The sequence below is a fragment of the Strongylocentrotus purpuratus genome, unplaced genomic scaffold (assembly GCF_000002235.5).
Source record: "Strongylocentrotus purpuratus isolate Spur 01 unplaced genomic scaffold, Spur_5.0 spur5_scaffold_17, whole genome shotgun sequence".
In the NCBI taxonomy this organism is placed as follows: Eukaryota; Metazoa; Echinodermata; class Echinoidea; order Camarodonta; family Strongylocentrotidae; genus Strongylocentrotus; species Strongylocentrotus purpuratus.
The window spans coordinates 20,287,589-20,343,264 of record NW_022145602.1 but is presented as its reverse complement, the minus strand read 5'-3'; the positions used below and the strand labels follow the sequence as shown (position 1 = coordinate 20,343,264).

Here is a 55,676-nt window from a genome sequence, read left to right as displayed (position 1 = left end):
CATCATTTATTCTGCCGCTAATCATCGCATAATAGGGACTTTTATATATGCACGTCGACATAGTGACATCCTTTAAAGGCAATGGCATTGCCTTAAAAGGACTTGACACGTAGCAGTCCCTAGTAATACTTACTTTATTAATCACTTACTTATCACTTATCACTTATTAATCATATGATAAAAAAACCCTGACATCCGCAGTAGTACAACATTCTACAAGAAGGATCTGAGCACTCAATTTTTTCCCTTGTTGTAAATCTCTGCTGAATGTCGGTAAATTCTTTTGACCCCCCCCCCTTCCCCCCCCCCCCACACACACACCAAAATGATCTGCTTATACCTCGGTTTGTACGAAGTGCATCCTCTCATTTCGCAGCATCTTGACCATTTGGAAGACATCAACAGCGTCCTCTTCATTTATCTGTGCGATGCACTCAAGCATGGTACAGAACACACCCGTTCGACCCACTCCGTTCCTTTGTATTGAAAGATAAAAAAAATTAAGATTAAATATCATCGCAAAGATTTTAACGAAAAATGGAAACAATTTTATTACCGTTACACATCAAATGGGCGAAAATGACAATGACATAATGCAGTCTGAACAGAAAACAATATTGATTTTGAAACTTGTCTTCTGATATTTTCTTGAAAGTCTTTGTGATCGTGTTAAGAGAATGGGATGACGCAATAACTGACCACGGGGCAAAGAAGTGGAGAAAGGTCTTGCAGTGGAAAACATTCCGCCCCTCTGATAGGACGTTAAATGGAGGACCCGTGTGGATGTAAGTAACTCACCTGTACGATCTGCTTTGTTCGTACTTAAACAAAGATACAACTATATAATAGACCGGCAAGCAGTGTTAGAGAAGGGTGGGTTCTGGTAAAGGTTAAAAAAAGAATTTGGGAAACTTCCCATTCTATTAAAAATACTTTAGAAGAAAGTCATCGAAGAAATGTCTCCTAAGAAGTAATGTTCTAATGGTTCTTAACTTACAGGCAGTGAACTAGGACTGGAAACCCCTCTGCAACTCCACTAAAACTGTCCTCCACTTCTGTCATAAGATTCAGAAGATAAGGCGCGCGGTCCCTTCGTTCCTCTGCCTTAGTAGGCCAGTCGACGAACTGATACTGCTTCACGACATGGCGAGCCTTGTATAAGAAATAATCATCATAGTAATAATGTCTGTTTATACTTATTCAACATGGTGTATTATTATACACTGTCGCTCATAAAGGTGGAATATTTTTTTTTATCCCAATTTATGGAATTATTTTAAAAATAATTTAAAAATAATAGATCTAGATAATAGTATACATTCTCAGATTTTATTGAATAATAATTTGCCAATGTGTGTTTTGCGTGACTGCTAAAGCATGTGTATGCTACTATGCTTATCAACTAGGGAACCTATGACCTTAAGTCATAATTGACAGTAATGAGGAAAAGGGCACTAATATAGCACATCGACACGGTTTTCATCCTGGGGCCTCACAGTTACGAAGCCATTGCTTTGTCATTGAATCATGACTGTACGCAGCGGGGGCTAGGGTAGGGGGCAGTTTCCATAAATAAAAAAAAATAAAAAATGCAATAAATTTTCAATAATTTATTGCATTTTACCCCGGTTCCCAACATAAAAAATCTTCTGTGTGCCCATGCCTTGAGCCATAATGCATGGCCGTCCAGAGGATTTTTTTGCGACAGTGTACTACAATATATTTTTAAAATAAATCTGTACCAAGTAAGTCCAGTTAGGGGTCTTATTTAAACTCCATTTCTCTCTTGTAATAATATATTCACAATACGTGTAACATGATCAGGACCTTCAACTAGGTATCGGCCCGTCGGGCTTTGCAGCCTAACATTCCTGGCTAAGTTTGCCGCATTTATGCTCTGACAACTACCCTGCCGATAGGTTAGTTGTAATGATTTGTTTTGTTTTGCTACCGAATGATATATTTTCAGTTGGCGGTATTTACTTTCGGTGTACAACTGGTAGATGAAATAGATTTTAATTATTTCTTTGTCATGTTTTATCCGTCTTAGATTTGTATTGATTTTTATTACCATCATCATCATTTATTACATTCAACATTTTCTCTCTTACGGGGGACTTCACCCCACCCCCACCTCCCCCCCCCTTCGCTTTTTCTTGTCTCAACCAGCCTCCTCATTTAGAACAACGTCACTTATTATTTTCTTCACGAGAACTTTCCATAAAATATTCGGTCTTCTTTTCCCTCTTCCACACCACGCATCTTCCGTATCATGACTCTATTCTACTCAATACCTTCTTCTACTGTCTTCACAGCAGTGGCAGATCCAGGGGGGGGGGGGGCGCGGCCCCCCTTGAGAAAAAAAATCATGTAAAAACACGTGATTTTTACCTTTTACATGCATATTGTGGAATATTTGAATTCATGATTTTACTTACGTTTACAACAATGGGGGAGGGGGTATTTACCTTTGGTTTGTTCTGAGTAACCTCTATTTCTCTCTCGATGAAACCTCTTCTCTCTGAGATAGACAGCGTGGTGACAGAGACAGGTCCAAAGGTTTTTACACCCTTGTCAAACCAGTATCGTGCACAGCTCTATGAAGGAGTTAAGAATACCCATCCATTAAGAAAAACTAGGATTAAGGTGTGGTCTTATATAGGCTTAGGAATATACTTAAATATGAAACCTTTTCTTCAAATAATCTACTGATTTCTCTCACGCATATTCTATCAAGTCGCTGACTGGTTCTACCAAGCAGTGTCCACATACTAGAGCCATCTGGTTAGTGCTTTCTTTGGTCCGCTCTATCGTGAGCCTTCCTTATTATTTCATACGTTTTGTAATCTATCAAGTCTGTCACTTAATTAACCAATAAGCCGCTTTGGAGCACTTCTACGAGTTATACACACATATCCACAGATCTATTACACATGGAGAAGTCCCACTTTGTGCATTTTAAAATAATTACTGTCAAAGTGAAGATGGTGCTCCATGAACACCTTTTGTTCGCCCGCCTTAAAAGAATAATTCCACCTGTACATTATAAAATGTACCGTCAGCACATATACACATTAACTAAACTAAGTGAAACTTGGCGGAGGTGTCGTGCAAGACCCTAATGCACATTGGCCACTCTCCACCAGGTATAAATTATTATTTTGTATTAATTAGTGTCGGGGTGTTAGAATGGGCCCTCTGGACTTAAAGCATTAAACAGAATAGTCATTATCATTATTATTACTTTAAGTAGTAGAAGTAGTAGAATTAGTAGAAGTAGAAGTAGTAGTAGTAGTAGAAGTAGTAGTATAGTAGGAGTAGTAGTATAAATAGTACGAGTAGAAGTATCATAATTATTGTAAACAAATCTCGAATTATTGCATGTTTGTACCTTGTCACGTTTATTGTCATCGTTGAGCATGACGATGGTGGATGGTTGGTAGTCGATGACCATGGCCCAGAAATCAGCTACGGTGTTCGGCATCGGCATCTGGGTGGTAATGAACCTGTATCGATTACCCTGTACGACGAAAAAAAACATGAATAAATAGTAAGAGGATTATTGTAAAATGACGAAAAGAAATTGTGTAAAAAAACACTTCATTGATCACACCCACCAGCACTCACTCCCACTATCTCACAAAGACACACACGCACCCCGCACAAACATGTCTTCTTATATAATATACTATAATTTACCATTGTCAATTATTACATTATTTAATTTTGAGGCATCGTAGGTACTCTTGGAGGAAGCAAATTATGGTAATCCTCCTAAAAATAATTGCTAGAATTCATGAAATTGGTTTATCTTAACTCATGAATTAGATCGTGTCGAGCATGTTGAATAAAAGGCCAATATACTTGTTAATATTTAAATTTCCTTTAGTTTGGGGAGGTTTAAAATCAACATTCAGACTGTAGATTGAATTCAAAATTATTTGTTGATTTTAACCGAATTAAATATCAATCGCTGTATTAAATAACGAATTTAGTCTAGACCTCTGACGCGGTGCTATCGGTAAACTAACCTTCACGAAGCTCGCGTTGACGAAGTCCGAATCTGAAGAGCCCCTAGACTGAAGAATGACTCGGTTTCTTTCCACTAGTAGTTTGTAAATTGATTTTGGAAATAAGACGGTTTGAAGAACAGTAAAACAATAAAGAATTAACCTTTTTTCCATGAGGGCTTATCGACTCAAAAGGATTAATTTAACATTAGTATATGAACATCCCACCTTCAAATGAAGATCGCCATCCGTCTCTTAAATTGCATTCAATTTTACCATGTTCGGAGTCATGAACAAGTGCATAATATTGAGTACATATGATAAGTTAAAAAGCACTGAATGGGTAACATTGAAACGTTATAGGAATATTCAAAATGTTTGTTTACTTGGAAGACTGTTGGCGTAACGGCTCTTCGAACGATTTTCTGTCTTCGTAGCAGTTCTGATCAACGAGGCTGGAGGATCAGGACAAACGACCGTCAAGTTCTACAAAGCACAAAATAGAGAGAGATATAACCATGAAGGTATTTATGGTGACCTGAACTTTACTCCTTGACATTATTCTATTCTGGGCTTTGTGTTCGTTAAAGATCTAGGGTTAGGCTTGCAGTTGTTTTTAATTAGCTTAGGTTTAGAGATCGGGCTATAAAGGTGTGGTTCAATGTTTTGTCTCAGTTTTGCAGTTGATGATTTGGTTAAGGCTAGAACATAACCGTGGACAGAAGCATTGGTAGAACAATTCTACTTATGGACTCAAATATCAGTGCAACTTCTGTCAGATTGTGAAGAAAATAATGCCTTTGACCTATCCAAAATACCCTTCACTCATTTTAAAGAAAAACACTTCACCGGGTATACCGATTTGTGAGTACTACTTAACAAATCCTTCCCGTTTGCTTCAGAGATTTTCTGTCACTTTATCCTTGACCGGAGCTGAACTTTATATTTTACATATCTTTTACTTCGAATAAAGTAGAACTGCGGGTTGTTTTCTTTATAGAATTTGGGCTGTTAAAATCTTCTTCGGCAGGGAAATGGTACACTGTACCTCAAACTGTGTAGACAATGGTGTGCATCTCCGTTTGTTGTTTATAGTGACTTTCTGAAGATGCATGAGTGTAGATTCGAAGTAGGAGGCCTGGATCCTGGTATCTTCTGACAGCAAAGCTTCGAGCACAGCCACGTACACAAACTGGTATTGCTCCTTCAATTCCAAAGATTCGATAACAAAATAACTGTTCGGCGAGATGTACTTGAACATTAACATAATAAAGGGGGTGGGGTGTAGTCGGAATCAGCACTCAATCGGTTCAATATTTGTACCATTTTTTAATCATACTTTTCTTGGTACTTGGTACTTGGTAGGATTCCTCCAAAAGACGCCGTAAAGGTGTTTAAACTGGAATGTTGAAATAATAATATTCAAAAATGAATAAAACTATTTCAAAGGTAATATTTAAGGCACCTGCGTAGTAGTATTGTTATACTGTTTTTAGCCCAGCTGCCCTCACCCGGTTCAAGGAGTGGATTCCTGCCAGGTATCCATCTATGACACCTGTGTTGAGAGTGGCAAATATAGATTAATACCCTAGAACAACAGTGTCGCGATAGGACTCGAACCAAGACCCACGTGATTCCAAGTTTGGTCATGTATCCACTAGACCACGACACCTCTATCATAACCCATCGCTATATGTCACCTGTAACATATATCCCTGTAGAAATAAGAAAGTAAAATGTAAGTACGTTATAATCTACCTTTGTTTGCACCATGTAAGGTCGGTTTTGTCTGATCTTTGTGACGTAACCGAATATATCGACTTCCTTGGTTCTCTTCGCTTCAGCTACGACGCTGTCTATACTCAACAGTACACCAGTCCGACCAACGCCAGCACTAAAGGGACAAATGGTGGATGAGAACAGCACAAGAAAACATTAAAGTTGACTTCTGGGCCCCGTCTTACAAAGAGTTGATATTGATCCGAATCAATATCAAGTCCCTAAATCAATCACAAGTTTGCAGTCTATCATCTCTTATGTACATAGTTGTGATTGATATCAATCACAAATAAGTTGCGGTTGATATCAACTCTTTGTAATACAGGGCCCTGGTATAGATTAAACAATAACAAATAAATACAAATCTTTTTGAGAGCTTTCTCATTTGAGAACAACGATAACAACATTTCCGTCCCTGTATAGCGCAAATCAGTTCGTAATACGTTTTTGTTTCGGCGCTTCCAAATGACTTTGGATATTATTACCCCAAAACTTTAGCTCTGCTAAACGTTGCGCTCAGTGTATTCAATGAATACGTCCTGCCAGCTATGGCGATTATAGATTGATATCTTAATAACCACAAAAAGGTGTTGGTTCGGCATGGATTCGAAACCCGTCCCGTATGGTCCACAGTCTGGAGGTTTAACTCCTAGAAAACAACACCTCCACCTCTCTCATTTTTGTTTGTCGATCATTTTGAAAGAATATCACAGTAAATATATACAATTTCCTATGAAGAGAAATACCGGTAGCTGAAACGTTTTGACAACGCGTTGAGGCCACCTGTCCGTTCAACACCAGCACCGATGTGTAAAATGGTTAATAGGAACAGGCAACAAAATAAATAATTATTCAAAGGAAGGAAGGGTTCTCGTAAAGATGATAAACAATCGAAGGTTTCTTTTCAGGACTACACACCCTCAAGAAAGATAACCGAGAGTCCTTTTCAGGACTCCTCAATCCTCCCCCTTTCTCATCACATGGTGCACCCGCAAGCCTACTGTATTATAGATATACAGTCTCTTTATCTAAATCACCATGCAAGCCGATACTTACAAGCAGCATCTAATCGAAGGTTTCTTTATCATTCTTTGTATGTTAGTTTGAAAGAAGGTCTTAGTAGAAAATACGCTCTGAAAGGTTTGCTCTTCATGCGCCTTTATATTTTGAATTTGACAAGAAATAGCTTAAAAGTTTCATCAAAGCTTTCACGCCAAATACGCGTTTAGTACAATGTACAAATGTGTGGGTGTAGTACATGGTTTTTGTCATTAAGAATGAACTTATTCTTTTCACTTAGATTATTTTACAACTTTACAGTATATGCATTCATTATTATGTACTACGAAAACAACTTTCCTTATTTTTCGCAATGCAGTCGCTTATTTTTTTCACTTGGATTCTTTCACAACTTTACAGTCTTTTCATTAATTAGTATGTACTACAAAATCAAACTGTCCTATTTGGTTCCATTTTCTTGCGCATTACAATCGCTTGTAATACTACTTAATTATAAGTTTGCATCATGGCATTGTGTTAATAATAGAATTTTTTTAATAATTATTATTCATCTATTTGTGTGTGCGTGGGTGCGTATGTGGGGGTGGTAAGGTGTCTCATTTGTTTCCCTATAACAAACTTACATGTACTTAAACATAAACAAACAATTATTTTTTATTAACAAATTGTCGAATTAGTATATATAATTAGTATATAATTTGTATAACAATCTCTGTATGATATGTATAGTGACCTGCAATGAACCAGAAGGGGTGAGCTGTTTTGTCCATGGTCCTTCTTCACCTCAGAGATATACTTCTGCAGAGTAGATGTGCTGTTAGGAACTGCTTTGTCTGGCCACTCCGTGAAGTGAAACTGGTTAACAACCCTGGTCTTCGCCCCCTGAAAAAAACGCAAATAATTATTCCAAAGACTTTCGAGATAGAACTCGACTGATGTGAATGGCTACCCTCTCGTATGGCACGTATAAATCATGATGGTCGGATCAACAGATACTTAGTCGGGTCATGTCTGTCCGTGGTATTGTTCACAATAATGTGATGCACGAAAAGCTATTGCACTTGACTTGGGTGATTTTATTTATTTATTTATTTATTTATTTATTTATTTCTGATATTCAGACAGGGTGACGCATTATCACCAATAATGGTGGTCTTTCATGAGGCCCTGTTAAACATAATGATGTAAATTATACTTTAACAAATATATTAACTGAAAGTTGGTTTCTTGAAAGACTATCGCTCTTGTTTACATGTCCGTGAGATCAGATAAGTCTCCCTTAGTTTATAAATACATAGATGGGCACAGATAATGCAACAATCTCATGAACTCATTGATAACTATGTTGCTATGGAGGATAACAATTCACCTGTCAGTCACAGCAGACCGTATGACGTCATATTAGCCTTGATTCTGACGTGCCAAAGTTTGAAATAAGAAAATTCTCAATAAAAGATACCCCTCCCCCCAAAAAAAATAAAATAAATAAATAAAAAATAATAATAATGTTCATGGACCCTATGAAAACATCACCTCTGTGTTAAAAGAACATTATAGCCATTCACAGTATATGGTGGCAGTGTCTTTTTGGCAGAAAGCTGACGAATAAGAGAGCACGAATGGAAAAAGCAGGATGTATGTAGATACCTTCGTCAAGCTAAGTGTTCGCTTTAGTCCTCCACAACAACTTGCGACAGAACTCAATACCACGACTATGTCCCCAAAGTTTACAGATGTCGACTCCGGCCAGTACTGACGGCATTTAATCTGGTTGATAATGTGATAAGAATAATGTTATACGATTAGTATTATTACAAATCGCAGTTGACTAGGATGACCGCTATAAAATGGACTGTGGTCTGACGGGATATCCCGCTAGCCCGAAAGCCCATGAGAGCGTCAATGCGGTCTAATAAACCTTAATAATTATTGTCAGAAGGCCAACGGGACCGATATGACGGTCGTATAGATGTCGGTCTTATGGGCTGTAACAGTGGATTTTAGGGAAGATGTGTGTTATACCAATAGCCGCTCAGTATTGCCATTAATTATTTGAAACATATCAGCCTCTTGAAACCACTACCATCTGCAACTCACACGTGCATAATTATGCATACCCACATACACTTTTTTTTTTATGAAGCAATTTTGTTTTATTTCTCCAGATGTGTAATACAAACCATAAAATACAATTGAATAAAATAAACGTCTTCAATATTGATTGCTTTTTACATAAACATAATTAAACAAAAACTTATTTGCAGTATATATATAACTTAGCAACAAAGTAAACGTATAAATACCTAAACATAATATAAATGTCAATTGTAAATGTTATTCACTTATATAAAAAAACTTAAACAAACACACGCACACACACACACACGCACACACACACACACACACACGCATACACGCACACATACCCACTGATAAATACGACACCTTAGGCTAAACGAAGATCTATTTAGACTTTGAGAATGACAATTTTAAGTATAACCATATCATGATAATTGGACAGATAATGCGGCCCACCTTTGTTCCCTCTTGGAGTTTTGTTACCATGGCGATTGTGTTTACATTCTCCTGCCACACCATTCGCCAGAAGTCATCCATTGATGCATTATTTGGTCCTATAACATAAAGCGGAGATATGTATTAATAAAAACAAACGGACTGCATCATTTTCAATATATTGTGATGTGAATCCCTATATTGATAAAACAACAGTTTATTTTATGGAGAAAAAAACAAGCCACATCAAATGTAGATTAAAAATTTGTATGAATTTCGCTATGTCATCAACAAAATGTATTTAATTTCTGTTCACTGTGAACTAATATGTTCGAGTCTTGTATTTAAATGTGAGCGCAGGAAATATCCATGTTAAAACGTAAACTTGACAAATCAATACATGATATGAAGATGATAATCAAATCTCAAGGAATATGGGGACCGTGATTTTTCATACATTGCACCATCATCTTTTTGTGGGATGGGCAGTCTATAACACGTCAAATCGTGCCTCAAAGATGACTAATTTGGCGATTATTAAAAATAATACGTTCTTCATTGCAGTAGCCTGCGCCGTTGAAATTTTTTAGAAAAAATGGCACCACATATGTTGTGATTAATCATCGTCATTGGGGACTTTTAGATTGAGTTGACGAGAACGAAGTCCACTGATCATCCGTGTCCATGGCAAGCCGTTCTAACAATTATTCCTATTTCTTGATATCGAGAATTGGATTATTGATATCAAGAAATATGAATAAATGTTAAAACGACTTGGCATAGACACGTATGATCAGTGGACGTTCACGTCGTTCTCGTCCACTCAATCTTAAAGATATTATGTCCCTTTTGCAGCCAACCTCAAATTCTGTAGAACTTTGCAGGAATTATGAATATGTCATGTATATCCTATCTGTGAAATCTAAACGTTAGCAGTGTCCTTATATTCAAATTATGCAAGGAAACCCGTTTACTTGCTAGACTTCACTGTCATACACTATTGTCAGTATTGAGTGACTGGCTGGCCTTTTCTTCTTCTTTGGTAATAACATACATAAAATGAGCTGTACAGGATTTGTCTACTACAATAACCCACTTTCTGTAATGGCCGAAATTAAACTGATTGAATCTTTGCGAAGAATAAAACGTACGACCATGTGGTACAATAGTCTGAAAATCAAGACTATTATTTATTGGCTCTATAGCTCCTAAGTCGATTTGACAACTAATAGTTGTTATTTTTTTCCACTTAAAGACATTTTCAAGCCCCATTTTTTTAAGGAGAGTTCTAAATTAGAATTATCTTTCAAAAGCCATTGGAATTTAACCTTTTCATTTTTTTTTGGCCTGCAAAAGGGACATAGTACCTTTAAAGTCCCCTTTATGTCATATTAGAAGGAAAAATAATTTATACAAAACGATACCAACAAAATATACATCAGTGGAGTATGATTAATTTACCTTGTGACGCGATGTACGCACGCTGATTCCGAAAGCTCTGAAGGGCAGAGAGGGAGAGGAAACAAAAGGTTAAAAGGTGATGTACTAATGCCGAATTCGAGAGCTCTATAGAGGGAATTGTAAACAAATTAAAGAAAAAAAAGTATATTGAAAACAGAATATATTGTTAGATGAGAAAGAGCTAGGTAGAACAACTTTTCAATGCAAACACATTATGGAGATATACGACTACTAATAACACTTATTTTTCAGAATGTAGTTTTGAGGGTGTAACTTGTTTTTGAAACAGATTCTTTATTTACCGGTATGTAAGAAGCATTGAAGTAATCTGAATTCGGGTCATCGTTGGTGATTGCCAGCCTAACCCTTGATGAATCATCTATGACGGAGTTTAAAGAGAGATACAGAGAGATATTTAGTATGAAAATTAGGACACATGGATTTTACATTTCCTCATATGTTGATATTTAAAAAAAAACGAAATAATACGCTTGTCAACTATTTGTATAGCCAGGGGGAGGGGATGTTTCACAAAGATCCGAATTCCAATTAAGATTAAAGTTCGACTTAGGATCTTTGTGGACAGCCCCCCCCCCCCCCCTGGTCTATAATAATGAATTTATCTCTGAAAGATATGGCAGATCTTATAGATAAGAAATATATTAAAATGCATTAGATTAAATCACATCAACGAGGGCATATCCGTATTATTGATAGCATAATCGATAGCTAGAAACTTTTATGTCGCTTCACAAGCACTGCACACATAATTATGTCACCGACGTTAGTTAAATATTATCCGCGTTTCAATGGGATTTCGGCAAACTTTTACTTATGAGGCTCTAATTGTAAAACAATGCCTCATTACCTCCAAAGAAAGTGAATTGACGTTTTGAAAAAGCGTCAGATGTATGATGAGACAACTTACATGGCAGGATGTTCTTGTATCTGTTCTTCTCAAAATTGACCTTCTTCTCCGCAACCGTTTGTGGGAAGATATTTGCCTTCGGTAAGCACTGAGTTAAGAGAGATTCGATTACAATGTTTTCGTACTCATATTATATAAAATGCATTGTAGATCAAATGAGAAGGTTTTTGTCGAGTTTATTTGATTCTATATTGTACCAAGGGGTTGGAATGACACACGATCACAAATACTTTCGAGAAATCAGTTCAATGGTAATTTTTTAGTATCCTACAATGGATTACGAAATACGTCCGTTAACACAATTAACGAGTTCAAATTGTTTGCGCCTAGAAAAATGTAATTACCTGTACAAAAGGCCTTATTTATTTGCGACGTTATGGGTGGGGAATAATGTGTGGTCGCCAACTCCTGTAACTCATGGTAAATATCAGTCATACGGGAAGGCTCATTGAAAGACCAGCTACAATAGTATCATATATTTCTTCTAAGCTTTCAAAACCATTGTGAGCATGTGGATATTCAGGACAGACAAAGGCCACAAGAAACCTGGACAGAAAACGTCTAAAGAAAACAACTTACAAGGAATTCCTCGTAAAACACGTCTGTGTGTCTATTCTTCTGAACGAGGGTAGCAAACTGTGAGAGGGGTATCGGGCGACGCTCCTTTGGCGATTCCTCCGACCTTCTGGATTTCGGTACATCAGCCTCGTCCAAACCGTTTGGAGCCAGTTGTGGTTCAGGCATGGTGGATGGCTTTGGTAGTACCACCGGTTTCCTTGGTGTCACGGTTGGAGACGTCTTTGGTTTATCTGATTTTCCAGTTTCAACTTCTGGATATGTTTAAAGAGGCGAGAAGGTGGGTGTATAGGCAGTGTATCTGACAAGCATAATTTGCATTTGTTTTAATTAGCGAAACGATAGCTAGGCTAGCCTACAGTATCTTGTAAGGCAGAAATATACCTCGAAAAACTAGATGGAACTTCGACTGCGCGCAGTCGAAAATGATGCCTCCGTCATAGAGCAATTTTACAAACCAAAACAGAAGAAATTTTTCGAATTCAAGTTCAATTGTAATCCATTAACAGGTTCTCAGAATATTGTGATTACAAGCTATTTTTGCATACATAATGAGCCAATGACCTTTGACCTTATGAACCAAGAATCTACTCAGTTCATTGGCTCTGCAAGAAACATACATGACCTAAGTTGGCAGGAATCCATCAATCGGTTCTTGAGATAACGCGATCACGAGCTGTTTTGCATACATAATGAGCCCTGTGGCCTTTGACCTTTGACCTCGTGACCTCAAAATCTAATCAGTTTTTCGGCTTTGCAAGTAACATACATGACCAAAGTTTGGCAGCAATCCATCAATCGGTTCTTCAGATAACGCGATCACGAGCTCGTTTTGCATACATAATGAGCCCTGTGACCTTTGACCTTTGACCTCGTGACCCCAAAATCTAATCAGTTCATCGGCTCTACAAGATACATACATGACCAAAGTTTGGCAGGAATCCATCAATCGGTTCTTCAGATAACGCGATCACGAGCTCGTTTTGCATACATAATGAGCCCTGTGACCTTTGACCTTTGACCTCGTGACCCCAAAATCTAATCAGTTCATCGGCTCTACAAGATACATACATGACCAAAGTTTGGCAGGAATCCATCAACCAGTTCTTCAGATAACGCGATCACGAGCTCGTTTTGCATACATAATGAGCCCTGTGACCTTTGACCTTTGACCTCGTAACCCCAAAATCTAATCAGTTCATCGGCTCTACAAGATACATACATGACCAAAGTTTGGCAGGAATCCATCAACCAGTTCTTCAGATAACGCGATCACGAGAACGGGACGTACGTACGTACAGACGTACGTACGTACGTACGTACGGACGTACGGACGGACGTACGGACGGACGGACAACCCGAAAACATAATGCCTCCGGCTACTTCGTAACGGAGGCATAAAAATCATGTATTTTGTAAGCTCTGTGCGGCGAGTATTAGTTTTACAATAATAAATCATTGCCCCAACTGATTGTTAGCATCCCTTGAATTGCCATTTAGACCTGGATACCGGGTATTTTCCATACACGCACTGAAACTAATGTGCGTGATAGGACCAAAGCTGCCATCTGCGATTCTTAGGGATTTGGTGACTTTTGGGGCTCACCCCTCCAAAACAGAAAATGGTAGATGGGTGCAATAATAGTCTATAATTGTCTCCGTATGAAGACATGTCATACTTTTAATTTGACCCGAAATTTTGTTTTAATATTTATTCATAGAACGGCCCTTTTATGTTTATGGTAGGGCGGACTAATATGATTCTTTGCACCAATGTGGTATACCGCCAGGTAACGTCCTTTCGGTCCTGCTTTTGTGTATTTATTTCCTCATCAATTGTCCATAGTAATATCTGTTAGGCCGTCCCTACTCCTATGCGTAGAACTTTAATGTGCGTGGGACCTTTGGCGTTTCAAACTGAAGGGATGTCAGCTGTGCAAATACAAGTTAAGGTGATTGACACTATGAACATGACGGACAAAGAAAGAGGACAAAATATACAGTCCTCATTCTACCCTCAACAATTGCTGGGGTAGACAAAGGAACATCCCTTCACTGCTGAATATGCATGTGACACATGTTCTACACATTTTTTTATATAATAGCAGTGAAGGAATGTTCCTTTGTCTACCACAGCAATTGTTGAGGGTAGAATGAGGACTGTATATTTTGTCCTCTTTCTTTGTCCGTCATTTTAATGTGATTTACATACCTTCGGATAAACCACCGATGTAAACATTATCATCTCTATAGGTGACCGGTTTGGAGACTTCGTTCCGTGGGTTTCTACAATCAAGAATATATGATAAAAATGACAAGAGAGACAATGATAACAATAATGACACTGATGACAGAAACTATAATAATATTAATCACTGTACTACTACTACTACTACTACTATTAACACGAATATTAATGTAATCATGATAATGTTCATAATAATCATGATAATATTCATAATAATCATGATAAAAACAAATCAAATACTAACTTTGATGATACACATCAATATCGAATAATTAAAGGCGCTTCTTACAACAGGCACAAAATGGCTAAAAGTGTTTTGACAGAAAAATACAAACAATACAAAATAATTGATGATATCAAACAATCAGGTAGGAAAAAGATATGTTGTATCGGATCCTTTTGGCGAGAGAAGTTATAAGGTGTTTAGTTGCTCCCCGTTTCTGGCTAACTTTTTTTTTAATAGGCGCGGCGACTTTGATGGAACATTAAGATTAAATTTGCAAATATTGGATCTAATATTATAAAATGATCTACATGTACATATCGCTAGGAAGCAGGGTCTCAAGCATTGCCGAGAAATCAACACAAGGCAAACCATCAACATTGTGAAATGTTCAGACATCGCAGTTACATGATTTCTTGAAAGTCTTCGTGATCTTGTTTGGAAATTAGTTGTGAGATGAGTAAGGGTTTATAGACGTACACATTTTCTTTTAGATAATTGGTTTACCTTCTCCTCCGTAGTACAATGATGATGATGACAATAATCAATAGAACAAAGATTATTCCTCCTATTGCCCCACCAACACTGGCGCCAATTGCAGAAGGGTCGGGAGGTAGTGCTATGGATTAAAGAAGGTGTAAAATACAAACTTTATATGGCAGAAAATTAAGGATACTTATCGATTAATGGTATTTGCTAACTGACGTCTTGTCTCCATTTTATTATGAAAATGTTCGGATATCTCATTAACTAGTCTACGCGGATCATGATGATTATGATAATAACAATAATGATCATAACGATCAAAGAAATTTAAGAATATTTAAAGCTATAATTATAACAATAATCATAAATATGGTGAAATACACTCATCCAAAAAGAAAATACACACACATAAAAAAGTGTTATATAAATCTGGTTCCGACCGAAACCCTATAGCATCACGCTTTTGACAGGACTAAGCCCAGAGCAAATATCGGATCACACCCTAGGACATTTACTATACATCATCCTATATCCTAAAGCCCAATTGCAACCTTAATCCAAACCCTAAACTTTCGACGAAATAAATTCCGATCAATTGTCGCCGGAGCAACTATCGGATCACCAAGGACTCACCTATCTTTATGGTTGTAACACTCAGAGCAGGTCCTTTCTCTCCTTCACCGTTAAGTCCCTCACGAACTGCTGAAATTTGAATCTCATATGCTTGACCATCATCCAGACCAGTCACGTTGTACATCAGTAGCCCTTCATCTTCTTGTCTTCTCTTCCTTGAAGATACAGTCCCTGAGGATTCCATGTCCATCGGAACACCTGATGACGTAATGAAGGTGTTTGTTTCGTCCCCATCTGAAGTAGTAACGTAGACCTTGTACCCAATGATAGGACCTTCACCAACATCAACGTTTTCGGTCCAAGAATCCCAAGCAATGATGACATAGTTGAAACCTAGGTCTGCTACCTCAGGCGCCTTGTTGAAGACCGGGAGAACTGAAAAGAACACGGCAAACGTCAAGGATGCAGTTAAAAAATAACAGTGTCAATATAATGATATGTTAGCGGTTGTAAATCCCAAGTTCCTGATGAAACAGGACTCCTGAACTTAAAATATGGGACCCTGATCGAAAGTTAGGTACAACTTCTTTGAATACAGTATTTTTGTTTTCAATTTAAAAAGGTATTACTTCTTCGGGCAGTAGCCGATATGATCCATTTGGATGAAATTGATCATTTGTCCATATTTCATTTCAAATTTGTATGTAAATGTAAATTCATTTAAAGTCACAAGGCAATCAAGAAAAAATGGGTTTAATTGAATTTTACCTTTCTCACCAAACATAGGTGTTTTTTCTCTCTCTCTCTCTCTCTCTCTCTCTCTCACACACACACACACTCTCTCTCTCTCTCTCTTTGATGGGATTGTTTGAATCCTTTTTTCCAGTTTACTGATACATGTAATCAAAAATGATTTATCATCTGTTTCGTAAATTCATCATTTAAGCACCTACCGAATGTTTCAGGCAGTGGCAACCTGATAAAAGCAAATCCAATGCCACTTGTTGATGTGCCAACTAAACAGTAGATGGGTTGGTTCCCGTTGACATTAACGGAAAACGTAAAGTTTGCTTTTAATGAAAATTGATCAGTAGCAGTACTTGCGGCCTGTGCATTTTCCCAGTTTTCCATTGAGAAATCCCCCACAGTAGCCTTAATGGAAGGGATGTTGCCACTTGTGTCGGTAGAAAATGTGCAGGAAAACATCGCAACACCTGGGTTGGTTTTTTCTCGTGTAATGCTAAAGCGATCTTCAAAGACAAACATTTGTACAATATTAGTCTACAAATACATGGAAAAAACGAATTCACTGTCAAAAGAAAATGATAAGATTTTATGCTCTTTTTATGAGTCGCTAATATAACAGTCCATTGTACTTGCTCAGTCAGTAGAGCGTCGGCCTCACAACCAGGAGGTCGTGGGTTCGAACCCCGGCCGCGTCATACCAAAAGACGTTCAAAGATGGGAGTTGTTGCTACCTTGTTTGGCGTTCAACAATAAGGGATAGAGCAACGTCGATCTCGCGCTGCTCAGTGGCTGCAGGGCTCACGATCAATTGGGCAAAAAGAATTTCCGTTTCGGTTTAATAAAATTTGGAGTGGACTATTAGGCTATTATTATTATGATTATTCTATATTCAACAAAATAAATTGGCCTTTCGATTACAGCCTTTTGATCTTTAAAAAAAATTGGATCAAACTATAAGTATTAGTTGCACTGCTTACTGAACTTCGTGTTGTAATCAATAGTTATAACTAACTTTTCAAGGAATTTATGCATATCATTTCTTGCATTTTATTGAGCGCTGCAGTGTTGTTCTGGTAAAATTGATAGCATGTATTTTTTAAAATCTGAAGTTGAAATATTCGTTCGTTATTAAATGAGGTGACCAGTCATCTCTTTGAATTATTTCAAAAAATAAGCAACCCTCAACTTATCATGTTATCTCTAAGTTCATTTCATTTCAATCAAGTTCAGGCTTTGTGTTTCTCTCATGAGAATACAAGTTGATACCCACCTACGTTATCTGTTTATAAATATCGTATGGAGCAGAAGTATGGACATTAGACCAAACAAAGACTATGAGAAAAAAATACAGCATTGAAAATTGGGTGTACAGGAAAGTGATGAGAATATCATGAAAAAGATAAATTCAAAATAAAATAGCGACAGGAATTATGAAACAAAATATCCTCAGGCTGAAAAGAATGGTTCAAGATAGTAAGGTGAAATACTTTGGCCACATTTAACATCAGACATCAGACTCACTTCGAGATGAAGGATTTCTTGAAATAAAAGCTAGAAGGTAGCAGAACAAGAGTGAAAACCAAGAACCAACAAGTATGGGAACATTAAGACAGGGAGTTGAATGACACTGCCAGGGTGTACAAGAATGGCAGAGAACAGAGATGTGTGAACAAATGCTTCAATTAACCTCCGAGTTGGGATAACATACCGTGATAGATAGATAAGTAAATAGTACTAACCAGTTTGACATTTGTCTCCCATCCATCGTGGATGGCATGTACCTTGAGAGCACGTCCCGGTCACCTGGTTGCAGTCCTCGACACCACCAGCACAGTGGCATGTCTTAGAACAAGACTCGAAACATCCAGCAACTAAATTAAGTAACATATCGGATGAGTGGAAAGAACAAGTGAGTAAAAGCGATTGGAAGAAAAGCAGTTTCAAAATGTTGCATTCACAACATTCAGTTTTCATTACGACTTTCCTTAAAGTGCATTTTGAATATTAATACTATTAATTACAGAATTAAATATTGCACGAGGGAATATCAAGCTAAACTACTGGAACGTCTGGGTCCCACCTTCCAGTGAAAGTGATTGGGATGTGCAGGTGTGACTGTGGTGTTTGGGGTTTCCCTATTCATTATTATCTTGAACCCAGAATGCAGTGCGTTTCCAATGTCTTCAGCTTCGCGGTGACTGAACAACCGCCCAGGCTGGTGGTTGTGATTACCAACATTTACGCTGAAGCTGGTAGTGCATGGCAAAGTTATTTGAACGGTTAACATCAACGTCTTAATAATTGGGCAATAAGTTGCTGCTGCAGTAAAGTGATTATATTTGTGATTGGTTCTTGTGACAATACAACTCTTAATAAGGCAGTTTTCGCAAGGTTAATCTCAATTCATGAAGCACAAAAATAATATTTGCGTTTATGCACGAATGTAAAATTCACAGGCCCCCGGTATATTCTAGGTTACTGCCAATATCAATCGCTGTGTTATAATTGTCCTTAGCTTCAGTAAAATGTCTTACATGTGACACATCCATCTGGTCTCTGTGGAGAGTCGGCAACATAGCCAATCTCACATTGTCCTCCCGATGATGTACAGAAACCAGAGTCCTTCTCACATTTCGAGTACTCAGGACAGTTACATAACTCTGTGCAATTTATTCCAAAATAACCGACTGGACAGACGGAGGGAACTGCGAAGATAGTATGTGTATTCAAAGATAGAGATATCATTATAATGATATAAACAATACCAACGATATAAATAACATAATCAATAACAATAATAATGAATATAAACGACACAATTATTTTGAATGCATAGATCTGAGATTTCTCTAGTAAAACCCTTCCCGATAGTCATTTACCTGATGTCATTTCAAGGTTTCCCGACACACTATGGAGGCAACTTTTTAACTCCATTGAAAGCATTCCAGCCAGGCGCCCTTTTAGAGACATCCAAAATACTGAACAAACCACAATAACTTAAACAAAATGTTTCATCACTACTGTTCTTATCAAAGGAGAATACTCAAATGGGAGGGCAGCGAAATCTTTGTCTGCACGCACATATTCTATTTTGATAAACAGATTTTTTTTTTATCACTACCTTGCCTAGCTATAAGAGTTTAAGGCTTTCCCAAAGGTAGGTACAGTACAGAGCCTATGAAGTGCAGTAGATCATGCAATCTACATAGTCTTGTAGTTCAGACACTGTTCCACATTACGAATGACTATGGATAAAGAGACCAATGATCTGACAGTATTGTCCGGTGATATATGTATTAGATTGTATACCCACCAATGGACATCATGATTGGAGATATTCTCGACCAACATGGACACCACAACATCCTGCCAAAACTTAATGCGACCTGGCCTACCCTGTCATTAAACAGGGAAAGTCTAAGACAAAGTTATAGTTGCAACCCATTAAATACAATCATGTACATTTCAGCTACCTAACATGCATGACCAACGGATACAGAAGATATGTGTTTATATTATTATATACCAGCAAGTCCACCAAAGGAAGTAGGCATACCTTGACACCCTTCTCCTGACCAACCATCCTCACAGTCTCCCTCACATCTTCCTGTGAATGCATTGCATGGCATCCCTCCTGCACAGTGGCAATCCTGAAGGCAGTCCACACCAAACCTACCCGGAATGCATTCTGAAATTAGATTCATGACAGTAAAAACGGAATTAAAGATAAAGTTGAGTTTTGGTCATGCAATTTCATTGTGAAAGAAACAGTGTGGAATCGATCAGAAAAGGTTGACCATGTAGCATATAACTATTGGCGTGTAGGCCTACTGCAAGGTTTCGAAATCATCAAAATGATTAGAAATTTGGCCAAGTCTTGGTAAAGTTACAAGCACTGTACACACCATGATGTAAATAGGGCTACACGAACATGTGGCTTAAAAATCCGTCTAGATGTTTACGTTGCTACATGCCATATTTAGAATATGAAAGCATTTGAAGAACCATGCTTTTCAGGGAACATTTTCTATCTGATGTTCTTCCAAAGTTGCATGATAACCATGATAACGCTCACAAATTATGTTTTACCTCTTCCAAGAACTCAGCCTTTTCTTTAAAGATAAGAGAAATAAACACATTTTAAAAGGGTCATTCCCTGGTCACAGTGACAAATTTAATGGCATTCAGCACCAAAATTTAATGCAGAACATCCTAGATATTAAATTCACGACAAATGATTTTGAACATTCATCCCACCTGCAGATAAAATAATCTTAGAGGCAGTTTAAATCGGGCGTTCGTGAACACAAGGATAATTTTTTTATTTTTTTTATTTGACGGTAAATCCTTTGCAAAATAAATATAAATAAGAAAAGTAATGCTCTTCGAATTTCAACAGCAGTCCCAAATTTTTTTATTGTGTAATTGTATTAAACAATTCAAACGATGTGTTAGTCTTTTGAAAATCTTGTGATCGTTTTTATTTTGCATTAATGTATCTTACGTTTATCGCAGTATATTCCTGTATAACCAGCCAGGCAGTTGCATCCGTAGGGATCGGGTAGACACACCTGGCTTCCACTGCATTCTTGTAGAGCATTCCCAGCTCCACATTCTAGTTCACACTCCCATCCAAATCGGTTTTCACCGCATGCTGTGTAACAACAAATTTAGGAAAAACATACTTAATCATGTTCTTACTTACTATATGCAGCCCCTGCACTTGAATTTTTGATGCAAGATATCAAACAAATATACCATGCCTTCTATTCGAGGTACTTCGTGCCTGCGCCCCTCAGCAAATAGTACTATTGGAGTCACCTCTTGCGCATAGTTTTAACCAGAACCTCTCAAGACAGTGTATATTTGTACATATGAAGGTACCCTATACTCCCCACGCCCCTCATCCTTCGAAAGGGGGGGGGGTAGAAGGACAAAAAGGATTGGTAAACATTAGCACGCTGAGAATAATTATTGGTCAAGGTTTACCGGTTTTGTCTAATTCATTGTTTGGACTGCATACAATGAAATCTAGACAGATAATAACTCAGATGTACATAACATGTATAGAATATTTCTTTTTGATATCATTAACTCAATTTACATCAAGATAAAATATGTGGTCTCTCATATTTTCGCAAAAAGCCAGAGTAACTGAACAGTGAGCGTTTTCATTCAGAACTGAAACTGCAAACTTCAGTTGCAATGAAAATACAAAGAGGGTGTGGGCGTAACAGCGTGTGTGTTTGCCTGTGTGCGTTTCTTTCCGTGCGTGTTTATGTTCATGAGTTTAGCATTGCATATCACAAATAAGTTGTGAACACTGTTGTGCAATAGGTGGGACTCATACTATGATTTCTGTGTATACTAAGGTGTTTACTTCGCCATAGAGGAAACATTTGGACGTCTCACCAGTAAGACAGTTTTTGCCCATGAATCCTGGAGGACAGATACAGGTTCCTGATTGAGGATGACAAATCCCTCCATTGTAGCAATTATCACATAGACGATCACAGGATGGAATATTCCATCGGCCACTCGGACAATCTATAGGAATAAAGTGGAATCAATATGGCATAATCTTTGGTTGAATCTTGAATTTTATATATTTGTCTCACAAAAGTATAATGATTGGGTATAGGGCTAGTAAGAAAATACAGTTACAGTGCTTTTATCTTTACGTAGGGCAATCTTCAAAGTGTATGGAGCTCAATAATACCAACAAATTGTAAAGTTCAAGAAATTTTTATCGACTTCTAGTTATAGTACACTGTTTGAAACTAATGTTATGGTCGTAATTCCTTCAGATAGTATCATCATTTTCAAATTATAATAAAACGTATTTTTGAAGAAAGGAACGAAATTACAGAGAGATTTTCTTTATATATTTTTCAAATTATTAGAACAACGGAATGGATAAAACGAAATTCTAGTCTTACCACTGACAATGACGCGAATCAAGCTGTACATTAGATTTTCAACCATGCCGTTTTGAACCGTTCCGTGAACATCAGCATTTGTCTTCGTTGCCGATCGAATGGTATAGGTCAGAGTCCTGTCTCCCTCTGGAGACAAAGATCCTTCAGCGAGGTTTGAGAAAGTCCTCCATCGGATTTCATCTTCACCTGCTGTGTACGTATCCGTGGTAGAAACTGAGAGTGTGATGTCGTCACCTGGATAAATCGTTTTCGTGAGACGGCCGTCAGTTGGTTGAAAATGTCCTGGAAAAAGAAGAAAGGAAGAAGTGAAGAGGGCTTCTTACTATAAAGTATGAACTATATAAACGATTGATAATGAAACATAATTTATAAAAAAATAAAAAAAGGCTTCCTACTATAAGTACTAAGTGTGGATAAGGTACGATTGGATTGGTAATGACACAAACCACAGATCTGTCATGAACTGTCTGAATAATTAAAGCTAGAAAGCTCATATTAGGTACTAGTATTCTAAAAAGAGGTTTTGCTAGTCGGAACCTTGATATATATTTCGCCTTCTCTCTCAATGTGCAAAAAACACTCCAATCATGCAACAACAAAAAACAAAACAAAACATGACAAGTTTCGAAATGTGAACTTCATAAGTGTGAGCTTTATGCAGTGGTTAGGATGATGAAGACAATGGCGTCGATGCCGGTTATGATGATAGTGCTTCTGACTATTTATATGGCGCCATATTTATGTTAAATACATTTAAAGACTCAGAATGTCCTAAGTTTAAGAACAAAATATGTGGTAAGGTTTTTTTAAAGTTATTTATTAATATGTCAGTTCTATTCTCAAGCACTCTTTACTCGATTGCAAATTTAATTATACTTACTGTCTTTTGAGAGAATTGTTACATCTGCTGATGTTGAAATACCAGTAGTTGTAGATGTACTCGAGCACTTATAAAGACCAACGGATGTCACATCACCAGGTAGATCCTGTATTAATCCACCTGTCTGAGTTGTTTTAGTGCCCGGGACGTCCAGTGTATACCCCTCTGTGGTGAGGCTCTGTACAATTACTCGCTCAGTGTAGCTTACAGTGTCGTCTGTGTTGTCAGGAGGGCTAAGTATGCAGGAGAAACGTGGAGTAGCTCCCGAACTCCCGAAAGGTGTTGACGTCATGGCGAGTAGATGGAGTGGTGGGGCTGGGTAGAGAGATTATCAGAAAGAAAGATTGTTGGTAATAATGCATTACCCAATTTCTCTCTTAAGTGTGTTTCTATATTGGTTGAGAATAAGAAGGGCATTTCATATTCTTACCGATGAAATATTTATACATGTGCCTCGCTTATTATTCATTTGTAATATGTAATCCAACTCCACCCCTCCCCTCTAAAACCGTTACTTAGTGTATTGAAAATATCTGCCTATTTCGCCCTTCAGTCATTAAAAAAATATATGTTTCCTGTGTCACGGCTATCATGCATAGGAATTTATGACATGAAATTGTACATATGTATATATATAAATAATTCATAAAATAGTGTGTGGCAAAAATAGTCAACTGTGACTGATTGCCAAACAAAAACAAATCAAGAAGAAGAAGAAGAAGAGAAAGTTTAGTGGACAACACCTGTCAATGTATACGGTAAACTCCAAATCGCTACCCAAGTTCTGGTAATTCTAATGCTGATATTTATTAATTTCCCAATATTCTTTGTCTTCAATTTGCAGGAAAAAAATTAAACATGGCTTGGCCATCGAATTCAGCTGATATTTGAGACTAATAGTGACTTCCTTAAATGTAAAAGCATTTATTCGATTGATGTTTACTTGAGAATGGATACGAATGTCATTTATTTATCTTTATTCAAAGTTCCAGCAGACACCTTAGTAGAAATAAAAAAAGTTAGGTCACATTTTATCACTGCTATCACATTATTTAGTTGATATTTAAATAACATGACATACCCTCTGATTTCTCGCAGACAAACCTTCTTGATTGTCCGCTACAAGGTAGGTCATTCCAGCCGCTGTTTGTCGTTTCTACACAGTGTTCTTTCCCACGTTGATTATTTAGATTCCCGCCAGTGAATCTGCACATTCGAAGTTATAAACGTTTCTTTATATTGCATTTGTTTAAAATTTGTGGTACTGTGAAGAATGAAATATCAAGAATTAGCTTACCTTTGATGTTAAACAAGCAAACACAGAAAATATATGTTGGAAACAACGTATTAAAACTAGTGAAATAGCAGTTCTCTTATTAAATCAATCCAGAACAATAACAAATAACAATTTATAGGGGTAGCTTAACAGAAAAAAAGCTGAAAGCCCTAATCTACGCAACAGTAATCGTCAGAAGGAAAAATTGGTTCCATGAGCTGTAAATATGTTACTACAATGCAGGCGCATACGGAGGGGATGGGGGTGTGGGGGGTTAAACACCCCCCTTCGGTTTTTTATGTGTGTATTTTGGAACAACCCCCCCCCTACCTATTGTTTTTAATCGTAAACTTTTTACACGTAAACCAACGGGGATCTAAGCAAAATTTATTTATGCGGCCCGTTACCCTTGGCAATGAGCATCTTTTAAAAACTATTGACCGATAGAATCAATACTCCAATTCGACCAATCAGATGACTAGATGTATTCAACATCCTATATAAAGAGAGGTATATCATAGTCACTAATCAAGACCGGCAATGGTTAATGGACAGTGGCATTATGTTGCACAAAGCAATCCTTCTCCTAATTGGTACCTATTGTTTTGTATAAAAATGCGTGTGTGGTAAACGGGCGACCGTGCAGATCTAGAGGTGAAGTGTGAAATTAGTATGAAATGTGGATGAATCGTTGTTTACTCTACAACCAGTTTCGTTTAACAGCCAATAGTCTATTCCCATACGGTCTACACCAGCTCTGTCTCATCCCGATGTGGTCTAATCATCATTTTGGCTACTTATCATTTGGTCTTATTCCAAGTTTGTATAATGGCCATTCGTCTTCTATCCATATGGTTTAATAATCATTCAATCATAATTATTGATATTCATCAAATGATTATTAGACCTTGTGGATGGAAGACAAAATTGACATTAGACAAACTTGGAATTAGACCGACTTGAAATTAGAGTAAATGAGCGATAGACCAAAAGGGTAGTAGATTTATTGGAGATTGGACCGATTTGAATTTAGACCACGTGATTATTAGCGCAAATGGTCATTAGACAAAATGATAGGTTGACAAAATGATTATTAGACCATGTAGATAGTACACATGGTGGGTTTAGACCATATAGACCAATCGGGTAGCAGACGAACTGGTTGTAGATAAAAGACTATAAACCATGTACTGTTTATACATCTATCTCGAAATGCCCAAGCAAAGAGAGAGGGAGGGTGGGGATGGGGATATGGGTAGAGGGAGATGGAGAGAGAGAGAGAGAGAAAAAGGGGAAAAAGAGAGAGAGGAAGGAGGGGAGGGAAAGAGAGAGAGAGAGAGATGGGAAAGAGAAAGAGAGAGAGAGGGAATACAATATCATCTTACCCTGTATTTCTTAATAGCGTTCCATCAGCCCATCGGAAATCGCCTTCCTTGCTCAGATCATCAAGCCCGAACCAAAATCTTCCGTTTCCGATATTTCCAAATTGATTTCTCACTGCTGACTGTATTATTAAGAAAACAAAAACAATTTTCTATTTTATTTCCAGTGAATTTCTCGTCATAAATGGAAGTTTGAAGTATTTATATTAGAAAACGTACACAAATAGCAATTAATATGATCAAGGAGACCTTGATATAAGTGGGTCGTGATATATGATTTGAAGGCACATGGTCCGGCGACAATCACATCGTGGTTGATTTAATTGAATTGTATCATTTAAATAAACATGACACGCAGTTCAAGGCTGATTTTGTGTTTATTTTATCAAAGAAACCGAAACATATTCAAATATTGATATAAAATAAAATAATAAATGATAGAAAAGGGTTGGATTGATTACCGTTTCGGTGATGACACTGTTTCCAAACATAATGTAACCATGTTGAATATTCTAAAGATTAGGAATAAACTACGCAAGTTTAGGGAAGTTCTATACGCTTTATTTCTAATCAGGTAATGACTCCTTTAATTCGTTTCTTCTTTTGTAGCTTTAAAATCTACATAGATATAGGTTATGCATTAGAGCAACCCTTTTTTAAACATCAACTCTAGAGGGCATGTCTCTTTAAAAGTTATGAGTCCAATCGGAAGTGATCTTGTACAGTCGTTGCATGAAAGCGAGTATTTGTGGCCTTGTATGTTTTATCCAGTCTGAAAAAACACAACTTACAGAAATATTTGATGTTTTTAACTGCGCAAGCTGTCCACCTATTTGATGACAAAATTCCCGTGCATTGAAAAAGCTTGTGTCCAAGGTTGAAATTAAATATTGCACGTTTTGCACTCCTGATATATATGTCCATTGTCCAGTTGGTACTGTGAAAGAACAAATGAAAAAATATTTTAGCAAAGGCACCTGAAAAAAATCAAAGAGAAACTAAATATTTAGAAAAGAGGAAAATGTCACAGGAGTGCCTTCTTGACCGTCCGAAAAACCATCTTAACGCTGTGGTAAAATGACATTTGAAGTTCGGACAATAAATTGGCAACATTAAATGAGGCATTATCATGATAATGATAGGTTGTAGTTCTGCGGCTTTGGTCACTCATTCTCCCTTCGCATTGGAAACAAACTACGTGCCAGAAAATTTTGATTAGTGAAATTCTTAAAAATCGCTAAAAGATTATTTATTCTCTTGTCTTTTTCAACAAGATTGGTCCGACAGCCCTCCCCTCTTTAGATCTGATATAGCAATGTCCCTGCTCTCAAGGCATGCTCTGCCTGGGTTCACTAATTTATTGACTGTACGCTCTCTATACTCTCCTCAAATTAACCGTTAGTTACCTTGTGGTCTCTCACAGATGTACGGCAGTGTGTCCCCACAAGATCTACCGTCCCATTGACCATGATTGTCAGCGTCATTCCCATCAGACCACAAACACGCGCAGGCTTGCCCAGTAGAACTTGGCTCTCCAGGAGCCCAGATAGGGTTACTAAAATGTAAAAGTCAATATTACAGGTTATTCGGGTCATGTAATGAATAATCTAGAGCTTGTTGATAACAACATATAATTGTTTTCTTTCTGTGTTTCCACGCTATAAGAGAAACAAATTTGTATTAACAATTCACAGGATGACGAAAATAATATAAATACAGTTGTAAAAAATGAATATGAAACAGCAATGTTGGCATAGATGGCGGCAATGGAAAATTCCATTATATGCCACGCATTTTCCAATAACCTCCAATGATTTTGTATTTGCTTATTTGGATTTGTATGGGTATCGCAAATGTGTTACCATGTTTCAGATGTGTTTCGTTTTGATAACTTGTATATGTTTATTTCATTGTGTGTGTTAGTAAGGGCGTGTGAGCATGGATCTACTCGTTGAGTGATTTCAAGTTCGGTGTTGAAAGCTGGTATTGGTGTTGTGAGAACACCAACACCAGCTACAACACTGAACTTGAAAGTCATGCTGGTGTTGAGGTTGACCTCAGAAAATGTGACGCATTTCCGGTAGTCTGTGTTGAGGGCTGGTGTTGAATGTTGTCTGCTGAACCGAGTATCTCGGTTGGTGTTGACGATTTACGTGTAATTTTCCCATTCACCAACACCAGCCCCTAGAGATTGGGAAATTCATGATTTCAAGTTCAGTGTTGGTGTTGGTGTTGCAGTATACCGCATGTTATTAAGCGGGCATCTGTCACGAATCTCACGATCAAGCTAAGGTAAAATCCATTTTCCAGCCAAAGCAACTGTAAATCATGGGAGCTCAATATGTTTTTTTATAAGAGAAATTATATTTTCTCTATTCATTTTTTGAATATGACTTTATAGTTGATATTCGATATGATGTAATTTATTGGAATTTCTGATTGGAGTATGCTTTTATCACAAAATTTTTCTCCTTTAGAGAAGGACGTCACTCGGTGTTAAGGGTTGTGTTGAGCTTTCGATGACGTGATCGGTATCGCCTTCTAAAACAAAAATAAACCGACCGTCGATGTTGGAGCTCGGTTCTCCAGCCTTTCCACGCTCTCAACACCAACACCGAACACCGTACTTGAAATCACTCACTGTAGGTCCATGGTGTAGGTGTGCATGTGTGGAGGGTGTAATGCCTCAGTCATACCTTTGCGTATTGCTACGTATTTATGACAAGCCGTTCTAACATTTATTTATATTGCTTGATATCAAGAATTGAATTCTTGATATCTAGAATTGCCATTGCTTTACAACAGAAAATCGTTTATTTCTTAATATCAAGAGATAAAAAATAAATGTTAAAACGGCTTGCCATAAATACACATCAATACGCAAGCCCAATAGTGTGCCTGAGGCATAGGTGTGTTAGGCGGTGCGTGCGTTTGTGTACGTGTCTGTAAACCGTTCAACAGCATTTCACATGATAGATATGCGCTGCCAGTTTTGCCCAGCAAAACAAAAACAAAAGCCATAGAATATCACCTTATTTGAGTTACATCATTCCAAGTGAATGGCTCAGCATCCGCACTTCGACTTAGACCGAACCAGTAACAAGCAGGCGATGAAAGGGCAGGCGATACAATCGATGTTAGGAACGTCTGTATAATAATTAACAATTCATTTAACATAACACTGATCAAAAGATGACTGCATTAAATACGACATATCATACAGAGTCTTCTTCCGTCGTATAATGTTGAGATTTGGATTTCGTGAAAATCTGTTGGAAGCCAATTGTCAGATTGTTAAAATATTTTCTTCAGTCTTTTAGGGAAAAAAGGGACGACACAGCTTGAGATGATCTTACCAAATTGAATGATATATTTTCATATTCCGATAGGACCGTTCTCATTTTTGAACTCTCATTGTTTTGTTGTATTGAAATTTTAAAAAAGGTAAAAACCTGTTGTTCTTTTGAAATCACGATAAACAAAACATCATCTGTTTAATGTAGTCCACACTGATTTTGAATTAAATTAAAATTGACATTTATTTCCGTCTCAAGATATTAACAACAATTGCGGTAAACAATAAACAAATATAAAGATTTTTTTTAAAAGATCAGAAAATCGAAGGGGACGAAACTGTGAGTGATTATGGGAAAACATCTATTACGTGTAGGCCTAAACATAGAAAAGGTTTGCGATATCTTCAAAATGCTGGTACCTCAGAATGAGCTTTTTGGGGTGGCGTTATTTTTCTCCCTCGGTTGTAAAGAACCGTTTACATTAATTAACGTTACTTTGACACTTACATATCATTTTTTCTTGTGCATTACATTATTAATTTGACTGCATGGTTGATAATCATAACCCGTAGAGGTGTCGTGGTCAAGTGGATATAGTCTCCGGGCTTCGAAAATAACTGCCACATTTTTCGGCGGACATAAAGCTACATTTGACACACCCAGGCCAGCTGAGGTAATATTCTAGAGAGTCGTTAGAGCAGTCGTGTTAAGGCGCGGGTCATGAGGAGCGCCAGGAGTGTCAACCCTGACGGACAAGAAACCACTGTTAGCAGTAATAGTATCAATAAATCAAAATATATTTTTCTCACATGCATAGAAAAATGTTACTTTTATTATTGAGTCGCTAATAAAGTGAAAAATGTGACGAAAATTGATTGCATACTTTTGATTTATGCTTAATCTGGAATTAGACGATGTGGTTCATATACAAATATAGCGCCTTAAACGGAAACAAAAATGTGATTATACGTAATAATAGTTGCAATCGAACTTACGTTAAGTTCTGCTGATCCGATAATTGCCAATCTCCCACCGTTATCCGTACACTTTGTCTTGGCTTGATCAAAAGTTTTCCTATCCCCCATGAAGCGATAAAATGACTGCCCGAACTGGTGCCAAGAACAACGTGAATCTGCCAAATGAAACGCTGATTATTTGTACTGATAACCATTCTTCTATTGACCAAAGTGTCCATAACTGGTAAGACATTAATCTACACTTGCCACTCTTCACCCAGGTACCTGTTAACGGTAAGAAAGAATATCCTTGAATGCTGTGAGCATTGAATTCCGTAGTCTAGGTAAAGCCGGGGTAATGATTAAGCGCATTAAATACCATGCGTGGTGGGTATGTGCGCTAGAAACTTTCTAATTGCCCCCGATGAATCTATCCCGGCTAATGAACCGGTAGCAGCAGATTAAAATTAAAAACTGAAATTACAGGCTTGCTATGCTTTCTTAATCTAATTCTACACACAACATCTCCAAAAACGAAAGGCAAACTTTTGAAATATCTGAAGATATAATTTCCCATCGCCTTTCTCCCAGCGGTGAATGGCAAGTACCCAGTCGATTTTGTCAAAGCGACACAACCAGGGCGTAAATCCGGGGGGGGGGGGGGGGTGGGGGGAGGGCTGCATACCCCCTGGCTTGAGGTAGGGGGTGGCCTGTACAAACATCCCCCCTGATATTACAAAAAAAGAGAGAAAAAAAAGGAAGAAGAAGAAGAAAAAAAAGTGATTGTTTCAATTTCAGCATAATGCATGAGAAATGAGTTATTTTGTTATGTATGTATAGCCTACACGTATACAGTATGTCACGATCGTTAAAGATAAACTCCAGTACTGGTAATAAAAAAAAAATAATTCTCACAGAATCAAACAAAACTTACACTGAATGTTCAAGATTACAAATAAATGACATGTGCCAAACAATTTTGGAAGAAAATGTATACTGGCTGAGTAATGAGCATAGAAAGACAAGGAAATCAAGGTAGTACTAGCCCCGACACCATGTGTGTTGTCCCATATATAGCTTTATATGTGAGTGCTTGTTACTTTACCAAGACTCGGTCAAATTTATTATGATTTTGATGACTCCAGAACCTTGCAGTGCACACCAATACTTACATACTACATGATCAACTGTTTCTGATCCTTTCCACACCTTTTCTTTCACAATGCAATCGCATTACCAGTACTAAAGTTTATCTTTAAGAGTAGTTGCGCGACGTGCGCGAACAAGCACTTCATAAACTTCAGAATAATTTTTCGTTATTTTGCAAGGTATTATTATAACCCAGACGTAAAGTGCGTCAGCGCGCGAGCGCTTAAAAAGTGCAATCATGTACAGTACATGCTCAGCTCCCCCCACTCAGTGTTATTTTGGGTACGCGTATGCTCGTTCATTCCCTTTGAAAGCACCCCCCCCCCCTCTCAGGACTGCCAACATTTCTGAATCCCCTTTCGCCGGCTTTTCGCCGGCTTTTCTTGCCTTGGAGACCCCCCCCCCCCAAAAAAAAAAAAAAAAAAAAAAAAAAAAAATCCGGAACACTGCTAAATGTACCACCCCCCCCCCCAATTTCAGGTGAGCCCTAGTCCATCGAGGGGGACTGGGGGCCAATGTGTTTACTTTTCAAAATGAAATAATCCTGAATGAGCTTTCAAAGCTAGCAGGAATGTTAGGAATTTGATCTCGGGATTTGATCAATTTTTCTATGATATTCAAGATATTATATAACCCCCTTTTCAAAGAAATCTCCGGGTGAAAAGTCAAATACACCCCCTTTTTTACAATTCTCGGGCCGGATTTTGTCGCGCGAAAAAGTACCCCTTTCCTGGAGATTTTAGGAACGCGCATGCGGTCCCTCCGACCTCGGAGTGTGTGTGTGTGTGGGGGGGGGGGTAGAAGAAGACTGAAGTTCCAGACCTAGCGTGTTCAAGACTTATAGTGGCCGTTTGTCTCTTCAGTTATTTCAAGGTAAGCCTATACACATTCTTATTATTTTTATATTTGAGAAAGGATTTGCCTGAGGAAATTAAAGAATTCATTAGATTTAATTAATAAACAAAGTACATGTATCATTATATGAATTCCAGAAACATTTTTAAGAGGTATGAAAACTGTGAACGCATCTGATTGAGAGTGATAAATAATACGGTAACTATTGCATTTCCCAAATCCTACTCGGTGGTTGTCATTTGTTCACACCTAAAACTTAAGGGACGAGGGGATGATATTTAAGGGCTGCAATGCATGTGACATTTGTGTAGGTCTATGAATGAATTAATTTGTTTTTTTTATTGAATGAATTGAATCGAATTCAGATAAATAGGGCTTAATAAGAGTCGTAAACGGTGCAACGAATCGTCTTCTTTCTATAATAATTAAATCAAACGTCTAAGCTTTTCGCGCTTCGCGCGGGAAGGGGGAAACTGAATTCGGACAAGGATTAAGAGTCGAGAACAGTTCACCAATCGTCTGCTTTCTCTAATAATTTAAAGAAAAGTCCAAGCTTCCGCGCTTCGCGCGAAAGGGGGAAACTGAATTCAGATAAATAGGGCTTAATAAGAGTCGAAAACGGCGCAACGAATCGTCTTCTTTCTATAATAATTAAATCAAACGTCTATAAGCTTTTCGCGCTTCGCGCGGGAAGGGGGGGGGGGAAACTGAATTCAGTCAAGGATTAAGAGTCGAGAACAGTACACCCAATCATCTGCTTTCTCTAATAATTTAAGGAAACGTCAAGGCTTCCGCGCTTCGCGCGAGAGGGGGAAACTGAATTAAGATTTTATTAAGAGTCGAAAACAGTACAACAAATCGTCTGCTTTCTCTAATAATTTAATGAAACGTCAAAACTTCCGCGCTTTGCGCGGGAGGGGTAAACTAAATTCAGAGAAAGATTAAGATTCGAGCACGGTCTAACAAATCGTCTACTTTCTCTAATAATTTAATGAAACGTCAAAACTTCCGCACTTTGCGCGGGAGGGGTAAACCGAATTCAGACAAAGATTAAAGGTAACGACCAGATATAGTCATGCGATTGCATTGTGAAAGAAACGTTGTGGAATCGATCAGAAAAGGTTGATCATTTAGCATCTACATGTAGCATCTGCAAGGTTCTGGAATCATCAAAATGATAAGAAATTGGGCCCATTCTTCGTAAAGTTACAAGCACTATAAACAGAAAGATGTACATGGGACTACCCTATATCTCTCACAGACCATGAGAGAAACAAATTTATTAAATATATGAATTAGTAGGCGGTTTCCCGACAAATTTTTTATCATCATGTATTAGTCAAAACATATTCTTTCACATGATTGGTAATGAGAGCTTCCATTTCATTTTTTGAAATTGGGGCGTTTCCAATACTGGTCTTTACCTTTAAGAGTCGAGCACGGTTTAACAAATCGTCTACTTTCCCTTATAATTTAATGAAATGCCAAAGCTTCCGCGCTTCGCGCGGGAGTGTGTGTATGTGTGTGTTGTGTGTTTGTGCGTGCGCGATCGCGCGCGCTTGCGTAAATTAGTGTGGGCGTGTGCTCGTGCTAGTATGTGATGGCTATCGCCGATCATCCCCCCCCCCCCCCACTACTCGGTACGGATTTACGCCCCTGGACACAAATGATCAATAGTGGGGATCCAGACCTTGGCCTCCGGAGGGGCAAACCTTGGTTTGCGTTTCAAGGGGGGTGGGAAGAAAGAGCGCATATTCTGGATCCGTTTCCCCTATTCTGCTTGTCCAGAATCTGGCCTATTTAAAGGGCAGTAAGTCCACTTCAAAAATAACTTACTTTCAATAGAAGCAGACAAATCAGACAAACCAATCAAAACAAGTTTGAGCAAAATCAGATAACTAATAAGAAAGCTATGACTTTTTAAAACAAGGATGTCAATTCATGGAACAATGGAAATCACTACACAAATTGCCAATTTGGTTATCAGTTTGTGACGTCATGTCCTCAGTATTTATCAATTGCTTTATATATTTTAATCCCATTAATTTCCCTTTTTTAAATTGATTTTTATATAAAAACTTTATCAAAACTCACATTTTTCATGATTTAACTGAAAAAAAACTATTCCATATTAGTGCATCCACACGAAAACTTAATTTACTATCAATCTAACTTGGATGCTGGTGTGAAGATTAAAATTCTTAGGGGGATTAGGAAATTTATATAATCAATATAAAGAAAACAATAAGTGAATCGTGAGGCAATGACGTCACAGACTTATGAGTGAGTTGCCAATTTGTCTTGTGATTTTTAAAGTTTTTCATGTCATTAAATATTCAATAACTTTTTCATTAGTTACCAGATTTTGCTCAAACGTTTTTTTGATTGGCTCGTAGTGATCTTTCTGCTTTTATTGAAAGTTTTTTTTTTTTGGCTGATCGCTACTTGTTTTGTTAATGTTTTTTTTTTATAAGGGGATGCATTTTGTTTCCTTGTTGGGCATCTGTCAATAGGCATATTGCTCTTTGCTTCTCCTTCACGTTGGATAGTTTCTCATGATAGATTACCTTTTGGACGTTGGCAAATGTAAACCCGGTTATCGGTACAACTGCTGTCCTCCCACTGTCCTTGATAAGCAGCTCTTAGCAATATGCACCTCCCTTGACTTGGTGTTAAACGGAAGTTTGAATATCTTATACAAAAGGGAAATAGGTAATATAGAGTAATGACCCTTATTATGTGCTTGGAAAATGTCATGAATTATTTCAAATCAGTACGTTAATCATTATTATTATTATTGTAATTAGTATTAATATTATCATTAACATTATTATTAATAATTGTATGACATTTTAAACTATCATCACTATTTTAATAATTGTTATTAACATTATTTCACCACTTTTGTATTATTTTAATATTTTCATTATTATATTTATTACAATCGTATCAGATTGAATATGCCACGCATCAACCGAACACGCTTCTGCCAATCGTCCGTACCCTACTCACGTTCAACACAATTCTTAATAGAGAATATAAATTATATTTTTCTCCTTAAAGTTATTTACACACCTTTCCACGTTTAAGTAACAGAAGTACAGGATTTTTTTACATGAACCGAAGATGAATAATACCATAGATATCATAAATACAGATGTAGGCAAGAGCAGCAGAGAACGTAAAGTGTAAAGAAAAAATACACTACACGAGAAGAAAAGATAAACAAAATAAGTAGCGACTAAATAATTTTTGTATGAGGAATGAAGTTTGAGAAGATGAATAATAATGAGTAGAGTTACGCCCCTTTTGTTTGTGAACAGATAAAATAAGTTTAGATGGTTTTTATGTATACATGTACGTGTTTCTGTCTTGATTTCTCCTACTGCCCGTTATTGCTGGTGGAAAACACATTTGTGGACAAGAATAAATAAATTATAACATTATTTTTATTATATATATTATTATTATTTTGTTTATTACCATCACATACCCATTTGAGAATCATGCCAAAGATGTATTCATAAGATGTATTCCAAAGCATATTCATAGATTGGATGTTTTCTTAGTTAAAGTCTAAAAGCAAAGCATTTTTTACATCCGATCATCATTGCACTACTATATGTCGAGGGCAAGTTAGACCTCATCCCTCGAGTTAGCATCATTTCCATGCTGTGACTCCAAATAACGAACGTATTCGAAAGTAAAAGAAACATCACAAACCTAATAAATACGTTTTCGATATATTAATAATTAAAGTAGTACCGAATTACCCTGATAGGCTGTTATTTATCCACGTGTAAACATCGTTTCCATCCATGTCATTCAGGCCAATCCAGTAGTTATATCTTTCATTATCAGCTCTCCATGTAAACGTGTTCAGAAATGCCTTTCAAAATGGATGAACACGTAAGCGATCGAAATGGTCAGGCAAATAAACGTTAATTTGTTAAACAAGAACATTTAGTACTACATAATCATAAGCCACACATACTGTTTGGATGCGCTAAGGCGACTCCACTAATTAGTGGCCTCCATCACTGTGAAACTCCTGGGTTTATGATTGGGGTTTGTAGCTAATTACACGAATTTAACCTCATATCGTAGACCTGTATTATGAAAGAATACTTGTGATCAATGTTTGTATCTCGTGCATAAGTGATATGCACTGCACGTGCTCGTTACAATCTCAAGGGGCATACTCGGGATAATGACAAGTTTCTTTCATAATCCGAATGTTAATAAATCATGCCTGTACTTGCAAACATTAGCTGTTTGTTTGCAAATATTAAATTTGTTATCATAAAACTATCTAGATTGTTGCTCCTTCTGTTCGTCATTGATGTGGTTTTTTTTAAACAACTATTGTAATCAATAATATTTACATTCTTACCTTTGTTGTGGCTTTTATCATTAGCTTCAGCATTAATAATTTTTTTTCTTTCATTGTTAATTAGTACTAGATATTTCGTTATCAGATTACTTGATTATCAACTGTTGGAGCATTTTAATCATAATTTTACTATTGGAAGTGACCACATTCAACAGCGATGTAATTTAGTTTTAACAAATGTATATAGAGAACATCAACCACTTACGTTTTGTTCGTTTGAAGTGATAACTGCCAGGTCTCCGCCTAATGATCGGCAATGTGTCATAGCATTACTATATGATCTACTCGTGTGCACGAGACGATACTGGTTGTTACCAAACTCCAACCAACCAGGCGTGTTGCATATCTGAGCATTACCTGCACCGAAACAATGATGCAGAAAAAGTTAGGTAATTATTTATTCTGGCTATAGATTTTCTTTAAAAAAAAAAAATATGCAAAGACATTCTGTATCACAAGAAGATAAAAAGAAGACAGTATTCACACCAAACGTAGGTTGTAAAATGAGGATTTGTCAATCTGTATTAGTCCGAAATGGAGATTATGACTGTTCAGAGGCGAATCCAGGATTTCGTACAGGTTGGGAAAAGTCTTTGGAAAGTAAAATACAAAATGGTTATCACATTTTTTAAAAACATTTTGAATACGAAGTCTGTGGAAAGGGGTAAACATTTTTTTCAGGTGGATTTTGGGAAAGGGGTGATCGAACCGCGGCACTAAATCTTGGCATGCATGTACTACGGCGAACAAAGATCAACCCAAGTAAATCAATATAATAAATTACGCTCAATTGTGACACATAGACAAGAGCTTGCCCAAACTATAAAACTGACACTTTATCAATTAAGTACAATTGAACGCTCTAAAGCATAGACACACGCGCGCGCGCGCGCACACGAGCACCCGCACACACTTAAATATATGTCCATGGAAAGAAACGATGGGGAATCGATCAGAAAATGTTAATCATTAAGCATATAAGTATTGGTGTATACTGCAAGGTTTTGGAATCATCAAAATAACAACAAATTTGGCCCATGTAGTCTTGGTAAAAATAACTTTACACAGAAATATGTATAAGGGAATATACACAAACATGTGACATATAAATGAGGCGGACAATTTTAAGCTGTTACATGTCACATTTACTATATAAAGGCATTTGAAGAGCCATGCTTTTCAGGAAACATTTACTCTGATGTTCTTCCACATAATAACAATGAAAACGTTCACAAATGATTTGTCACCTCTCCTCAGGACTCAACCTTCTATTGAAAGATAAAGTTGAGTTCTGGTCATGCGATTGCATTGTGAAAGAAACAATGTGGAATCGATCAGAAAAGGTTGATCATCAGTCAGGCCATCTCAACTGGTTTATTAGAAGTGCCAAAACGAAAAGAACTTGTAGTTGAAGTGCCACCCTGTATGTTTGACTGTGCTGCGAGGGAGCGTAGCGACCAAGCTGAAATCGGATGGGGTCGAGGGGCGAAGCCCCAATGGGGGTAGCAGGGGGCGGAGCCCTCTGAAGCTGGTGGATTTTAGGGCTTTCTTAAGGCCTAAATGGAGCATTTTTAACACCATTTCATTCCACAATATATTCAATCCTAATTTCATGTTGATGTGAACAAATTAGTACAATTCCTGGGTATAATTACACTGGAGGTAAATTTATATGTATTTTTTTTTTGGGGGGGGGGTGCAATAAGCAAGAGAAATGTCAAAATAAAGTGAAAATCAAACAAACAAATCAAGATGTTTCCAGAGATTGGCAATGTTAACATTGGTAGCCCATGGTAAGCTAACTGTTGTTCAGAGATTAGAGTCGTATAAAATGGTAAAAAATGATAAATTCCCCCTTTCTTCCTGTTTGTTAAGCAGGCATTTTGGGCTCAAATTCGACTGCAACTTTTTGATTTAGCTGAGTATTTAATTTTTAAATATATATTTTCTTTCTTTCTTTCTGTTTTTTGTTTGTTTTGTTGTTGCAACAGTCGCGCGCCACTCCAACTGACCGCAAGCGCCACAAGTGGCGCGCGCGCCGCCAGTTGAGAAGGCTATTGGTGTGTACTACAAGGCTCTGGAATCATCAACATGATAAGAAATTTGGCCGAGTCTTGGGGTCTTGGTAAACTTACACTTACTGTACGAAGAAATATGTATATGGCACTACACGAACATGTGGCGTAAAAATCTGTCCCGGTCTTTATGCTGTTATATACATGCCATATTTAAAATATTAAGGCATTTGAAGAGCCACGCTTTTCAGGGAACACTTTGTATCTGATGTTCTTCCACACTTGCCACATAACAATGATAACGCTCACAAATTATGTTTCACCTCTTTCCAGAACTGGTTCTTGGACAATTACCCCCCCCCCCCCCCGGAAAACTACCCCAAGGACAATAACCCCTCGGAAATTACCCCCGGAGAATAAAACCCCACCCCCTTGAGGACAACTACCCCCAAGGACAATTACCCCCCCCCCCCGGAGAATTACCCCCCCCCCCCGTGGACAATTAACCCCTGAGGACAACTACCCCCGAGGACAATTACCCCCGAGGTTAAGTACCCCCCCCCCCTCCCCCCAGGATTCGATCTGACACAATAGGCGGTGTCACACAGAGGCCCAAAATCCGGATTTTAGTTATCCTCTTTATTGCTGTCTGTCACCAATTATCCCATTAAAAATCCTCTAACGAAGCAAGAAAATTCTCTCTTTTTTAAGGGATTTTTTCTGCGTGACACCACCTATTGAGAGATTGCTACGAGTCCACAAGATCCCATGCATGTAGGTATATGTTTCAAAAATAAATATTTGAATTTAACCACTATGAAGAGGACCGTTGTCTAACACTTGCTCCTGTGAAAACTAATCCTAACTTTAACCAAGGATCTAATACTGTGTTGATATAACCCAAATAGTTCAACGCAATCTACGGTGAAGGTTATACCAGGTTTGGAGGAAACACGATGGAACGGGAAGTTGATCTTTGGAGACGGAAAGCATAACAGTTTTCAACCTCTTCTCTTGTTTTTTATGACATACTTGACACTTCACATGATTATTCAGTTGTACGTCATCGTGACAATTAGGACGAATAAAAGTAACATGTAAGGCACGTTTGGACTGATAATCAGATACATTATTTGAACGTCGATATCATGATCGAGATACGCAATGTAAGTTAGTGCCATGTAGACGTGGTTAGTGAAATTGAGACTTAGACTAAGTTAAGACTGTCTTTAGTATGAGGAAGTCAGGTACGATGTCGATGAAGAAAGACAGCGTGTGGAACTTTAGGTTTACCCAGGATCATATTCCTCTTTGCCAATTAAGCAAGGTCCAAAGAAGTTTGGCGAAATTTGAAATTAACAACTGTGCTTTACCCTAACCCTAAACGTAACTATAAAGACACATGGCAACACTAACGCTAGCCCTATGCTATTGACGAAATATAGCCTGGAGGAGCATTTGCCGGCGGAGCATAAATGTCGCACCCAAACATTCTCAGAACCAAGAATTTATCACGAGTGCTGAAAGTTGTAGGTGTTAAGATGAAAGATGAAATAATACACAAAACCCATACAATTCATGCAATTTGCTGTATTTTTTCGAGTTCCTTTTCTTTAATTTCACATCCAAACTAATCATTGTGTTTGTTATACAGTGCGTCCCAGAAAAAAACGAAACCGAGAAGTATCGATGTTTTATCATAACTTAATCACAACCATAATTAATGAATGATACATATTTGGAAAGCTTAGAGTCTCTTCTTTCAATTGATGCTACTCACGTGATGCATATTTTACGCATGAGTGATTAAAAGCAATTTGAAGGAAGGAAACCAAAAAGTAATTTGGCGGGCGGTACACGCACATGCTCAAACACACACAATTCCGAAGGGCCTATTGCTTTGTATTTTTCATGCTCTAATTCTGTAAATAACATTGTCAAACGAAACGCTTTGTATTTTATAGATTTATGTCAGTAAAACTTTGTTTGGAGTATTCCTACCTTGTCCTGTAACTAGAAACAGAAGTGATATGACTACCCATAGTGTTGTAGTGAGAAGTGACCTCTGAAAATAAACTTTCGAGTATAAACCCATCATAGCTCCTGATACCAATCCTTGCACTGCCTGAAGATGACGATTCAGCTTGTTCTCCTACAAACTCCAGTAGGGTTGAATAAATTCCATAGCTTGATGAAGTCAGCCGAAGAACAGTATTGCAGGTTGCTGCTCAAGTGTGTATATTCCCAGCTCATCAACTTTGTATGTATTCGTCATACGTGAAATATGATATATGTGTAAAGTGCATTTTAGCCTTTAGTTTAGTTCCCTGTTTACTTCCTCAAACTTACACCACACATGTACATGACTTTAGGACGAGCAATCTATGGCTGTTATTGATAGATGTCGGGTCTTTACAAACGGTTTATTTTGCCAACGAATATCAGTAATTTGTTTTGCTGCATGCATTGTGATTTTGTACAAGGTCATCATATTGTACAAACACGGGCATAAATGCTTTGATGAGTAATTGCGGTTTATTGTACACAAACCTATATTAGGGAATAAGGAAAATGCTTGACGCTATAGAATTAACATCGGTGAAAAGTTGTGATCTATTATTTACTTCCAAGCTACAGAGAAGACTGAAATGATTAATAATAAAAACACTTGAATGCAGTCTAGAACTTTTTTTGAAGCTGTGCAAAAAAAAAAACACCCATGTGATGTATGCCAGTGCAAATTTATTAGAGACATTGATAGTTACTCCTTTCTTTCAGGTTTAAATGGCCGCTTAAGTGCAATTTAAAGGCAAAATGGAATCCCCTGAAAAAAGATAGCTCTTCAAGGTCCCTCACATTCGAAATAGAACAAGAAGCCCCTGATAAGTTTTAACAGACCAAATTGTGTAATTTCAATTTTGCGAACGAATTTCTGGGTGCATGGTGTATATGATTTTCTGCAAGAATGAACAAGTTTTAAATTAGCCATTTTGATGATTACAAAGCCCGATAGTATACAGAAATCCCTATACCCTACTGAATTAAATATTTCACACTTCTAAACTATATATTTTTTATTCTATTCATTATGATTATTTAAATGTCATACCTTATATTATTCATTTAATTAATTAATTTATTTATTCATTAATTTCTTTATATCCTAATATTATTACTATTATCATTATCATTATTAATTATTTTGTGGGGGGGGGGGTATTTTATTTCCAGGATCATTAAATAGTGTTACAATGACAAAGAAGACGAGACAAAATGAAGAACACGGCAACAAATACAATTATAGTAAAACGAAACCCGGCAACCATCAACTAAAGCCTGCGATTCGTCAAAAGTTAAAAATAAACCTGATATGTAGCAGGCTCTGCTTATTTGCCTATGGAATTTTTGTCAAACCGCAATCGCAGAACCACGTTTCAATCTAATTTTTAAATAGCTTTATGTGAGCGACTATCAGGAAGGAATTAGATCCGCAACCACTTTCCGGTAATAATAATAATACAAATAATTACTCACACTGAAAAACAGTGTGTTTGTTCAAGGACAATACGTATTGCCCTTGGACAACTGGTATTTACAACAGAAGTCTAATTTCGTTATGGTTTGTGAAGGATTTCCCATTAAAAGGGAAGTCCACCTTGATATTTCGTTGGTTGTTCAATACAGAAGAAGGACAGACAGAGAGGAAAAGGACAGTTGAGGCGAGAGCACTGAGCAAAATACGATATATAGGAAATAACATTTTGGAATTGAATTTTTGGAATTGAAATCAATCAAACACAAATCGCTATTAATACTCTGTGAATAAATCAAATTTGTTCATAAAATTATCATTGATTTCCATTTTCTCCAAAGAAAGTATTGACCATTATACGTAAAATCGTTGCAAATACGTTAAAGGTAAAGACCAATATTGGAAACGCCCCAATTTCAAAAATTGAAATGGAAGCTCTCATTACCAATCATGTAAAAGAATATGTTTTGACTAATACATGATGATAAAGAATTTGCCGGGAAACCGCCTACTAATTCATATATTTGTTAAATTTGTTTATCTCATGGTCTGTGAGAGATATAGGGTAGTCCCATATACATCTCTATGTGTATAGTGCTTGTAACTTTACGAAGAATGGGCCAAATTTCTCATCATTTTGATGATTCGTGAACCTTGCAGATGCTAGATGATCAACCTTTTCTGATCGATTCCACAACGTTTCCTTCACAATGCAATCAAATGCAACCATAACTGGTCTTTACCTTTAACAAAAACCCAGCATGAACACAAACCTAATTTGTTTACCAACAACCAAGAAAATGGACGGGGAGTGAACGGACGGGCGTGTCATTTGAGCAGCTAACTAGAACAGCTGAAGACAGAAAGTTAAGGAGAACATGTGCCTCACGTCCATTTCAGTGTCGCCCAAACGGCCTCCAAGCTATTGGACATAGATAGATGGAAAGATAATGAAATATCAAAGTGGACAAAATGTACATGCTATCTCTCTCTCTCTGTGATATCAATCTACTCTACCTGTCACCTTATTAAAATAGTTACGAGAAAAGCGATTACATTGTGGGAGTCATAACACGGGACGCCCCTGTCTCCATTTCCATTTTGATTAATCAAGAAAAACTGAGGAGGACAGTGGAAAAGATGGACAGTTTTACGTGAGTGTTCTTAGAAGGTATCTAGAGGTCTGGGAATGGTGAGCTTTCTCATTTTTTAAACATCAGTTTGAACATATATATTAGAAATGTCCTGAAACGATTGCTCTTCAACTGCCTACATACTGCACATTTATTATTATTTTAATGATTCCAGAACCTCACAGTAAACACAGGGTTTAACGAAAACATGCACTACAAAATTAATGCTGGCAAATTGCCGGGGAACCGTTTCTGTGTCATAATGAAAGAGCTCAACTTTAACTTAAGGGGAAAACACCGAAAAACAAAGGAAACGGTGAACAGGAAATAATGACAAATGAACAATCACAAGTACGAAAGAGTTTACAATTCATAATCAGAGGCGAGTAAAATGAGAGAGAAAGAGGCAGAGAGAGAGAGAGGGAGAGAGAGAGAGAGAGAGTGAGAGAAAAAACGGAAAGAAAGAGAGAGAAAGAGAGAGAGAGGGAGAGCGAGAGAGACGAAATTGGTTCAAAACCATCCCCGGTTACTTGCACCAACATGACATCATTATTTAAACGTAGATCAATAATCATTTTAGTCCTAGCCAGTCCATCGTACGCCTCTTGTTTATATACGGTAATTACTGACTGGTTTGATGCGTTTAATGAAAGGGAAGTCGCTGGGGCATGTTTCTTGGATATATCAAATTGGAAAAATATTGTATCATTCACGCGCCGCTTAAATTGTTTACCTTCCGATTAGAAAGCAAGTAGTGTGTTGCCATATGGACGTGTATCACCGATTTAATGTAGGGATTCCCCAGGTTAGCGTGTTAGGCTTGTGTGTGTGTGTGTGTGTGTGTGCTGTTGACACTCCTCTTGTTCCTATTCTAACTTTGCAGAAAAAATACACTGTGTATCTATATAAGCATCATTAAATGAATTACAAAATATCAGGTACATACATAAAATGTGAGGGTTGCATGTCCCTGTCTGCATGCTAGTATTACAATCAAGACATTAATATATTATTGTGTTTGCTTTTACAACTGGATATACACAGTAAGTAAAAAGTGAAAATAATTTCAAGAGAAGATGAGCAAAGAAAAATCACATTCAGGATAATTTATTGAGTATAATTGGTCAATAAAACATGATATAAATGTGATGTATGGGATTTATGGATTATAAAAACAAATCAAACACATCAGGTACCTCATCGTAGGACACAGAAGATTACAAACAACAGTTCGAGGATGTAACATATTTGTATTGAAAGTGTGACGGTTACAAATTAAAATCACAATACCGAACGTAAACAAAAGAGCGTCAAGGTGACCCTCAATTGTAATGCTTTGAGTCATGGCAAAATCAGGTTCCGTGAACAAATTGTATATGTTTTGAGTTGGAAACAGATATCATAGTGATAGTTAAATCCCAAATCTACAACCTTATGACAGCCTTTTAAACGTCGTGATAGGTGCCCCTTTTTCCTTTGTAATAAGTGCCCCTTATCTTCTTTGTTGAGTGCCCGTCTTCAGGTACAAGAAGTGCATTTTAGAACTTAGTGCCCATTTACCTCTGACAAGAGAAACACAAATAATATTGTACTGCATTATCGGGGAGGTAAGGAGGAGTGTTACCACATCACCTTTACACAAGAAGCAAAATATTGTCTAGTGGTAATTAGAATATCTAATTTCAATTTGTAAGAATATAACAACTGTCATAAAATAAGGGCTAAAAGGTTGTACGACTCAAGTGTTGTTCTTGTTCACTGGAACTCAGTAACACCACCCCCTCCTTTTTTGTTGATAGGGGCTTTTTATGTTTTACTGCTATTTCGGCAGATTAAAGTTGTTAGGTTCAATTATTCGTGCCAGAGGACAAGTTTAGAAAAAAAACCACCAAAATCAGCCAATCGTAATGGGTTTAGCACATATTTATGACCTCGAAACAAAAGTGCATTGACCTTTTGATATTACCATTCAAAGTTACCAAATGAAAAGAGAGAGGTGAGGCAAAGTGTACAATTTCTGGATGATAAGACCGATAACTTGATATGCAGATTACTACAATTTCATCAATCTTTAAAGAAAAATTAAACCCTGCAAACCTCATCATGACTCCTTTTTTGGCTCGTCAAACAACTGTCGGGGAACTGTGATGAAGGCTATGCCCAATTAACAGAGACAATGAAGTATTTAATGTGCCTAGATGCAAAATCACACTAGGTCAATTCTCAATATCATTTATGGGCGCGTAAATATGGAATAGTATATTATATGATTTTAGAGCAAACAGATCTAGATATACTTTTTTAGAGGGGGTTAATGAATCAACTAAATATGTATTGAGTTTAACAAAAGTTAAGAATTCTTAAAATGGCGAATACGAAATCCCAGAGAAGAGAATTTCTAAAGAATAGATAATAAAGTATTTTTGTATTTCCTGATACGGAAATCGACATACATTTGACTTACATGTAAACATTCAGTGAGGAATATTTCTAAATGACTATTTAATTTCCTTGTTTACATTCATTACATAGTGTATGTTCTATATACGTGATAGTATAGTACCAACAACTATTGCCAAAGACATGGAACCAGACTCGACTAGCATTTGTGCTAACTTCTGGCACTCCCTTTAACAAAAAAAGTGTACCCATAATCTGTTCTTTTATTTGTTTATAACATACTTTGTAAAACAAGGTTTATCTTATTCATGTGTAATGTTATTTATTTTGTGTTATATTGTTATATTTTATGTAATCATGATTGATACATTTTATTTTACTTGTTCTTATTGTTGTTGTTAATAAACTCAAACTCAACCTCAATCTAATTGTTAGTAGGCTCCAAGCGATTTGATCCACTTGTCTGCTTGAAACTATCATAGGATGTACACACTTTGCTTTTAATACAATTATACTTAATGTTTACAAAGTCAGGCATGTGTAAAGTAAGTAGTGGGAAGATTACAAATGAGACTGGGAAACTAGACAAAACTAGCCTTAACAAATTATAGCAGACAGAAGCAAATTACATGAGTTTCAGTATGCTACTAGAAAGAAGAAAAAAACGTACATTGCATATTTCTGTTGTATCATGTATTCCTTTATTAATTCTAGCATAATTACCGAGTCAGAGTCAGAGTCAGGACTTCTCAGCCCTCTCTCTCTCTCTCTCTCTCTCTCTCTCTCTCACACACACACACACACACATGGTGCACCCGCAAACCTAGGCTGTATTTCTAGCATAATGTTTACATTTCAACCATTGATCAAATAAGTAAAAACTGTTAAATGTATACTACACACAGAATCGATGTTTTTCATGCCAGCTGAAAATCATCTCCTACTACCTAACATTGCATTAAACAGTAATTGAAAACATGGTAAAGATTATGCGTAATGTTCCATGTAGTATAGTTTTCAATGATATTCCAGTGAATCAATGTTGAATCAAAGAATGCACAACTTCCAAATATGTTTCCTGTAATATTAGATCTTTCATTAAATTGATATAACGTCAAGGTTAATGCACTTAAAAGGAAAGTTGAATGTACTGTTTCATCAGAGTACATCCGATGCTTTTCGAAATGATATCAAATATATTTTATAGTGCTTACAATACAAACAACACTTATAATTATAAACATTAGACAAAATGTGAATCGACTTTTGATACGGGGGAGCAAAGAGGCGCTCACCTCCATGTGTTAAACTAAAAGGGAAGCAATTTAGCTGACCAGCAATTCCCTGCAAAATAGCTTGAGTTTGCCTCCCTACGTTATGTTTATCAAGATGTCTTGTAGATATTACTTTTTAAAAGTAATATCTACAAGACATCTTGATAAACATAACGTAGGGAGGCAAACACAAAACTTGTAAAGCCACAAAGTAATAGCAGACGGCTTAATTGATTTAAGCCGTCTGCTATTACTTTGTGGCTTTACAAGTTTTGTGTTTCATTTTATTGCATATTATTGTTCATTCTCTCCATTACAAGTTGTAATACTGAAAGTCATGTGCACAAAGGTTAAGTGCCTAGTACTGTTCATGTTTTACACTTCTTCATGTTTTTTTCTTTCTTTCTTCTATGTAACTCATTCTAATTCTATTCCTCTGCGCCTCAGGATAGTTCACTAGATCGATGGCGCATAACAAACGCTGTGTCATTACACCTATTGTCCAAACTTAGAATTGAAGAAAGATCTCTGTTTTAAATGACATTTTCATTTTAGGACATGTATTGCATTCATGTGGAGTGAATTCGTGCATGTAGTGAGTCATCAGTTAAAAATTTGATTTTGAGTGAATGAGTAATATAAAGCATGAAATTATTTGTTACTGATGCATTCATGTGTGGGGTACATCCTGATAAACCGACTCTGTGATTAAGTAAAGCGTTAGTCACTAAATTAGGTGGAGCAATTTACTCACCACATTGGACAAACAACGCACTTTTCAAAATAAATACAATAATATTTCTTTACTATATCACCATATTTTTACTATAGTGTTATCTATTAATTTTGGTATTTTTAGCAAAATCACCCGCAAACCTAGGCTGTATTTCTAGCATAATGTTTACATTTCAACCATTGATCAAATAAGTAAAAACTGTTAAATGTATACTACACACAGAATCGATGTTTTTCATGCCAGCTGAAAATCATCTCCTACTACCTAACATTGCATTAAACAGTAATTGAAAACATGGTAAAGATTATGCGTAATGTTCCATGTTATAAAGTTTTCAATGATATTTCAGTGAATCAATGTTGAATCAAAGAATGCACAACTTCCAAATATTTCCTGTTTCCTGTAATATTAGATCTTTTAATAAATTGATATGACGTCAAGGTTAATGCACTTAAAAGGAAAGTTGAATGTACTTTATTATTATTATTATTTTATTTGGCAAATCAAGTCACATAATACAACAATATAACAAACATGAATTGAGATTAAAAAAATCAATAGAAAGCATATATAAATATTGCAATAGCAGGTGCATCCGGTCGAGCTGCCCGGGTATGGAAAAAGTTAACCAAATAACTGTGATCCGCAGACCTTCCTCCCCACACCCGACTAGATGCACCTGATATTGGTTAAAATAAAGCTTTAAGAAAAAAAGATAGATGAGAAGAAAATGGAGGAAAGAGGGAGAAAAAGAAAGGAAAAAAAACATTGCATGACAATTTTTTTAAAAGTTGTGATTTCATGACAGGTATGGTAACATATTATTACTGTTAATCATTAACACCATCATTACGTTGTAAAACATAAATATAATATCATTATCATTATCGTTATTAACATTATTACTACTACCGTACTGTTTCATCAGAGTACATTCGATGCTTTTCGAAATGATATCAAATATATTTTATAGTGCTTACAATAGAAACAACACTTATAATTATAAACATTAGACAAAATGTGAATCGACTTTTGATACGGGGGAGCAAAGAGGCGCTCACCTCCATGCGTTAAACTAAAGGGAAGCAATTTAGCTGACCAGCAATTCCCTGCAAAATAGCTTGAGTTTGCCTCCCTACATTATGTTTATCAAGATGTCTTGTAGATATTACTTTTAATTGATTTAAGCCGTCTGCTATTACTTTGTGGCTTTACAAGTTTTGTGTTTCATTTTATTGCATATTATTGTTCATTCTCTCCATTACAAGTTGTAATACTGAAAGTCATGTGCACAAAGGTTAAGTGCCTAGTACTGTTCATGTTTTACACTTCTTCATGTTTTTTTCTTTCTTTCTTCTATGTAACTCATTCTAATTCTATTCCTCTGCGTCTCAGGATAGTTCACTAGATCGATGGCGCATAACAAATGCTGTGTCATTACACCTATTGTCCAAACTTAGAATAGAATTACGGAGCAAAATGTCCAATTTGCAAATTTCCAGACCCCCCCCCCCCCAAAAAAAAAAAAAAAAATTAAAATGTCCTCTTACCCCTCCCCCCCCTCCCCCCCCCCCCCCCCCCCGCTTATTCAGCGGCTGGCTCTGAGTCGTTGCGATTTTTTTTGTTTTGGGGGGAGCAAAGTCCTTAAAATACATAAAAGGTTAAAATCTGTGGTTTACACAATGTGTTTCTTAGACGATTTCTTTTTCCGTGAGAAAGGTATATGTTTTGTTTGTGTTGGTCATTAAGTATCCATAAGTGTCCACAAGTGTCAATAAGTGTCAACAAGTGTCCACAAGTGTCAAGTGTCCATAAGTGTCAATAATTGAAAATATGTGTCCATAAATGTCAATGGGTGTCATTAAGTGTCAAGAAGCGTCCTTGGTAAATTAACTCTACTTTGACAATATTGGGTTATTTGATAGGCCTAATAATATAAACATCTCGTTTTTTCGACCTTTCATATGATAATACAGTTGGGCTTCACGTTGGTTCTCTGGTTGCCTGTTTATTTGATAAATATATCTTTCATTGTAATGTAATTTCAGTTTTGTTAAATTAATTTTCTTATTTCACTTATTCATTCATGTTTGAACTTAGTGCAGAGATTTAATTTTTGTTCATATCTATATTTTTATAAGAATGAACAAACATTTTGTGTATCAGAGTAAGTTACTATTTGCATTATATAACTGTCGGAAATTGGATCAATTTCATCCTGATATTCACTCACGTTAGCTATTTAAAGACAAACTTGAGATCTCAGCCCCTACCACCCACCCCGTATAAACAAAAATTATATACAGAATGAATTAAAAATAAAAATTATTATAAATATAATAATAATTATACAAATGAACATTTTTGTTTAATATGAGTAAACTATCAAAGAACTAGGGTTAAGAATTATGTGAGTAGGGTAAAGGGATTTTTGCATACGATTGGGGTTTAATTAATCATCAAAATATCGAAGACGTGCTCACTCATGCAAAATATCACATTCACTGCACATTGAATTTGGTAGGCCAATATGTATTACTAAATAATGATATGTCATGACACTTTGTTCTGTTAAAAGTTATCAGAGGTTTCTCGTTCTATTTGAATTTGATTGGGATTCTTTTTTTCTTCTATAATGACATTTTCCAACGTTAAAACATTAATACATATGGGAAAGCTTATTCAATTATCTGTTTACCTTTACCAGAACTTAATGTCACTATGAACATGACAGACAAAGAAAGCGGATAAAATATACAGTTCCTCAGGTAGACAAATGAACATCCCTTCACTGCTATTATGTAAAAAGGTGAGTATGCATGTGACACCTGTTCTACACATGTTTACATAATAGCAGTGAAGGGATGTTCCTTTGTCTACCTGAGGAACTGTATATTTTGTCCGCTTTCTTTGTCAGTCATATTAATAGTGTGTGTTGCCTTTAAATCTCACTTTAGCGGTCATGTAAAAGTAAACGAAATGAATAAGTATCAATATCTCTAAAAACATTCGCACGAGCTACAAGTCATGGGGTTATTTCTTGCACAGTTTCAAAATAGGTATCACACCACATTAAAATGTTTAATCACTAATCACGTTACTTTTCTTTACAGCTTGGAAGAATATAACAGATCACAACTTTTTACTGATGTTAATTTTAGAGCGTCAAGCATTGTCCTTGTTTCATGAAATTAGTTTACTTCAAAGTTCAAATGATACCGCAATTACTCATCATAGCATTTGGGGCAATGTTGTACAATATTATGACCTTGCGTAAGTAGCACAATGCATGCAGCAAAGCCATTATCTCATATTCAGGGGCAAATGCAACCGTGTCTGCAGACTCGACCCCTTGGATGAACGGCCATAGATTGCCCCACACTTCAAAGTATTTTACAAGAGTGTACTTGTAAGTTTGAGGAAGTATACACGAAACTAAATTGTGGCTAAAATACACACCTCATATTTCACATACGAAGAATACATAAACAGTTGTTAAGCTGGGAATATACTCACTTGAGCCGCAACCTGCAAGACTGTTCTTCGACTGACTTCATCAAGCTATGGAATTTAATTCAACCCTGCTGGATTTTGTAGAAGAACAAGCTGAATCGTCATCTTAAGGCAGTGCAAGGATTGATATCAGGAACTATGAAGGTTTTATACTCGAAAGATCATTTTCTGAAGTCACCTCTCACTACAACACTATGGGTAGTCATACCACTTCTGTTTCTAGTTACAGGACAAGGTAGGAAGTCCCCCAAAAATGTTTTAACTGACATCAATCTATAAAATACAAAGCGTTTCGTTAACAATGTTAATTACAAACGGTGTAACATGAAAAATACAAAGAATAGAATGAGCGATAGGCCTATCAGAAGTATGTGTGTGTGTGTGTGTGTGTGTGTGCGTGTGTGTGTGTGTATGTGTGTGTGTGTGTGTGTGTGTGTGTCTGTTTTTAAATTCTATACTAATAGAAAGGCAGGGACCAACAGTTTTTACAACCTCTTGTCTATGGTTCACAATTGAGCATAATCTGTTGAATTGGTTGGGTAATGTTTTTTTCGTAGCAACTGCATGCCCTGTCTGTATAAGGGATTGGGGACCGTGTGTCCACCCCTCTACAAAAATGCACCTGAAATAGTGATTACCACTTTTTCACGGACCTTTTCTTCAAAATGCACATCAAAAATGTGATAACCCATTTATACTTTGTTTCTCTAATTAGTTTTTTACCTAACCTTTACGGAAATTTTGGATTCGTCCCTGAACACCTGTTTTCTTATTTTTATAAACAACACTTAATACAGATTGACAAAAAAAAAAAAAAAAATTGCCAGCAACATTTGGTTGGTTACTGGCTTTTGCGATCTTGTGGGCTAAAATGATTTTTTTTATTATCAAGATATCTTTTTTTTTCATGTGATACAAAGTATATACTTTTAATTTCCATATACAATATACAGCCAGAAAAAGTATTTTCTTATACTTTTACTGCTTCATTGTGTCGATGCAGGAAGTGCTCAGATATGCAACACGCCTGATTGGTTGGAGTTTGGTAACAACCAGTATCTCATCGTGAACTATGGTAGATCATACAGTGATGCTATGACATATTGTCGATCATTAGGTGGAGACCTAGCAGTTATCACTTCCAACGAACAAAACGTAAGGGGTTGTTTTTCTACATATTTCCTTGTAACTTAACTACGTCGCTGTTGAATGTTGTTACCTTTAACCGTAAAATTATAACGAAAATGCTCCAACAGTTGATAATCAAGTAATCAGATAACGAAATATCTAGTACTAATTAACAATGGAAGAAAGAAAGTATTAATGATGAAGCTAATGATAAAAGCCACAACAAAGGTAAAAATGTAAATATTATTAATTACAATAGTTGACAAAAAACTACATCAATGACGAACATAAGAAGCAACAATTTCAGTGGTTTTATGATAACAAATTTAACAATTGCAAACAAACAGTTAATGTTTGCAAGTACAGGCAGGATTTATTAACATTCGGTTAATGAACGAAACTTGTCATTATCCCGATTACTTGAGATTGTACCGAGCTAGTGCAATGCATATCATTTATGCACGAGATACAAACATTGATCACAAGTATTCTTTCATAATACAGGTCTACGATATGAGGTTAAATTCGTGTAATTAGCTACACACCCCAATCATAAACCCAGGAGTTTCACAGTGATGGAGGCCACTAATTAGTGGCGTCGCCTCAGCGCAGTCAAACAGTATGCGTGGTTTATGATTATGTAGTACTCAATGTCTGAGTGGGGGGGCCGGGATGTCCTTGTATAACAAAATACGTTTATTTGCCTGACCATTCCGATCGATTACATTTTCATCCATTTTGAAAGGCGTTTCTGAACACGTTTACATTGAAAGCTAGTGATGGAAGATATAACTACTGGATTGGCCTGAATGACTTGGATGGAGACGGTGTATACACCTGGATAAACAACAGCCTATCAGGGTAATTCGATTCTATTTTAAATATCAATATATCGAAAACATATTTATTAGGTTTATGATGTTTTTCTTACTTTCGAATACATTCGTTATTTGTAGTCACAGCATGAAAAGCGATGCTTACTCGAGGGATGAGGTCAATCTTGCCCAAGACATATATAATAGTGCAATGGTGATTGGATGCAAACAAAATGTTTTGCTCTCAGACTTTAACTAAGAAAACATCAAATCTACGAATATGCTTTGGATATTTTATGAATACATCTTTGGCATGATTCTTAAGTGGGTATGTAATGGTAATAAACAAAACAAAAAATCATAATTTTATAATTAATTTATTCTTGTCCACAAATGTGTTTTCCACCAGCAATAACAGGCAGTAGGAGAAATCAAGACAGAAACACGTACATGTATACATAAAACCATCTTCACTTATGTTATCTGTTCACAAAACAAAAGGGGCGTAACTCTACTCAGTATTATTCTTCTTCCCAAACTTCATTCCTCATACAAAAATTATTAGCCGCTACTTAATTTGTTTGTCGTCTCTTCCTTCATTTTTCGTGTAGTGTAGTTTTTTTTTAAACACTTTTACGTTCTCTGCTGCTCTTGCGTACATCTGTATTTATGATATCTATGGTGTAAATAAGTTTAAGGAGATAAATATAGTTTATATTTTCTATTAAGAATTGTGTTGAACGTGAGTAGGGTACGAATGATTGGCAGAAGCGTGTTCGGTTGCTGCGTGGAATATTCAATCTGATACGATTGTAATAAATATAATAATGAAAATATAAAAATAATACAAAAGTGGTGAAATAATGTTAATAACAATTATTAAAATAGTGATGATAGTTTAAAATGTCATACAATTATTAATAATAATGTTAATGATAATATTAATACTAATTATAATAATAATAATAATGATTAACGTACTAATTTGAAATAATTCATGACATTTTCCAAGCACATAATAAGGGTCATTACTCTATATTACCTTTTTCCCTTTTGTATAAGGTATTCAAACCTCCGTTCAACACCAGGGCAAGGGAGGTGCATACGGCTAAGATCTGGTTATCAAGGACAGTGGGAGGACAGCAGTTGTACCGATCAGCGGGTTCACATTTGCCAACGTCCAAAAGGTAATCTATCATGAGAAACTAATCAATGTCAAGGAGAAGCAAAGAGCAATATGCCTAATGACAGATGTCCAACAAGGAAACAAAATGCATCACCTTATAAAAAACATTAACAAAACAAGAAGCGATTAGCCAAAAATACCCTACTTTCAATAAAAGCAGTAAGATCACTACGAGCCAATCAAAAAAAGTTTGAGCAAAATCTGGTTACTAATGAGAAAGTTATGAATATTTAATGACATGAAAAACTTTGAAAATCACAAGACAAATTGGCAACTCACTCATGAGTCTGTGACGTCATTGCCTCACGATCCACTTATTGTTTTCTTTATATTCGTCCTTGTTTTCACGAAGTGACGGTAGTGAGGAAAATCGTAACGCAAAGTGAATGCAATTTGTTTTCACTACCGTCACTTCGTGAAAACAGCGACGTATTGATTATATAAATTTCCTATTCCCCCCTAAGAATTTTAATCTTCACACGAGCATCCAAGTTAAATTGATAAAAAATATGTTTTCGTGTTGATGTACTAATATGGAATAGTTTTTTTTCAGTTAAATCATGAAAAATGTGAGTTTGGATAAAGTTTTTATATAAAAATCAGTACAAAAATGGGAAATTAATGGGATTGAAATATTTAAAAAAAACAATTGATAAATACTGAGGACATGACGTCACAAACTGATAACCAAATTGGCAATTTGTGTAGTGATTTACATTGTTCCTTGATTTTACATTCTTTTTCAAAAACTCATAACTTTGTTAATAGTTTTCTGATTTCGCTCAAACCTTTTTTGAATGGTTTGTCTGATTTTTCTGCTTCTATTGTAAGTTAATTATTTTTGGAGTGGACTTGCCCTTTAAATGTCATGATGAGCAAGCAGAATAGGGGAAATGGATCCAGATTATTGGCTCTTCCTACCCCCCCCCCCCCCAGAAACGCAAACCAAGGCATCGAAACATACTCTATATATCACACATAGTTTCCATCCCCCCCCCCCTCCCACGAGGCCAAGGTCTGGATACCCAACTATTTAAAAGGGATCAATTTTGTCGGTTTTGTCCGTTCGGCCGGGCACTTGACTTCACCACTGGGGGAATGACGAGGGAGAATTTAATCTTCGTTTTTTGAGATGTCGGGAGAAGAATATGATTAAGAAAATATAGCAAGCCTGCGATTCAACTTTTTAGTTCTATCTTCGCTACGTGTTTATGCTGCTGCTGGTTCATTAGACGGGAAAGGTTCACCAGTGG

General features: G+C 36.7%; 1 protein-coding gene across 1 annotated transcript; it reads right to left on the bottom strand.

Moving 5' to 3' along the window:
- Nucleotides 1-334: 334 nt before the first annotated feature.
- Nucleotides 335-30,484, bottom strand: LOC115924937. Its single transcript, XM_030987883.1, has 32 exons — nucleotides 30,334-30,484; nucleotides 29,074-29,189; nucleotides 27,449-27,597; nucleotides 26,834-26,979; nucleotides 26,046-26,164; nucleotides 24,466-24,590; nucleotides 23,385-23,699; nucleotides 22,505-22,786; nucleotides 21,978-22,112; nucleotides 21,070-21,219; nucleotides 20,122-20,253; nucleotides 19,100-19,270; nucleotides 18,305-18,436; nucleotides 16,772-17,068; nucleotides 15,879-16,253; nucleotides 15,267-15,378; nucleotides 14,501-14,574; nucleotides 12,292-12,542; nucleotides 11,713-11,800; nucleotides 11,087-11,163; nucleotides 10,785-10,821; nucleotides 9,345-9,442; nucleotides 8,457-8,576; nucleotides 7,543-7,691; nucleotides 5,769-5,904; nucleotides 5,059-5,214; nucleotides 4,397-4,496; nucleotides 4,032-4,105; nucleotides 3,392-3,520; nucleotides 2,469-2,597; nucleotides 998-1,152; nucleotides 335-476 (listed from the first exon to the last, which is right to left on the bottom strand). Exons 1-32 carry the CDS (start codon nucleotides 30,421-30,423, stop codon nucleotides 335-337), a joined length of 4,761 nt encoding a protein of 1,586 aa, XP_030843743.1. The 5' UTR covers nucleotides 30,424-30,484.
- Nucleotides 30,485-55,676: the final 25,192 nt, after the last annotated feature.

What these genes read in the sequence shown, in the direction of transcription:
- LOC115924937 (XM_030987883.1), bottom strand. Translation starts at nt 30,423, where the DNA reads ATGGGGGATAGGAAAACTTTTGATCAAGCCAAGACAAAGTGTACGGAT. An exon ending in TAAAAACATCAAATATTTCT is followed by an intron (nt 26,165 to 26,833) that starts GTAAGTTGTGTT and finishes TTAATAATACAG; the next exon opens with TCAGCAGTGAGAAATCAATT. An exon ending in AGGAATATACTGCGATAAAC is followed by an intron (nt 20,254 to 21,069) that starts GTAAGATACATT and finishes ATCTAATTTCAG; the next exon opens with AATGCATTCCGGGTAGGTTT.